This window comes from Xiphophorus maculatus, chromosome 8 (genome assembly GCF_002775205.1).
Source record: "Xiphophorus maculatus strain JP 163 A chromosome 8, X_maculatus-5.0-male, whole genome shotgun sequence".
In the NCBI taxonomy this organism is placed as follows: domain Eukaryota; kingdom Metazoa; phylum Chordata; class Actinopteri; order Cyprinodontiformes; family Poeciliidae; genus Xiphophorus; species Xiphophorus maculatus.
The window spans coordinates 15,347,987-15,408,934 of NC_036450.1; the positions used below are offsets into that span (position 1 = coordinate 15,347,987).

Sequence of the window (60,948 nt, forward strand, 5' to 3'; positions counted from 1 at the left end):
TTCCACAGACAATACCACAAAAAGTTGATCGCCTCTTAGTTGTGAAAGTAGAAAAAGACCCTCTTTAGGCTGGAGAGCAAGGATGAATATATAAAAGCAAAATGTTGCACTCCAGAATAGTTATACTGCCTCATATTAGTGATACCCTGATATGAGAATTTGGACTGATATCGATATCAATACTGCCACTATGGCTGATAATATTTTGCATAATATGCATACACATTTACATACTAGGCCAGGAAATATTCAATGACCACATGCATATTGGGGGAAAAAAATCAAATCAATTGGTATTTATTACAATACAAACCACAAACATGCTCAATGTTTGTGGTTTCACGACTTTGAAAAACTAAACCTACTTTGCAAATATGAATATAATGAAGACAAATTGTAGAATATATTAAAACTATAAATAACCACCTTCCTTAACAATGACTGCTCAGGAGACCTTCCCACCCCTATCTTGTCAGCTGCAACTCTTCAAAATGAAATTATGTGCAAAGTTACACAGAGAGTTACACCACTGCTTTGTAATCACAGAGAAATGTGAACTTCAGGTATTCTTAAACTAAGAGGTAATCAAGCTGGATTCAAAGACTTCACCAGAGAATCAATGCATGACAATGACAGTTTACTCTATCTCTAGATAAAGAGGGGAAGAAAAGGCAGATCATCAAACCACTACCACATTTTTCCATCTCCACTTCAGCGTTTTTGGCACTCTCACTTGATCTACTTCAGACCTCTCTGTTCTATTAATCACACAGTACCACCAAATGACTCAAATAGCTTTTTCACATTTGTAAAATGAGAAAAAAAGATGCAAGCACCATCCCAAAATCATATTTTAACACTCAGATGATTATATCTGTAATATCAAATCAGGGTTGAATTATCTCTAGTTATGCCAATCACTATCAGATAAAAAAAAAAATGGGTGCACTCTGCAAATTTGCACTTTTGGGTGAAGTTTGAAGCAACACTTCAGTTGACCTAGTTTTTCTGTTAAGTTGCTATGAAGACACTATGAGACCTGATTAAGCAGGAAAGTTGGTAGCATCCCAAGATTGACACTTTTTAAACCAGCATCTTACATCTTATTAAAATTACCATTCTTTAATATATGCATGCTAATAAGACTGTCATAACTAAACATTATGAAAAATGGTTTTGTATAGAATCACTGTAATGATTTTGAGCAGCAAAATGGTGATTATGACCTACATCACAGCACATTTTAAAATGGTGTCACATTGGGAATGACGTACAACAGATCTGATCATAATGCAAATAAAACAAGTTGTTTTAGAAGGTTGTTCACTGGGTTTTGGCTGTGGAGTCATTGCTTCAGAAGCAGCACAAGGATTCCTTGATGCAATACCAGCAAATGTTTGGTAATCAATTTAACTTTTCTTGGTTTTGTTAATCTTAGTCAAGAAAGTTGCACAATTTTGACAGCTTGCAAAATGAAATATTTAATTCTTTAAGTCAAAAGAGAACAAATTTATTCCTCTCCACAAATTGAAATAAATCTATAAAAGTAGTAACAGAAACTTGGACAAACTAATGACAAACTTGTCTCACTGGAAAACATAATTTGCTGAAGATTGCTTTTACACCATCAAAGCCGATGCTTCTTTCTTCATCTTTTTTTTTAAAAAAGAAAAAAGTCTAACATAGAGCCTATTTAGATGGCAAGCTTTGTATATATTCCAACTTGCAGTATTTTTATTTTTTGCAAGAATGTTAATTTGTCCACCGTAATTTTCTGATCTTTCTATCATATTTCAAACATCCCAAAAAAAGTGTCAGCTCTTTATATTTACTCTGCTCATTTTTTTCTGCTGATGGAAAAGTGTATAGCTCTATGCAAAAAAAACCCCCAAAACAAAGCATGCAGGTTTCTTGTATTACAGATAAGAAAAAATATGTCTTTTAGAAAATAAACCACTTGCAAATATGAAGTAGATTCTCACATCATGTGATGATGGACATTCAAATCTTCTGCGTGAGAGCGTTTTTCTATTCTGCCTTAATCTGTCACCTCTCCTTTCACACCAAAGTATAGCATTTCAGAAAATTACACTAAATTGACATGTGTGCTTGCCTGGAATGTTTTTGTTCACAATATGAAAATATGCTCATGGAAATTAGAGTCTCCCATCACCTTCAGGGACGATTATCTACTTCAGAAAGCCACTGGTGGAAGAGAAGCTGCAATAGAAATAAGGAGGCATAAAAGGAAGCAGGTGTGAGGTTGTTGTTACCACGGAGTCTCCAATGCCGCGGACCCATCAAGAAAATTTTAAAGCACTCTGGATTAGGTCAATACTTGCGCAATTTTTTTTAAATTAGAGTATTTGTTTGTTGCCATCAGACATTTTTTCCAAACACCTTGGTATGTGAGCATCTGTTTTTATAAATTTTGATGTCAAAGTGACAACTGTTGCCGCGGCATCTATGCACGCATTGCCTTGCCTTGCCTTGCCTAAGAAGCGTAGCTGAAGGAGCACAGGCTGAATGTTCATCCACACATATCCTGCTTTCATTTCAACACATGCTTTCCTACCCATCCTTTGCAAGCTGTCATGTTTCAATTCAAAAGCTTAATTTCTTTTCCTCCTCTCTAGAGATACAAGTCATCTCTGTTATATGAAAGTAAAGGCATTTTTCTGAACATAAATTCAAAATGCAGTGCTTTAAAAATTTAATACCTTATAACAAAGAGGTAGCATAAAATATAGCATTGTTGAGTTAAAATGTAGATTATAAATTTGTACTTTAGTTGTTCTGACTTGCAGAAATTACAACTGGAAGTTTTGTCTTAAATCAGATGAATTTTGAAGCAAAAATGCCTAGCTGTCCACAGAGAACACCAAGTAAATAGGTAAACATCACTGTGGACTATAAGAGCCTCCCAAGATAATTTCCAGGGCAGTGTGCTGAACGTAAGCCTTGCTGTTGGAATTTGAAGGTTTAAAAGCAAAGCAAAAAAAGGTTGTAGAAAATCATTTTTCTGTTCTTATAATACCACAACCTCAAGGGTTAAGAGTGTGATATAAAACTGATCGCTTGGGTCAGTGTTATTGGGTATGATTAGGATCCAGATGACATCAAGTAATGACAGTGAGACACTGATTAATTTACCAGACAGACAAAATCTGGTCTTGGGCCACTGTACTACACAGGAAGTGCAAAGGCAAGTCCCTCCAGCCCCTCTAGCTTTCCGTTTTAAATGTCACTCACTTTTGGCAGCTGCTCCTCAAGCAGAAAGATAGCTGCTCTGAGCACATCTGTGGTAACACACAACACCACACAAACAACTATAAATAATCATACACCGTGTTCCAAATTATTATGCAAGTGATATTTACTCAGATTTTCTTAAATGGTCAATGCAAATGATGGTCAGTATAATTTTCAGTCATGAAGTCATGAAATATTACAGTATAAATCTAATTTTACTGAACAAAGCTCCCCATGAGAAGTATTTTTTTCAAAAATAAAAAACTCAAAATGCACTGTTCCAAAGTATTATGCACAGCAGATTTTCTAAACATTTGATGGATTATGAAGTACTGCAAACGGTCATTCTTTGAATGTGCAGCATTAAGTGTTCACATGTACTAGAATCAAAAGCTATTTCAATCAAAAACATCTCAACAGAGCGAGTTACATGTTAACATTGGACCCCTACTTTGATATCACCTGCACAATTCTTGCATCCATTGAACTAGAGAGTGTATGGATAGTTTCTGCTTGAATTTTTTTGCAGGATGTCAGAATACCTTCCCAGAGCTGCTGTTTTGATATGAACTGCATTCCACCCTCAGATCTTCTGCTTGAGGAAACTCCAAAGGTTGTCAATAGGGTTGAGGTCAGAGGAGGATGGTGACCACACCAAGAGTTTCTCCCCTTTTATGCCCACAGCAGCCAATGACACAGTGGTATTCCTTGCAGCATGAGATGATGCACTGTCATGCATGAAGATGATTTTGCTACTGAAGGTATGGCTTTTCGTTTTGAACTATGACAGAAAGTGATCAGTCAGAAAGTCCATATACTTTGCTGAGGTCATTTTCACACCTTCAGAGACTCTGAAGGGGCCGACCAATGATTCTCTCCATATGATTTCGGCCCAAAAAAAATGACTCCACCACCTCCTTGCTGACGCCACAGCCGTGTTGGGATGTGGTGGCCATCCACCACCAATCCACTACTGCGTCCATCTGGACCATCCAGGGTTGTGCAGCAGTCATCAGTGAACAAGTCTGTTTGAAAATTAATCTTCATGTACGGCTGGGCCCACTGCCACCGTTTCTGCTTGTGAGCTCTGGTTAGGGGCGGCTGAATATTAGGTTCATGCACCGCAAGCCTCTGGAGGATCCTCCACCTTGAGGTTCCAGAGGCTCCAGCAGCTTCAAATAACTGTTTGCTGCTTTGTAAGGACATTTTAACAGCTGCTCTCTTAATCCAATGAATTTGTCTAACAGAAACCTTCCTCATTATGCCTTTATCTGTACAAACCCATCTTTGATCTGAATCAGCCACAAATCTCTTCACAGTACGATAACGCTTCAGTTTTCGCTAAATATCTAATGTTTTCATACCTTGTCATACGGCACTACACTATCTGATGATTTTCGTCAGCAGAGAGATCCTTTCCCTTTCCCATATTTCTTGAAACCTGTGGCCTGCTTAATAATGTGAAACATCCTTCTTAAGTAGATTTCCTTTAATTGAGTTCACCAGACAAACTAATCAACCAGCTCTCTGAAATTAATTATAGTGATTCAAAGAACCCTGACACACAATACCATCTATAAATTTAATAGCACAACAAAAAATTTTCTTTATGATACTTAAATCCAATTTGCAACACGGTGTAATAACATGGTCTCCACTTCCTACTTTAGTCTTGTGCTGCATTATTGTCATATGATACAACAAAACCCAACACAGCTCGTTTCTCTATAGCGATAGTTCCCATACTTAAAAAAGAGCAGCAGAGACGTGTGACCACAACTAGCACTGGTTGAATCAATAAAGAACAAACTCTGATTTCAATGGTTTCATCTTAAATTAAAAAAAAACAAAATCATCTTATGATGCCAACCAGGAAGATAATAGGGACACTTTTCAGAAGAAAACAGAGAATAGCAATTAAAGAAAAATAAATTCCTAATTTTTTAAACCAAAAAAGTATATTTTAAGCTGTTTTTAGCATGCTATATTGTAGAACTGCATGTACCATCTCCTGTGCAGCTAATAACACTGGTAAACGTTATTGTGGAGCCAGACTGAAGCTGACAATTAGAAAAGAACAAAGTAGTAACCCATAGCAACCAATCTTGCTGTACTTGAACAATAAAGAAAAGATTCTGCAAAATTTCCAGAAAGACATTTTGCAAAACACATGAACCAAAGCCTTGTTTACACTGTAAAAATGTGTTTTATCTGTGCCAGATCCATGTTTTCATAAACAATTTATTTTAATATAGACTTTAGCCAACATCAACTTTTCAGGCTAACAGAAACTCACATGAAAAATTTGCTTTTTAAATAAAATAACTGCACAACTGAATCATAAGATAAATTGCTCCATAAAGGACATTAACATTTATATTAAGTGTTATCTTATCTACTGTTTTGCCAAACAGGGAAGTGACATGTTTAATTATATGTTTTTCTAAATATGGGTTGAATTGTTCCCTATTTATCGCTTTTGACCTAATAAAAGAAGTTAAAATACTGTCATATTGTAATTAATCCCAGCTTTTTAAAACTAACAAAAATATAAAGATTTATACAAGCCCTGGTAGCTAATTCATGCAAAGTTTCTGCCAAACGAACACATGAAGAGCCCTTTGCTGCAGTTGCAGGTTAGGAACACAAGATCTTTTTTTAGTGTGGATACTTTAATCTGTTAACGCGTACACAGAAATGAAAGTTATCCTATTCCCCACACGCCATGCACAAGCCACGCAACTGGTGGTACTTTAAGTGTGGCCACTAAATATAAAGAGCTGTAGGAGAAAGTGGAAGGCAGAGGACAGGGTGAAATACTGTTCGGACAGTAGAGCTGGTGTTACAAAAGCATCAAAACAAGAGCAGGTGGGGAAAATTTTACTTTCAATAACGTTAGCTGCAAAGTTTAACCTTTCATTAGATTATGTTTGCAGATTGATACTCTCTTAGAAACTGTTAGGGATTTCTGCACAATCTCCACAAAAAATGAGGTTATAAATGCCACAAGGAGCGGAGCTGAAATACAACATGGCTAAAGTCCAGTTTACACACTAACAACGGCTATCATTGGTGTATCAATTCTATGCTCGAGCAAACAGTTGTATTTAACAGATTTACTATGTGACCGTCTTTGACTTGTATGAGGTTTGTTACTACTAGTGAGCTTGCGGCTAACGTTTGTACTTCAAATCGTGGATTTGTGATTGCGCAACTGGAGTTTTTTTATTTATTTTATGCCACAGCTGGTTAAGAGCTTCAAGAACCCCTACTCTTAACGAACCCCTACTCTTAACTTAATGGAACAATTCCCAGAATACAATTTGTGATCTATTTTCTTCTATCCCAATTATGAGTCTCAAATTCAAGAATACTTTATTGATCCCAAAGGAAAATTAAACAGCAAAACTTAAAGAGGATTAGAAACCTTTAAATCAGTGAAATAGACAAAGAATACCAAAAATGAGCGTAATATGTGAACACAGGTTAAACTGCAGTCTGGTTAACCTAAAAATAAAAAAGGGAACATTTGATATCTTGATTTTCGAATTGATTCCATTCTCTGATCCTTTTCTCTTAGATAATGAAAACAACATTTTATAGTCATGAATATTATCTTCAGGCAAAACAAAAGATGATTAAAACGTAATTAACTGGCACTTATTCTTCCCATTGAACATTTCAAAACAGTAATTACAACAAACATGTTGTAATTACGCTAGTTTGGTCATGGCTTTCAATGTAATTTCAGGAACATAATTACCTAAAATTATATGTTTTTTAAAATGTTGTAGCTAATTTCTAGCTTCCATGCACGGTCTAGATATACCAGTATCAAAGTTTTATAACTTATGGTTTCAAAACTCCCAAGATTTTTTCTGGCATACCAAAGAGAGTGACAGTTTTCTCTCACTGTTAGATCTTGACAAGACGGACCTTGCTACACACTATTGTTAAGCTATAAAGAAGGCGAATTAACTTTTCCCTTGCTTACAAAGATCTCAAATATGTCTGTGGAATAATTTCACGGTGGAAACCACAGACCGACATTGTGTGGAAAGGAAAGCCACTCCACCCAACATTCCTTTTAACGGGAAAGGTGTTTAAATGCCATTTGGCAAGCTATGTGCAGCACGCCTTTAAAGCTGATTTGAACAGGTAAAACCAACTTGTTGTACTCTCACATTGTTATTACAAAAAAAGAAGTATCCGATAGGTCATTTATGCTCCTGTAATTTCAATCCATGTATCTTTTTGTACATACAACTATTGCAAAAATGAAATTGTTAACATGCTTAATAATAGTCACATGGTGACAACTTAAACAAAAGGAGTTGTAAAATTTCAATTCCACGTGTGTGAAATTTTGCAGACAGTAATGGAAAAGGCCATGTGTGCTGAGCTGCAGGAGTTCAGGGGAGGCTTATTTCAACAGATGACGTTACATTATATGGCCTAACTCCAACTGCTGCCAGGACATACTATCACACAAGCTAGCTGGCTAACAGCTGCTTCACAGACCAAACTCGATATTACTACACAAATAACACACCTCCAATTAATAATATTGATGTTTGCAGTCTTATAACGATCACATTTGAAAAGTTTACGCCTCTTTAGGGTCCAACATAGTCTCTTTAAACTGGGGGAACAACTAGTTACACTGATGCTAACTCAGGAACCTGAACCAAGCAGCTGTTCAGGCTTCGTGTCTAAACTGAATGTTGCGTTTTGTCACCTTAAGGGTCAAGTTCCAAGACGTTCAAGTTGAATGTATAAGTTAGCAACGAGGCTAACAGCAACTTCTGTGAGTTGACAACAGGTTGTAGACTTAACTTATTAAAGTAGCGCAAACTTTGATATCCAACCAGGCCTTCGCTTCATTCCCCGTCCAGGTATTGTGTCGTCGCTTTGACGGCTCCAACACCGAGTTAACTGCTCGGCCGACCTCTGTAAACTTTAATCTGTCCTCTCAGCTATGCTGCCTCGGTTACTTAGTGTTAGCCTGCTAGCTCGCAGGGTGCATGAGGAGTGTTTATAGTGGTGAGTCCGGATTGCCCCGACCAAAACCCAAACCCGCACCGCTCGTAAAACACGCCGTTTGTTGTCCGTGTAGCATCGCCCTTTTGTCAGCCGGAGAGCGTTTTACCTGTCGGACCCGGCGTATCGTGTCTGCGAAGTCATCTTTCGTGCCTGGCTGAGCCACCGAGGCCTGTCCCTGGATCAGCTCCGCCATCATCATCATCATCCGCCTCGGCAGCTGAGAGCCACACTTAGAGAGAGAGAGAGAGAGAGAGAGAGAGAGAGAGAGAGAGAGAGAGAGAGAGAGAGAGAGAGAGAGAGAAAAGAACTGCACACGTGCCAGAGCTAAAACTTCGCGAGCGTGTAGATCTCGCGAGCTGACCGGAAAACATAATGGCTTTTGGACATAATGGACCCAAACGCTTTTTCTTTTTTTTTCGTTGTTTGCAAAGTAAACAAATGTTTTATTAGGGTTTTACTGTACGTCATAATTGTATACTTGTTTCATTAAAAGCGTGTTTTAAGAAAAATTTCAGCCAATAGGTATTTCATATAATGTCATTTTTTGATACTTTAACCCTCATAAGGTACATAAACAAACGTAGAAAAATCACACAGACTACATTCCACATACAGTACATACAATACTCAAAATTCTCTGAGGCTGTAACTGCACTTATTAAGCAATTAAATGGTCCACTGTTTTTCTGCAATAGCGAATAAAGGCAAATCTGAAAAGGTATAACAAAACATAGATAGATAGATAGATAGATAGATAGATAGATAGATAGATAGATAGATAGATAGATAGATAGATAGATAGATAGATAGATAGATAGATAGATAGATAGATAGATAGATAGATAGATAGATAGATAGATAGATAGATAGATAGATAAACTTAGAAATGGTAGCAACAATACCAATAAGATCATAAAAAGAAAATTGTTTTATTTCCCTTTCATTGACAAATGTCCAGTGCAATGCTTTGCATGACAGTTTCATCAGTCAGATTAATCAAAGATCAATAAAAGTAAAAATAAGCATAGAGAAAGTATTTTAGACTTTTGTAGGTTTAGATCAAAATACATTATTTTTATAATTTATGAACCTGTATTATACATTTTGATCATGTGATATCTGAGAATCTTACATTTCTAGAATTGATGCATTCATTTTAACCTTAGACTTAAAAGACTTTCTGCTTGAAAGGGTTTTAATAATAAAGATTTGGAGTTTCTGATTCTCCACCTTGCACCACATATGGAAGCATCTATTGTTGAACATCTGGAAAATGCCAGCAGCCAGAGAGTAGAAAGTAAAATTGCTTCAGATTTCCAGAACTCTTTATGCAAAACAGTTCCTGCTCCATAAATTGCATCCAAATTCCAGAGAGTAACATAAAGCAGTGAGATGATGTGTGGTCCTGTGGGATAGTGTGAGACACAGATTACTCTAGTCTTTGTTTCTGTTTCTTTTGAAGCTCAGTGGCGTAGAATCCTGTTTTCCGATCACTTATCTGTGAGGTCTTTATTGTTCAAGATTTTATTTTGAGCACAGGTGAGAGGAGATGCAGAAACATGAAGTGTATTCGTTTTTGTTGAGGCGTATGATTAAAAATCCTTTTCCCTTACCGCTAACACACCTGCAATATGTCCATGCAGTGGCTGGATGATCAAACTCAAATTTTAGACAAGCAGATTGGCATTCTTCATCTTCCAGACATTCATGCATATGTCAGTTTCTCTTTCACTTCAGCCCCTGGGCATGTTATCACCTCCCGAAAAGAATCAGAGGATTTACGTGGCAGCTGAAAGCTTTTCCCAGACCTCTGAAAGAAGACCTCCAATTTCACTTGACTGAAGTCTGATCCGTCTCCTCCGACATCTTGCAGCCATGTGCGGCACTGCCAGTGTATTCAAACCAAAAACAAGAAGGAAGTAGAGTGATTTTAGTCATTTAATATCAAAAAGGGGAATCAGGTGGTGATCTTCACATACAGCTGGAGAATGCACACAGTTATGCTGAATAACTCCATCAGATCAGATCAAATAGGAAGTGAAGGCAGTAAAAGCAGGTGCATATCAGGAAGAGGTTTCTGAGTTAGCGCTGACAACAAGTGAGTCAGTATGTGTGCAGGATAGGACAGATCAGGTGTCACACAAACTTTCTCCCTTTATTGTCTTCCTGATGACAGATGCTTGTTCCAAGGGTTCACTCTGGTAAAGCTGCACTAGCTGAGTGTAATGAAGTGCAAGTGCAAACTTAATAAGACTCAGGAAAGAGCTAAATAATTGATCACTTTTCATTTCATTTTACCAAGGCTTTAAGTGGACATTTATATGTACAGTAATGCACCTTCACTTGTGCACATTTACTAAAAAATGTCCATCAATATTTCTCACACGTCCTCTATTCAACTACATAGGTTTCTTTTCTTGTTGCATTTCTCAAATACAGGCAATGTGAAACTGTAATCGCTTTATAATTGCTACAGTTCTGCTGTGAGCACTCTTTATTATTTTTTTTCAAGGCAGAGCCCAAAAAATGGCTAGTTTCCTCCAGAAACCCCTGAAGTATCCCAGCAAAGCTTTTATTTCAGAACCACATGGCTCATACAGCAGGAAGCTATGAATAAAAACTAGGCTGGCAAACATTAATAATTTTTACACTGGGACACAGGAAAATGAGACCCAGACCTGGATTGCGTCTGTAAACTAAGTCATGTTACATATAAAATTGCAATTTAAATTATGGGGAGTTGCCCTCAGGTTCTTGAAATTACTGAAGCTAGCAGGAATATTGGAGTATTTTGAATGTATCTTAAAACTTTTATAACTATGGAATATCTGGGTGACATGGATGTTGTCATGTAAAATTAATTAAAGTTAAGATTGTATATGACACATGCTTGGTTTCCAAAATGGATGGAAAAACGTATAGTTTCTCAACAAGACACCGACGTTCAATAGCATGCAAACCTTGTTGAAAATGACATTTTGGCTTCTTAATTACTTTGAAAATGATTTTTTCAGTTTTGTATAAGTACTCTAAACTTTCACGGTCTGGTTTAGAACAGAACTAACTGTGAGAATAATTAGGTTTTTTTTGTTAAATTTGATCTCTAGGGACCATTTTGTTTTGTTAATGTTGGTGAAATTTTCTTAAAGTCTGCCATCTTTACAATCCAAAGAGTCATTTTTGACCCCGGTCCAGCTGAATAAAATGGGTTTAGAGCCACAAATATTACATGGCATCTTGTTGGGGGGTGGGGGGGGGGAAGCCACTTTGAGGCAATAAATCAATAACAATACATATATCAATAAACACATGATCAATATCAATAGATAATACATCTGATAGAATAATCACTGCACAGCATTCTGGGAAATGAAGTCAGAGGAAAGGCTTTAGCGGCTAAAGCTTTCACAGCTAGCTAAGCAAGGTGTGTGGAACAACTAAATCACTCATTCTATGGTCACCTAGCAACCATAGAATGAGTGGAATAAACTAACTCACTTATTCTATGGTTAGCTAGCAACTCACTCATTCTATGGTTACCTAGCAACAACCTGTTGAGTAACTTGAGTCACAGCAGTTTCATGCTTTGCCTTAAAACTGCTTAAAAATAATAATAAAAAAACCCCAAGTTCAGACAAAACATTTTCCTAAAAGAGGGAAAGTCATACCACAAGTTTGGAAGTATTTCAGACATTTAAAACTAATCAATAGTTATTGATATCGACTAATATGAAACAGTTTCACTTTATTCATACTTTTAGGGTTTAATATAAAGAAATTAATTTATGCGAACTCTATCTAAACCTATTTAAAAAGAGCTTGCAGAGAAATGCAAAAGTCTTCACAACCTTTACACTTTTTTCCATTTTGTTGAGACACACATACTGTAGAACTTCAATGTGTTTTATTCAGCTTACCAGTGCACCCTACAGCTCTGAACATTTTAGAAGCGTGAAAAGATAAAATAAAAAAGAAAAACACAGCAAACATGAAAGAAGGTCCTTTTGTCCAATGTGACCAAAATTGAGAGTTTATTCCTACATGTAAAATACTATTTGTGGTGGTAAAGCTAAAACTGCACATTACCCTGAACACACAATATGAGAGGCCGAGGTTCACCCTTTTCCTAAACATATAATCTGAGTTATAAAGAACTGGTTTAGATAAAACGGGAATGGCTTTCAGCAGATTCACTATTCTGCTAATTTAAAAAGCTTTCTCAGATTTCCTTACTCTTAGACGACTGCCAAATCACTGTTTATATTTCACTGGCATTTATGACCAGACTATCACTGCCTTCCAATGTTTTTGCAACACTTACAAAACTGTAAAGATTATTATAAAACATTGTTTGTTTTTTTAGGTAGCTCGCGTGAATTTAACGCATGAATTTAAATATAAACCAGTATCATTATGATGGTCGGAAAAGCAGAACATAACCAGCAGCCAAAACACAATCGATGACAAGTAACATCCTGAAAGATGAAAAAGATAAACAGACTGAGGCACACTTCCACTTCCTTGTTTTCACCTCTTTTTTTTTTCATTTTACTTTGCCACCTCCTCCTCTACCACCACCACAGGCCACTTTGCTTTGATTCTACGCTGTATCTGTATTTTAAATGACTCAATTACATGGGATCCCGCAGAGAAAATTACGGGTGGTTTCCACTATTTCTCTCCACTGGGACACCAAGACCCTTTCCGCGGCTCCAATAACCCCCTCCTATTCTCCATCCCTCTCTCCTTGCCACTCTCTCCACCTGTCCTATTATGTTCCACTCCCACAGTCGCCAGTTTTTCTTGATAAACATCCGCTTTGCTGGGTGTATCGGAGACTGACAGGAAATAATAGCTAAATGGTCTTGTTTGTGAGCTCTCTGCACAGTGAGCTGACAAAAAAGGCGCTTTATAGGTAATTCTTCTGCTGTCACCACAAAACAAGCTGGCGCAAAGAGTTTCTTAAATCTGAGACGAGATACCGCTCAGATGCAAACGGCAGTCATGACAGTGATAAAAGCATATCAACAGGCAGAGCTCCACAGAGGAGCTTTTATTTTTATTTTTTTTATTCATCCAAACCAAAGCAGATATGTGATTCTTTTCGGCACTTTAATCCCGCAGCTTGCTTTGTTCCGAGGCATTTTAAAAGAACTAAGCTTTCATCCTCTCCATTGGTGTTGAAAATGAAACCCTCCGCCAAGTTGTGTCACTCAAACTCATTGAGTTGAAAAGTGGCTGGATAAGCTTTAACCATGAAATTCATGAAGCCATTCGTATTGTGCACATAAGTGTGAAACTGTTAGTAATCTAAACCCACACGTTACACATGGAAATCAAACTAATTGCAGTATTTGTGCTACAAATTAATATCCCCAAGTGTCTATGTTTAATGAGCTACATTTAACATCGTATGCCATTTCAAAAAACTGATTGGATGTGCAGGAAATAAAAGCAGGAATGACCTAAGCAACCGCCTCCAGTCACCAGCAGAAGTTTTTGAAATGGGCAACATATAGTATTTCTCAGGGCAGCACAGTCTTGGGGCATTTTTTCTTTTCATCTGTCAGTTGTGTCCCAAATAAGTTTTCTGTTGATTGAGTGTAAGAAAATGTAAGAAAGTATAAAATGTTGGCTAAAGTTGCCGTCTGATTTATATCCACCAACTCAATGCTTGAGTAAAATACTTTTTTTTCCTTTTGTTTTCAGAAACTGAGACACATTTGATCATTTTCTGAAGCCCAAATGGATAGGAGGCTTTTAGTGAGGCTTTATAAGGGATAAAGCCTCACTAAAACATACAAACTCACTATACAAACATGAACATTTAATGAAATATATAATTTTGATGATCACTCTCACATATACTAAAATCTATCAGACTGAATGGTAAATTCAATCTGTCAAAAAGTTTAAATTGTCTTTATTGAATACTGGAGGCTCTTTTTATATCTTAAATTTCAGAATATGAACAACTCAGTTTTGCTGTATAGTGGTGGGGATTGCATTGATGTCTCAGGGACTGGACACAAATCTATCACTGATTTTACCATAACATTTATAATGTTCAAATAACTGTAATGGACTGATCTGTAGAGTACTAAATTCATGTTTCTGGAAGCTGAGCTCAAACTTTACTAATTCCAAAATACAAATGCAGAAATGAGTGTTTAAAAAAGATAAAAGTGGTTCAGAAGTTTCTGCATTGAAATGTCAAATGAAATGTCAAACTCTTCCCATGGAGAGCATGTTTTACTCAACCTTTTAATTTGAACTAAATGCATGCGAAGAAAAGTTTAAAGTCAAAGATAAGTGAAAGGATGGAATAGCTTATTTTAGGCTTAGCTGTGTGAACTGAACCACAGACAGGCTCAGAAGTGAATTCAGAATATTCAAGAGAAGCAAAACAATAACTAATTTCAACAACGACCAAACAGAAACAACAAACATATCTCCCTTTTATATGTATTTCAGAGAATATTTACCAGGCTCAGTTATGAAAGCCAGTTAAACACCCAACCAAAACAGCCTCTATACCCTGTGGTGTAATTCAGCTGCCATCAGAAGACGTTGCATTACCATCCATCATAACACACACCATTATGACCAAATAACCAGGGCCATTAAACATTTACATCATCTGTGGGGCTCGCCGAGACTAGAGCAGATGAAGCTGCCAGCATAGAGACTTGAAGCCTTTCACTACTTTGCGGAGCAACAGATCGAAGAACATAAAAAGTGTGTTCTCGCAAACAAACCCCACTAGTGCCCCCCCAGGAGAGGAAGGGGAATGGGGGAGCAGCAAGGAGATAAATGTATTGATTTAAGATCCACATGCTGTGTTGGTGTTCACTCAGGGGAAATAGAAAAACAATAATGTGAGGGGCATTTTCTTGTTTAGGCCTGCTTTGATGTGGAAATGGTAAAAATAAATTAGGGATAATAATGATGCATAGCTGCATTTGAGAAACTACCAGATTTGTTTCCTAAAAAACATTTCTGATTTTCAATTTTGATGCATTGCCAGCTACGCAAAAAGTGACAGGAAACTTCTAGATTTGTTCTCTGAGAGAAAATTAGAATTTTTCAGAGAATTTAATTTTCTTAATTTTCTTAATGTTACGAGTATTTGAAACACACTACATCAAAACCGTAATGTAATTTATGACTATTTATGTGCATTGAAATATAAAGGAAATGATACATTTTTGTCATAACAAAAAATTGTTTTCAAATGAAGATCTAAAAAGTCAGTTGTGGATTTGAAGTCTGCTCCCTAAAATCTTTGAAAAACAGATATGTTCTTTCTACTTGACATTAATTCACTACTTTGACTAGGCCTACTAGAAAACACTTTCAACAAAATGTATTAAAAGTTGTGGTTGATGTGTGACAAAATGTGAAAACATTCAAGGAGCATTAATTACTTTCTGAGACACCGTGCTTAAGTATTTAAGCAGGTATTTAAGCTAAAACAAATAAAAATTCCCTATGCAACTTATTTTAGATTAAGAATAAAAAAATATGAACAAAACTCTGATACAGATGTATCTTAAAAACATAAGCATTTATCATTTAGACAGTCACAGTTTTGATTACTTGTCTAAATCCTTGATGAACAAAAAATACGCAGATTTTAAAAGGTGTAACCGGTATGTCTCTCAGATATAGAAGGTGAACAATGTTAAAGCACAACATTAAAATAAATTTGCCTCTTTAACTCTCGGGAAACTCAATCGATTCTTGTCACCCCAGGAGAGGCTGTAGACTCCAGACTAGTCGATGTTAGCTGGTAGTTGAGCTTCATTTTGTTGTAACAGGAGAAGGGGAAGTCCTTGTGCTCATTGACCCTTTTAGGTGGCCAAGACTAAGCAGCAGGCAAAATATTTCTATTTTTCTATCAATATTTCATCACCAGCTCAGGACAAACAAAGCCAGGGGCTTTGACCGTAATGGTCCCATCTGTCTATAGATTGTCAGGACATCACTGTATGGGTGTCCTTTGACACCAGAAAATAAGCTTCTACATCAAGGTAGAAGCACACACACACACACACCCATACAGACAGGAATCACGGATGCTGGCGAGCCTGGAAGGCAAAGAGTATCCTGCTTTAATCTGATGGTTCCTCACAGATGGTCTCTTGATGTTGCAGCAGGAGATCAAGTTTCAGGAGTATGAATGAAGCACACATCTGAGCTATTAGGACAGATCAGCTCTGTCAAAGCATGAGTGGCATTTAAGCCATGGGACACAAGCAATAGAATTGATTCACAAATTAAATACAACAAATGCTTCTCCTTACGCAACCAGTGTTCAGCCAGACTTGGCTATCATGCTAAGAGAAGGTTGCGTAAAACACCATTATTGTAAATTGAAGCACTTATCATCAATTATTACAATATATCCTGATCCATCTGATGTTACGGATGAAAATAAAATGTGCAATTATAAATATTTGATTGAACAGCAAGCCAGCAGGATTAGCATCCTGGCCTATAAATCGCTCTTTGTTTGTTAGAAATAAGGGAGTGACCTCATCATCTTCACCAGGCCCATTAGCTTTCTGCACTAACCTCCAGAGATCTGCCCATTAACCCCTTATACCTGCTAAGTAAAGCAGCATTAAGTGAAATGTGGAAACACAACTGGCAGTTTATTCAGATATAACTAAATACAAGCAGGTAAACCGTGCAAAGGGAATAAGAGGGACCATAAACATCCAGAGGTTGGATTAAACTAAAATCTAGGGAGGACATTAATGCAGAAGATTGTTGCACATTCATATTGCGTGTATTTTTTGCTTTCATGGAAACCTTCATGAGAGCTTAGGTTACACAGCAACCATGGGGACGGAGAACCACTTTGGCATCTAATTGGTTGTAATTAACTCTGTATGGTCATTGTTCCGTCTCTCATTGTGTTTTAAGAGTAAAGGTCACAGAACATGTGATACTTTTCTACTCTAACTGGGAGATGAAGAGCACAGATTGGATGACCACAAAATATCCTGATGGGTTGAAGACAGCAGACATTCCTGTAGGCTTTGTTTAGTTGGTTGTTTCTTTTGTTATCCAACAAATAAGTCTGTGTTGTTCTGTAGAAAGACAGCTAAGTCTTAAAACATGTAGGCATCCAGTTTTAGGCCTAATTTCAGCATTAAATTATGTTTTGTTTCTCTGCTAGGCTCTGCTAGGTTCAAAGTAATTTATATAAATTGTAACTATGGACTACTCGCTTACTTAATGTGAAAGGTTTTAGAGGCATACTCCTGATCAAACTGCTAACAATTTAAAACACTAGCTGTGTTTTGCTACAATCAGTTCTTGATTTACAGGCTTGATTTTTTTTTTGCCAAATGTGTCAATATAAAAAAAAGATATTTGTCTTTCTTTCCCAAACTGTAAAAATGTAAATTTTTTAAATCTAAAATTGTTTCTCTCACTATGTACAAATATAATTCACCTTCTGTGTAAAGACCTTGTAATATCATATTATCAGATGCTCCTGTTGTCTTTGTCCACTGCGAAACAGAAAAACTGTAGGCCAATAGGGAGAAGTTATGAAAAAGGCTACATTCAGGCAGATGTTTACAGATGAACATTAAAAAAAACCTATTAGAATGTTCTTATCTAAATGCCAGGAAAATGTACTCCAGCAGATCAAATATAAGTTTTCTCACAATATTACATTTAGGTCTGTATCTTGACTCATTGAGTGAATTAAGGAAATTGGCTCATAGGTTAAAATTACTTTGAAAAATTATTGTTTTTGATTCACTTTCAAGAGGGTTTCACCTGGTTGCTATGCCAGTTATTACCCTCCTCAGTATGTATTCACCCTATTGGCTACAGGTCATTGTCAGAACCTATAACTATACAGCTTTGTCATCTGTTTATTCCCAGTGTCATGGCTGTAATTTAGATTTTTCCTGTGTACCGCCTGTTTGGATATCATTCACTGGTATGGTCACCCAGTTTTTGCAAGTCGGACTCTAACATTTCTCACTGACTGAATGTTTTATAGGTTGAATGCACCGCCTGCTAGTCTTCTCCTCGCATTTATGTCTCTGTCATGAAGAAACATGATCATAATAGGAAAGGAAGGAAAGGAAAAGATTCTTTATTACTGGGTGGATCTTTAGTATTTACTGATAAACTGTAATGTCAAAAGTTTGCCTCAATTATACTCACTAATATGCATAAAAGAAATGGCGTACAAATTTTTACAACTTTTACCATCACAAAAATCTGAGTCAATGATTTCTAGGCTCCCTCTCATTGCCAGCAGCCCTGCCCTGTGCACTTCATTTCAGGAGGTCATGGACCCTGATCCTGAACAAAAACCTCCTTTGTGGGAGCACTGTTGGAAGAGTGACAAGGACTTGAAGGTTAGCCTCCTAAGGAGGTTGCACAGGAGTGTCCATTAGGGCTCTGGCCTGTATTGCTGCCGACTTTCATGTCGCGCTATTGTTATACAGCTTTCCCCTGAGAGGTGGACACCGAGTGGGTAATGAGGGGTAATTGGTCCAGGGTCAAGGATGATTAATTCCCGTGGTCAGGTGTCGAGCAGTTTTCATACCTGGCTGGCTGAGTAGCAGGTAGGAGGTGGAATATGAGATGTGGTAAATGAGTAAGAAAGTGGACGCAAGGAACACATGCACAAAAATGAGTGGGGGTAGAGGTCTTAAACAAAAAAAATTACTTTTTGTAAATTAATAAACTCACTACTGCATTTATACACAGTTCCCCTGTGAATTTTCAGGTTTCCAGTTAACCTGAAAATTGGTTAACCTTGATAAAATTTTGTTTGCAACGAACTATTTTGTTGGCAAAGCAATAATACAAAAAATATATCAAAAGTTCATCTATTTAATATTTTTAAAAGCTACAAAATTCTCTTAAGAAAACCAAGAAAGTTGAACTGCAATAGTTGTGAAACAGTTTGTACTGACAAAAATTATTATAATATGAACAAAAAATGAGTAAAAACTACAAAGAGATGTGATAAATACAAAAAAGAAAATCACAATAGGTGTGAAATAGCCAAAAAGACATAAAGGCAAAAATCTTACTACAAAATAGCACATAATACCCATTTTCTAGAGACACTTTTTCTTGTCTCTGTACCTGTAAAATATATATTAAGCTGCTGTTGTATTAGTCCAAAAAATTCCAATGGATAGCCAGAAAAAAAGTTAAAAGGTCACAAATAGCATGATGCCAGACTAAATGTTCTGAGCCTCTGTTCATGTCCCACCTTCATTCCCTTCAGCTTGAATAGCTCATCTGAATACGTCTCCATCCATCCCTCAATTCCAACCAAGCAATTTTGGACACTGATTATCCCAAAGCCAGTGCATGCGTGACAGTAAATGCAGGGGCTTGGCTGGTAATTGACCAGGCAAAGACTGAGACGCCTGCCGTGTAATTGAACAGGGGTTGAGGGGGCATTGCAGGACTGAAAGGGTCTGAGGGTTCCCCACTGCCCATTAGACCTGGCAGGGGGTCCCGTGTGCTTGTGAACTTTATCATGAGGCCCACGGCGTATCAGGCGCTTCAGCGCAGGACTAACACCTTTCAGTGGCAGGGATGAGGGCGTGGCAGTGAGGCAGCTGTGAGGGTTCAAATATCATGGAGCATAAGACAAGCTAAGTCATTATTACAGCTATCAGAGCAGAAGGTAGAAAGATGGCTGGGCATATTTACCAAAATTATGAATAGAAAGAAACATGGGTCTATTTTATCTTGTTTTGAATTAGCCAAAAAAAGCTTTACCCAGAAGTATTTCACCTAATTCAGATGGACATTTTTAAGAATTTGGTTCTGTAAACGTGACACATTCTGAAATGAGCGCACACAGTTGTCTTCTTTTGTACCATGCTTTGAAGCATTGAATTACATAGAGAGACGCCTTTTATAGCAAGTCTGCAACAAAAGTGGTCTACACAAACTTAACACATTTAAAATGTCAATTTCAGCACTCAGTGAGCCTTAATGCAGATTCTAAGTTGGATTTAGGTCTCAACTTTGACTAGGTCGTTCTAAGATGTGAATTTGCTTTGATTTTAGACCATCACAGTGTGGCTCTGGCTGTATGTTCAGAGTCACTGTCCTGCCAGAGGGAAAACCTCCACATGAGTCTTCAGCCTTGCATTCTGAAACAGGATTTGCTCCAGAATTTATCTCAACTCAGTTCACATCAGCTGTGATCAGCTTCCCTGTTGCTACTAAAACAAAGCAATGCTACAGGATGAAGCACAATTAAAAGTATGTTTAAGTATTAATTGTGCTTGCTGTGTCCCCATCAATGCATGTGGCAAACTGCACAGGGGTGTAGGGTGTTTTATTTTGTCCTTTGTTTTAGGGAAACACAACAAATAGTTGTCTTGTTGACAGGTTCCCCACCTGAATTATGAATCTCTGCATCTTCTTTAGAGTTACCATGGTAACTCTAAGAGAGTAACAGTGGCTTTTTTGGTTAAATGTTCAATAAGCAGTATTTGTTTTGAATTGAATGAACTTATATAGGATCTTACTTAGGCCTTCATGATAAAGTTGGCTGAATGGACATTACACTTTTCATGTTTTTATTTCTAAAAATGTTTCAAACCAATGCATTATCAGTATAATAAATTACTATTACTACTACTTTGTGCTAATCGACCATATAAAATTCCTATAAAATATTGCCGTCTGGTAACATTGTGACTTTTGCTAGGCATTGTAATCCCTCGAAAAAACATGAACACATAGCCTTTCCATACTGTGGATATGAGCACTCTGAGAGGCTTCCCTCTACTCTATAAATGTAGGACCCGACGCTGAGCAGTAAAATATACATATGTGACCCGATTGGTTTTCCTTCCGTTTGACTTGAGCCGTTTGTGCTCAGAAACAGCCTCATCACTTCTGCTCCAGTGGTCATCATCAGTGATCCATCAGTCTGTGTCGGCCTCCATCTGCATATCGTTAAGATGATGCAGCGTCTTCGAGGTTATTGAGCACAACAGTTAAACAGGCAGGCGGCAATAACAGGACGACTGTTTCACACCTTCATACTTCCAGTGATGATACACTTGAAAAAAAACAAAAAACTAGTGTATATAAATTCATAAATATCAGTAGATTTGACTGTTAGATATTAAAGGTTTACATGTAGTCAGCAAATGCTCTCAAAGATGAATGTGAGCTTTTCTTTTTATCCGGTGGAATCATCATGCAACATAAAGTTTCAGTGATTCTTAAGTTCAATTCCAACCAAATGTCCAAAACATTCCTCTTCAGATAAAATAAAACTACTTCCTGGTTTGTAGGTAACATCTAAGATCCATTAACATTTCAGTTTGTCATAAATTTGGCCACACTAACATGAATTCAATTTGAAGGAGTGGTGGTAAGAACACTAACTGACAAGTAGCAGCATCATGCTGAGGGTTTGTTTTGCTGCCGTTTGTGCAGGCAAAGGGAATGTAATATGAAGATGCAAAACTACCTCGAGTTTCTTCATCGTTGCCTTTCAAGTTGACAGAACAACAAAACCATATACAACACAAATCATTGTTTATAATGGATAAAGTAGACTAATATAGCATTTGCCAGAAAACCAAGAAAGTTAAACGAGTTTCAGTATTTTTGACAAGAAGAGTGATAAAAAATTACATTGTTTGCCTGCGACTATGTAGGCGACAAAATTTTTTTTAGGTGAATCTAATTGAATGCAGAAAAACAACAAATTCAAACTTGAACACCCAAATCTTGCTGCTCAAATGATTAAAGTTATATATTTTATTATTACTTCACAGAATAGCTCAATTTAACAAAACTGTTTTGATAGTTATGCTAATGGTTAGAAATCTATACCTCTGACCAGAAATGCATTTATTATTATTAGTGTTAAGAAGAAGGAAACAAACTCGGTAGCTAAAATACTAAGAATTGTTTCAAACGTCATGATTAGTACGCATTAGAATATATTTTGATCTAATACAGACAAGTTTTTCTAAACACTTGACCACCTGAGAAACAGTTTCGACAATAAGAGGTTACTGTGCTTACAGGGTGACACAACTACACAAGATAATAAGGCAAGAGGTCGACAATGGAGGAACAAAGTCTAAACCTATTAAGAGTTTAAGACACAATGGCAACATGGAAGAAGAAAGGAAGATGGTTCACAAGACGGCAACAGTTACTGTTTGTTGCCAGAGAAACCCTGCAAACGATGATGCTCTCTTAGCCTGTGAAGGAAGAGAGAATACCAACTTTTAATTGAATTTGTAAACATTTTTTCACATGTATTGCAAGTAGTTTCGGTTTCAAGTGATACTAACCTGACAGCATTAATCCTTATGAATCCGGAGGCGTCACAAGGGTCGTAGTCTCCTTGTACATCCATGCTGAAGAGAAAATAAATAGAAAAAGACATGAAATAATGCTCTAAGATATGTTCAATTTGTAAACAAAAGTTTTTTTTATAGAAATGAATGACATTCCTGTGTCATAAAACAAATAGTTAGAAATCACCATATCAACACTTTAATTGAAAATGGATGATTATATTGGAAATGTGAAATTAGAATCGATAATAATCATACTAGTAGTCATCAAAATGCAGCTTACTCATTAAACAAACAAAATATAATAAACAAACATGAATATAACTCCTGAAAGTGAATATACAAAGGGAATTGAGAACAAACATTGCGCAAGACTCAAATCCAAGTTTTCATGAATAAGTTAAAGTTTTAAATACCTTATCTAACTTTCAAGGAAAGGAAACTTTAAAAGAAAGGCAAGTAAAGATGCTAAAATACTGTGTTTAATTTTCAGAGTCAAATCTTGGATTTGGGAACTCTGTCCTTTCAACATTTAGTTGGTAGTCAGACAACCTGTTGGCTACGGCAGCTAATGTGCTCAGTTACCAAGCAAACCCCTTTCAACAGTACCAGCTGCTAATAATGTACTTGTCTCCATTCTATGCAAAGAGCAGTAAAGAAAATGAGATTGAACGGTTTTGAATGTACCACCGGTATAAATGTACAGACACTGTTATTTCCTGCAACTTTTGCTGAGGTTTAAGTGAAAGGAGTCAAATTGAATCTGAGCCACGGTTTGGCCAGGGCCATTTCCAAGTCCGCTTTCCAACATCAGCCTTCTTCTATTTGATTTTTCCAGCTTGGAATCGTACACTTCCAAGTACGACCACAAACCAGCATAAATCCGGGTTATTGAATGACAAGTAAAAGCAACAATAGCCAAAGAGAAATAAATTCAACTACAATGTTCAGAGATATGTAGTCTCTTCAGCTCTTTTGAAAAAAAAAAGTTCCTATTGATCTCCTCTAAATGCACCTGTTTGGTGCTGTTTGTCCTGAATGATGGAGAATCAATACAGCAAAATGAAAACATGTTCATGTACACAAGTGCTCAAAAAAAACTCCATTAAAAAGAATTTAAAAACCACAATCAAATCGTCTCATCTGTAAGCCACTAGTTGTGTTGATTTTGTAACCTGATGTTTGTCTTCCACTTTCCCAAAGAAAAAGTAGTGAATATATAACTTATGCAGGGGTCTAATGTTAAGACCGCTCTTTGTATAGACACCTCAGCGAGCGTCTTGCAAAGAGTGCCGTGTAATTACAGCAGTTTCTACCTGCAGTGTTTAATACACTCTCTTACCGAGTCCTCTCCTCCCTGAGACACCCCCACGTCCCGGCATACAGCTTGCACTCATTCTTTAAAAGCACTTAGCAAAAGAGGAAATTGCCAACAAATGATAGGATAAACATTATAAAAAGAAAGGACGACAACTAAATCATCAACTCTCAATACAAGGCTCCCTACCCGGCACCTGTGGGCCATTATGAGCGAGTGGCTACAAAGAATACGCCACTTTGTGTGTGTGGGGGGGGGTGTGTGTGCTTGGGAGTGCGCGGGTGTGTATGCGTGTAAGCATGTGATTGTGTTTTCCTTTAAGAAACCCTGCAGTCTAATTGAGAATAAAGCCGGCCAGGAGAGAGGAGGGTGACATTTCTATCTCAGACGGGTGCGGTGACGGGCTGTATTACCACTGCGTTAATGATGCCGTTTACTGTTGCCTGTGGAGAGCCAACAGGATGTCGGTGGGGGTCTCATGCCTAATCTGGTCCCTCTGCGTGTGTGTGTGTGTATAGATGCATGTGGCAAGATTTTGTGAAAGTGTGCACTGCATTCAGGTGAGTCAAAGCCAGGTACAAGCATATGTTATTGACAGTGACACACACCCTTGATAATTGGAGTTTTTAATAGTTTTCCATAAATTTGCAATTTGACTTAGGTGCCTAAACAGCATAGCACAAATGTATTGTCATTTCTTCCTTTAATAAATAATGACAGAAAAGTAATTACATTTTGTAAAACATTGATGTCAACACTCCAGGTGTTGTATTTGAAGCACACCTGATGCAGCGAATGAAACCACTGATTGCTTTCATCGAGTGAATTAAGAAGTCAGCTTAGCGACATTAAGACTGCAGCAGTCATTGAAAGAGCTTTTCATGTTGAATTCCTATAAAGTCCTTATAACAACAGTTCTTGTGTAACATATTTATTGCAAAAACATTAATTTTTGTCCTTATGTACCTAATTTGAAGTGAAGATTGAATAACTTCAGATCTAATAAATCTTTATTTGCACTTTTCAGAAAACAGTCTAAAAAAATAAAAACTCTCTAATGAGTGTTGAGGGATGTGATAAACAGGAATTTAAGAATTTTACAGCAGGGACTTTCAAGAAATGTCTGGATAGTGTAACATGGAGCATCATTGTGGACCTTTTTCCATATATGCTTTTTATAAAAGCATATATAGCCAAAAATATATTGGCTATATATGCTTTTTAATAGTTTTATTGTCTTCTTTAGTTTTGGAAGGCATGTATATGGTTAAACTTATTTATAAACAGGCCACATAACAAAATTGTTCATTTATATTTGATCATGATAATCCTGACCAAGCCATAAAGAAACAGGTGCTGCTTTAGTTATGCATATAGCTGGGTAATCCTATCAACAAAACTATCCCTGCCATTACCTCTGTGTACACTTTCCAGAATAATAAACGTACTCCTGTCTGTCGTCAGTCTCAAAGCCAGGTTTTACTGGAACTATTTTCCTCCCCATGCTTGCTTAAGATGACGATAGGTGCAAAAACAGCAACTTAGTGCAATCAGCTAGATTTACTTAGATAACGTTTACCAAATCGTATTTGATAATTTACTATCTTTAACTGTATTCTATAATATTTTGGAGTGAATTGAACTGTAAATAAATGGTTCTAAATCTCATTACATATCTAAAATGTATCCAAATGAACCAAACTGATTCAAATTACATTTGGATACCTTCCAATAAGATTGCATATATTTGGGGATGGTTTGGACCATTTTGTCTGTGCCTTGTTGACCCTTGTTCTACATTGGCACAATCAACATGCTGCCTTTTGACTTTAGGGAACAAATATGATACAACGTTGTGTTGTTCCAGCTCAAAATGAAGATAAAGACTGATTCTAATTTTTCTAAAGTGAGACTCAAGTTTGTATGTTTTCCTGAAACTACAGTATTCTTCTCAAAAACTGCTTGTAACAGATCGAAAGAGCTGAGTACAGTCTCAGTTTATCTCTTTTCTTCTCGAAAAATGACTAACTCTCTTTAAGTGATAAATTACAGGGCCTTTCTTTCAGTTTATAGAGCTGTGTTTCTCACTGTGGGAGCCATATTTTCGTCCCTTTTTCTCTGACCTGCTTAACTACCATGACACCCAGCTACTTTTCTCCTAAAAGCCGAGCAAAATCACCTCTCTCCTCTAGCTGAAAACACCATTAGCTCTCTGACTCTAGGGTACAACTGAAGTGTGTGTGACTTAAGTGGAGATGGAGAGCCATATGGAGAGGTTTTCCTTTGGTCAGTGCTGAGCCTGCCCAGAGGGTATCAAGGGTCAGTCGCCTGAACAAACCCACTGTTACCACAGCTAAGAGGGCATGGCGGGGGGCAACGAAGGGGTTTGGAGAGTGAGCTGCCCTGCAGGCTATGAGCGCTACATTTCTCTGATGTCTTTGTGAGGCAGGGTCAGTTTAGCATGCTGATGTTGGGGGTCATCAGAGAACTTGAGTGGTGAACATGTGGAATAGCCGCACTGTGCCCAGAACAGCCACACAAGCAACATCTGTCAGGTTAGGATAAATGAACGCCTTCATTAAAGCTGTTTTCCAGCCACACACACACACACACACTGTGTTTACCTGACTAACTCCTCGTTGTACAGCGACTTTGGCGACTCTCGTCCCAGGACGTAAACCTGACCCTTGAAGACAGACAGCTGGACCTTGCCCTCGACGTTTTCCTGAGACTTGGCTATGCAGTGTCGCACAAAGTCACATTCTGGACTGTACCAGAAGCCTGCGATGGAGACACAGCAGTGAGGGAAGGTGTCACAAAAGAGAGATATTTCTGATTTTAGTTTTTGAAAGTTTTTTTTTCTGCACATAAGTATTAGGACTCACACAGGGAACATCTTATGGGCTAAATTATTTACAAGGCTGCAACTGACAACTATATTAGTTATCAATTAATCTATTGTCTGTTATTATAACTGTTGATCGACTAACTGGATAAAAACAAATGGCACATTCTGCAGATTTTTCATTTAAGACTATTTTATACAATATTAAAAGTGCATTAAACATGGAAATAAACAATTAAATTCCTTTTAAAAATAAGAACATAAAAAATTTAGTGCCTGACATGCAATAGCAACATTCCTTTAGTGAATGCCTCATCATTTGTAGCAAAGGATGCATCTGAATCTGAAAAATACTAACATAAGAATGTGAAAAACTCAACTCTTTCTGCTTGAGTTAACATATAAGCAGTGTAGGACTGATCTGTTGGCTATTTTTTCCAATTAATATCTGGATAGCAAAAGACGATTAATGGAAGATTTTTTTTCACAGAATTTGATCCAGGTGAAGCTAAAACTATGCCGGTTGAGTTTTGAGTAGAATGTATTTAAAAAATTTTTTTTTAAATTTCATTTTAAATGCAAAATGTATATATTTGTGTACAGTTTTGTCTTAATTGCTGCTCTGAATATGTTGTTTCAGGAATTGGCCTGAGTCAGTATACTCAAGTTTATGATCAAATGATTACTAAATTAGTTGATGATCATTTCAACAATCTATTCATCATGATTAATCCAATTAGTCGTTGCAGCCCTAATTATTAGTTCGGGCTGTGAGATAAAATATGATATACCAGTGGTAATAATCAGTGGTCAGAAAAATTCAGACTTAAAAGCTTTTAGCCCAAAGAAACAATTGGGATGCACTTTCCAATAGAAAAGTAGAAAAAGGAACCTAAATCTACTGATATTTTGTGTGTTACTTTAACTTTATTGTGCAGCAGCATGAAGAATATACATAACTGCATAAAGAAGAATGCTGCGCCTCGAAAAACTCAAATTCAAGAAACATGGATTAGTTAAAGCAACATCTTTTATGTGATTCGTCTCCGTTTGTGTCTCTTCATCCCAGGCAAAGTCCACACACACTTTTCTTCTCTGGCGTTTTGCAAACCTGAACCATCATCAGAGCCCAGGGACAGATGGGAGAGGGACGAGTCTATATATGCTCAGAGGTCAGGCACACCCCGCTCAGCAGGGGTCCTCCTCTCATCAGCACCCGACCTCCACCTCATCGTCTGGCTATGTTCAAAGGCACAATGAGCTCCTGCTTTAATTTTCTCAAAATTCGCACATAGTGCTTAAAAGCGACACTTTACGTATGCATCTTGACTTATTTTGATGTAAATGCTTGTTCTGTCAATATTATGACAAAATGTTTCTCTTTATGCTATAATATATGTTGAGATATGTTAAGATAACGCTTGAAAAGTAATGAATTTTTAATTTGAAAGATAATGTAATAAAACAATTAATTCTTATTCTGTTCAACTTACAAACGTATGACATAGACCTATAAAATCATAACCACACCCCATCATTTATTTCTACATTTTCAATCCACTTAGCACATATCTGGATACCGCATCCTAGTCTGGGTAAATAGAGCTGTAAACAGATGCAGAGCAGGTGGATTGTTAACATAAGCTCCTCCACTACCAGCCGTCTGCAATCTGCAATTATTAATGATTTAAACCCACAATGGGTTTAATCTCTGCCCTGTTCCTGAACGCACCACCTCTATGTGTGTGTGTGTGTGTGTCAGCGTTTGTCTCCACGTCTCCAGAGGGGATAACTGGAGCGGCCTAGCAGTCGGTCTGTAATGGCACTGATCCTATTATGTGGATGAAGGTGCAGACGACCTGGGACTCGGCAGAAGGGGGGATTAAGACACCTGAGCCAAGAAAAGCTCACAAACATGTGCAAACATACGAACCGTGCTGTGGGTGTGTTTGAATTTGTACATGGCAAGTTTGCCTCTAACATCTGTATGCTAGAAATGACAATTAGTGCACTGAAGAATAAGCTATTGAAACACTTGACAGATGCTTACCATTGTAGACAAGTTCTGAGAACTTGACGCCAAGTCCCTGTTTGATCCGTCGGACCTCCTTGTCCATGGTAAACGTCTCGATGTCCAGATGGGCTTTAAGCAAGATTGTGCCTCCAGGAGTTTCATATATCCCTGACAAAAAGAGAAAAAATAAATTAACTACAATAACTGGCAGAAGTTTTTATATTCATCTATCTTTTGACACAAATGCCAATGGAAATTACTGGGATTTTATGTGGTAGAATTTTTTTGCAAATTCTTCATCGGTTTTGATACAGATTCTCAATTAGATCTGTATTTTTGAAAAGGACATTTTACCCTATTAATATGCTTTAATCTAAAATTCCCCTTTGTAACTCCGGTACTCCAGTTTTTAAGCACTTCTTAATTTAGCAGCATTGCCTGTATTTATAAGAACTGATCTTTTTATCCACCACGCTGTATTCCCTCAGCATGATGCTGTCACCACTATATTTCACCATGGAGATATGTTTTTGGTAATGTGAAGTATTTTCTCCAACACATATTTTGCATTCAGGCATTTACCATGTCCCCTATAAGTGCTGTGGTAAATTTGAAAGAAGACACCTCGTGGTTTTCTTTAACCTCTCCGGACCGAAAGTAGTGCCGACGATCCAGCAAAATTTGCAGTACCGTAATTCTGTCACACTTTGCACAATCTGAAAAATCCCAACAGTTTCTGAAAGGGGAGACGTTGCGTAGCCAATCTCGGGTTATTACGGTAGCAGAGAGTGACATTAACCTGAGGGGGAGTTCCAGTAGCTACGAATAAATTGACAAATATATTTACTCATAAGACATTTAAAGAACTTGGTACAATTAAAAAAAGCAAAAATTTCCAGGCGGAGATTTGAAACTTAGATCATAAAGGGGTAAAGACGGGTTTTCTTGTTTTCATTTGAAGCCATACTCTTTCCCTTTGATGGATTGTAGAATGCTCCATAAAAAGGCATGAGATACTGTTTTTTAACTTCACCCAATTTAAACTTCATCACAACTTCATGGCTGATCTGTCTGCTTTGTTTATTAATCTTCATGCAGCTGTTTGCTCACTAACAATCTCTAAAAAATTACACAATTTGGCAATTGTTAGTATTTCTGCCTTGCAGCAAGACGGTGCTGCGTTCAAGCCAAATCAGGGGGCCTTTATCTATGGAGCTGGCTTCCAGAAAATGAAGGAAGAATCAATTCAATTAGGCAATTTCTGAAGGCACTGGACTTTATTTAGGGACATGACAGTAAGTGGGACTGAATACAAATGTATCTACTACTTTTTAAAGATTTATTTGGAAAGAATATTATTAACCTTCTAATTCACAATTATGCACTTAAAATGCCCTTAAGTTTCTGATTGCAAAGTGATTTAATGTGACAAAAAAAGGAACTTAGGAAAAAAAGGAATTTAGGAAATTGTTCTGCCTATAAGAAGATGCACGTCGGCTCTACTGTCCTAACACTCTTATCGAAGCTTTACCGTCATTATTTCATTCTTCAACAGCCACTTATGGCCTCGTTCATCAAAGCAAAGGGCATCAAGCAGCTCTATTAGCCATTAGCGATGTGACTGACAGGCCCTCATAGTGCTCACAAATCATGGACAAGCTTGTCCAGAGTAAATGACAGGTTGGGAGGCCCCTGCCAGCCTGGAGTTTGGACCAGGGCCCCGTGTACCCTGCAATTTACCCCCTCCGGACAGGGAGGGAGGGGTGACAGGAGAAAAGATGAGGTACATGACAGGAGAAATGAAGCTGTCATTTAAATGTCAGCTAAAACAAAAAGAGGGCAGAGGGAATATAGAAAGGCAGACTTGACAATGGAGACAAAAGAAAAATCTATGACCTCTATTTCTAAGAAGGATAAAATCTGGAGAAAGTGAGCACCATTCACTCATTAAATGCATGGTTCCTTACATATTCTGCGAATTTGACACACAGTTGGGTTTCTTGTAACAATCCAAATCTTCAGAAGTAGCATTTTATTCCAATGTCCACAAATGTTCCTCATCAAATTAGAGAACTGACTGGTGCAACAAACAAATAAAACCAACTTAGCAAAACTACTGATTGTTTAAAGCTTCAGAAGATCCCCATTTGAGCTGTAATGCTTTGGGTGACTAGGCCGCAGAGAGTACTCCGGGACATTTCCGTTGTACCCAATCAGATAAGTTAAAACTGCCCTCAAACACAACTCAGATTAAGTGCTGCCAAAAAGAGCTAGCTTAACTGATTGTAGCCCATAATTGGACACTGTCCGGGTAAGCTTCTACAGTGGCGCTTTAATCGGGCTTAAGGAGACACGACCCTCTGTGGTTTCAGAGGTTTTAGTCTTTTATACAGCGGCTGCAGGTATGCCAACCACTATGCATGGCTTCAGGGCAGGATTGAATTCTTCCTCAGCTGATCCTATCTGAGCAAAACACAACCTTAAACAGGCAGCACAAAAAAAAAAATCATATCTTTTAAAGTTTTTCCACATTTGTCAAGTTACAACCACAAGAATCAGTTTATTTTATTCAGGCTGTATATGAGACCAACATAGTTGTGCATTACAGTAAAGTGTGAGCAAAATGGTCCTTGGTTTTTAAGGATATTTTAAAGTAATAGCATGTATTTGTTTTCAGCCTCCTCTACTGATAGCCCTAAATAAAGTCTTTTGCAATCAAATCATCCTGAATAGTAAAATAAGCTGGTGCGCAGTTTTAATCTCAGCGTAAATACAAGTTGATTTTGGAGGTTTTGAAGGAAAAAAACAAGCAACAAGCAACACAGCAAATATGCCAGTTTGGATTCTACAATGATATCCAGAGAGCTGAACATTTAATATCAAATGTGATGTTGAATCTATTACCCGAAATATAAAAGCACAAAGTACCAAAAGATGGCTATCCAACAAAAATGATAGGCCAGAAAAGAAAAACATTAACCAGTCTGATTCACAGCTTATTTTGGAAAATCTGTTGTCCGATTACTTGAAAACTCTGTCCATAAGAAGAACAGACCTAAATCAAACTGAGAAGCGATTCTCAGTCTGGCTCAGCTCCAAGAAATCTGGAAAAAAAGTGTATCTACATGCAGATCATGGTAGAGACGTACAAAAACCTCGTAGATGCTTTTATAGTCAAAGGTGGTTCTACAAAGTACTGACTAAATGCAAATGCTTCAGATCTGCATTTGTATGCAACTCAGAATCCCTACTTTTCGTCTAAATTCCCCAATAACAACTTTGCGTTGCTGTATCACATAACAAGCAAGCAAATACATGAGGTTTTCTGGTTGCATTATGACAAATGGTGGAAAATTTCCAGCTTTCTTAATACTTTATTAAACAAAACTGTAAATAAAGTGATAAAATATTTCAAACAAGAAAAGTTTTCTGTGTCGACGTGTTCAGCTGCAGTCTTTGTGGAGATCTGCAGCAGTTTGACACTTTAGGAGATGAAGAAGTCGTCTCTGTCGGCTTCTGAGTCCCTCATCGGAGCACAAGTCAGAGGTTTGACAACATCGTGACAGCTAGTTGGGCACACAGGTTGTCGAATGTTTTGTAGCACAGTGACAAGATTCTTGACAAACCATTTGAGTCCCATCTGCCTCTCTGACCCTGCACAAATAAATATGACCCAAACACAAATAAGTATGACATGTCCCCCCGTTCAATCCCTCCCATCATCTATTGTGCTCACACAACTGCCACTCCAGAAGAGGCCAACCTATGCGCTCAATGGTAGTTATTCAACCACTTGGGCACCTTGTGCTCCACCTCTTCCTATTGCTCGCAAAGAGGAAACAGCTTTGATCTTTTGTTCAGCCGACGGGGAGAAAAGTGGGTTTCCCATTTTCCAATTTCTACCTGCCACGTTGTGCCGCGGTCACACTCTGCCGGCCAGTCAATTTGCCAATCACAGCGCATTGCGAGGTGCGGGGAAAGAGGAGTCCGCGTGTGTCCTCGTGGGCGCATCTTTGCAAAGTTAGGACTGCACACTGGCCTTGTTTATCGGCTGCGGTAACACATTTAGAGACCTAACAAAGGAGCTTTAAGAGTTGATGGTTAATACCACAGATAAACATTGTGGGCAAATACGCAATCAACTGTGTATTTACGTGTATCCAGTGGAGCATTGACAAATACATCCTCTTCTCAGTGTACTGTATGCATTTTTTCTAGTGTACAGATGACTGGAAATCACTACGACATCTTAATTCCTGGTGAACGAGAGGAAAAGATGTCTCCTGAGGAGTTTGTCATTCAGCCCGATTTTATGGAAGCAGCAGAGCGAGACGTTTAAAGCACTCATGTAAAATAACTGCAAAGTGCATGAAAGCCCTAGATGTAGAAAAGGAATACTGACAAAAATAAATAAATACTAGGCATCCTGAACACTTACTGGCACCTAAGGTAAAGACGGGTAAAAAGCCACATTGAAAAAAAAAAACAAAAAAAAAAAAAAATATATATATATATATATATATATATATATATATATATATATATATATATATATATATATATATATATATATATATATATATATATGAAAATCACCAGTGCAAAACTTAGTAGTCCACCCCACTGTTATTGTTAATAATTTATACTTTTTGCAAACAGGAGAGCACTTAGTGTTAACTTATATTATTTCACAAGTTTGGGGGACACAAAATTTTCACAATCTCTGTAGTCCTGGGTCCTCTGTTAAGCTCTCTTTTCTTTAGCTCAGTTCACAGGCTTTCTATATTATTTACATCTGAAGACTAAGTGGTCCATAACAGAACCCTGACTTAATGTATGGTCAATTATTTCAGATTATTCTGGTTCAAGTCCCAACAAGGCAAGGCAACCTTATTTACATAGCACCTTTCAGCCAGAGACAACTCAACGTGCTTGTACAAAAAAAGTTCTTCAAATCTTATTCAGCTAGGTTTTTGGGGTCAACTTACTCTTTTTACAAATATTCCCAGATTGGCTTCTTTTTGTTTAATAAGGAATAGCATAGCTATAGGGTGTTTTTAAGAACTTGAAGTGAGACCTTAGATTGTATTTGTTTACAAAACCTGTTAAAGAATAAATTGTTTATATGTTAATCTCCGAAAAATGACACAGGATGAAATTTCTTTTGCCATGACTGCGCCAGAATATGTAAAATTATATGACAGTAAGAATGGAATGAAAAAACGATTAAACAAACCCAGATTTTAAAGTTTTACCTCGAGACTTCATGCCGATGAAACGATTCTCTACGATGTCAATGCGGCCCACTCCGTGTTTTCCTCTGAGAGAAAAGAGCAGGACACAATTATACGCACCTTCTAGATTCAATTTGGTGAACCTAATGGAGAAATAAACTGCATTTCTCACTGATTACTGTCAGTCTCTGAACCAAGTTCAAATGGATGCATATGTTGAAGGTAAAGCACATTTGAAGGGTTTCTACAAATGCAATATCTGAAACCTAATGTTCATGACCTACACAGTGCTTAAAAATTCTCTTTAAATATTAAAGTTGCAACAGGTATTTTTTTGTGCCTAAATTTTCTTAAAATCAATTCATAGTAAAATGTGCTGAAAGCAATAATGTGCATAAATAAAAATGCAAGAGTAATCTTGGATATTTTATAGGACTACATCAAAGTGGTTTAAAATGATAGATTCATATTTCAAAATTTAAAATTAGAGTTTGGTCCAGTGACTCACCCCAAGTTATGTAGCCATACAATTAAGGCCAGTAGCAAAAAAATAATAGTGAAGAAATCCAGATTTTTTTTTGAAGGTTAAATTCAACCTTTTTTATATACACAAAAGCGCTTACCCTATTTCATTGAGATATGAGAAAATATCCAGCGGTGTTTCTTTGGATTTTCCTTCCTTCACATGCATCACCCTGACAGGAACTCCTAGAGAAACAAGTTTCACCGGCAGATAATTGACATAAGTGGATAATATCAAGCGAAAACTATAGTACATTTAGGTTTGAATTTTATTTATATTCTTATCAAAAAGTTGCAGAATCAAAACTTTCTCCATATAATGCACATTCTTTAAACCTTACTTGCTTTCTAAAACATAAAATATGACAGATTAACCAAGATTTGGTCAAGAATAATTGGTAGAAACAAAAAGAGAGGGATGCTCTTATACATTGAGCAAATAAAAAAGTTAGGGAATGAAATTAAAGCTAATGTATTTATTTAATCAGACCAAAATGACAAGCGGTGGATAAATTATCCTGAAGATGTTTTTTTTTTGTCTCAGAGAGATCAGTGAATACCATCTAAAACTCAAAGCCTTTACATATGCAACGGTGAGAAAGGCTAATAAATTCAAAAGCTCTCCTCATTTGAAAGCTGTGAAATTGTGGGCCAGCCTCTACCTAATTCAATTACACAGCTTTGTTACCCATCCTCTGTTTAGCACTGAGATTTTGTCTCTTTTTTCACAGCATGTGCAGAAGACACAACCATCTGCAGATCCATCATCCTTCTTCCTTTAAACAGCATCTCACACATGGAGCAAATTCTTCCATAAAAACAAAAACAAAACATTGAAGTTTACTCCACACACACTTCCTCTACAAAGCCACTTAAACCAAGTGCACATCAATCACTGTCACCGGCCTACTTATTCATGGTCCTCAATGAGCAGCAGGGGCCAAAGGTGGAGGTGGGGAAACAAACAGACGTGTGAAACGAGTTTAAAGTCCAAACAAAGCAGAAATCTACTCTCCATGCCTAGATTAATTTGTTTTTTTTATTTCCAACCAAACTTTCCTGGAATCAAAGTTTAAGACTTTGCTGACAGAATAAAGAATGGATGGACAGTTTTTTTAGGCCTACAAGTGATGAACTTATGCTTGACCAGTGCTTTCTTGTTGTTTTATTCAAATCTTGCGCTTTACTCCTTCAGATATCCAACAATCTGATAAACATCTCCAATACATTAGCTGAACGTGGGAGTTTGGGGGCTTGCCTTTCATCCCTCCGCTCTCATTATCCTCGCTCTGCTCAGGTTGGCCCGTCCATCGTTCCGTTTAGCTGCTTTATTTTCAGTTTTTGCACCCTTTAACAGTGCAGACAATGGGAGCGAAGACACAGTTGTAGGAAAAATTACTGCTTTACATTTTTCCTCTCTGTCTCTTTTTCGTCCACACTACTTCGGCATGACAGGAGGGAGGCATGAATTTAATTTTTCTCCTTAAAAAAACGGGGGGGAAGAGAAATGGGGAATAGAGCGTTTGACGGGGGGAGCAATAGGTTCCTGTTGTTATATATTCTTTTTTAATCAGTGAGAAAACTTTGGTGAGAAAGGCAGCGATGAAAAGGTGGGAGGGGGGGAATGAAACGAAACATTCTTTTGCTGATCTTGTGCTCAGAGGGAGGAGTGGGCCCGGGCCTTTGTGTGGACAACTAAAACAGCTTTTGTCATAGAGCGCTCAATAAAAGGGCCGGAGAATATGTGTGAAAATGGAGAGCAGGGCCGCTAGGAACCCGCGAAACCAGTCAGGGCTTTACTGGTGCATCACCGTTTTACAAAAGCACACCTCACCTCCAGCTGAACGGTCACAGACCGGCCCGTTGTTAACTTTTTTCTGCGGGAAGCTGGTAAAGGGAGACTCTTGCACTGGTCCACATCGACACAGCAGCCTGACATTTCCTTAGCTTCAGTGATTAGCACATTTTCCCACCATAACTCTGGCAAACTTTTGAACTTCCATAAAATTTGGATTACAGCCCGTAAAGCTGTCCATCAAGCCTCAAGGGATCTGAAGAGCCGATTGATGTTCTTGCACTTCAGCCACCCCTGGTGACCGAGGATGAAGGAACATCTGTGTCACTCGCCCTCAGGCCTGGATGTGTCTTGCCATTTTCGCTCTGCACAAACATGTGACACTTTCTTGTGTTCAAGCCGGAGCCCTGCGGCCGGCGTCTCTGATGATCGTTTCTCCGGGCCCTCTGGACTCGGAGTATAAACTGGAGTTAATGCTTCCGGCTTGCGGGATGGCCCCCGGGGCCAAACGGGGCTGTTTTAGGCCAAGTGATGGTGTAAGGGGTTAAGGATAAGTCTGGGTGGCCCCAAGTGGAAATAAAATGCAGGGGGTCAACTTTAAAGTGACAGTTATGGCCATCTCCATTTTAACATCATAGAATGCTAAGATGAAGTGTTTCCTTCCTCACTTTGTTTCTCTGTTCTTGATCTTCTACAGACAGGACATGATCTGTTGGTATCTGACATATTCTGTCCTGCTTCATGTTGTCACACAGGTTCTGTTTATTGATCCTACAGATCTGACAGTAATCGTGTCTATCTGATTTATTTGATTTGCTTATGCCTCACAAACCCACCAGATCATTCGGATCTTCTAAGGTTCTTGTATTGGAATTAAAATTAAATTTCGATCCTTGGAATGAGACCATTTTAAGTAAGTTAAATTTTTGCTTGATACCATTTCAACTGCAATTTTTTAAATATTGTTTTATTTCAATTTAGTTTTATAATTACACCCTATTTATATTTAATCACAAATGAGAGGTAATTTATGTTTCATTCTCATTTCTTTTTTGCATAGCTTTAGAATTTCAAGTATATACTGAATTATTCATGGCTCTTATGTTTCTTTATGAAAAATATGTTTTGGAGTTTTTACAGTTTATATGATCATTTTAATCTATTTGCTGGTTAATTAATCATATCTTTATCTACTTATTTGAGCATTTCTTAGTGTGGAATTGTTTTTACCAACTGTTTGGGATTTTATGCTACATTTTAGTATTTTAAAAGTGCTCTGTGAATACAATTCTATTGACTGATTGGTTGGTGGTGAAAAAAAATAACGTCTTTATTTAGAAACGGTTGTCGTTTCTGATGCTAGATGTTTCCAACTCTACATGGGTGGGTTTTTTTAAAAGTTGAGATGTCAAAAGAAAAAAGCTGATTTTTCTGGGAAGTCAGCAGGTGGGACACTGATAAACAGACAAACCATTTTTAAACTCGATCTCCAGAACATCTGGGGCAGTTGGAGAATCCTCTGGGTTTTTGGTCATCAGGTAGAGGTCAGCTGGAGCATGGCTCTGAAGAACAAACAGAAACACAACTTTTATGATCTTCATTCCCTCTGATTAATAGCACAGAGATTCTTGTCAGGAGAGCAGCACAGTGACTGCAGTAGGAGGAGAAAACAGACAGGAAGTAAAGTAACTGAGAGAACAATGCGTGAAAAAGGTTTCCATTCTGAAAACAACATCAAGAGCAGAGGGAAGACAAAAGTGCAATTTTTATCCTCTGTTTGGTTTCATTTTCTCCGGGAAGCCCTTCGCTGCAGGGGGAAGAAAAGGAAAAGTGAAACGAAGAGTGGGATAGCTGTCGACGCTTCTTCCAGTTTTCCAGCTCTGATTTTCTGAGTGACATTTCTCCTCGGATTTATTTTCAGGAGATTCTTCCTAAATGGGCATCGCACGACAACAAGCATCTAAAAACCAAATCCCACTGAAGGCGATTGTGGTTGACAGACATTTGTCGTATTTTTTTTTTCCAGTTGGCTGCTAAGTGATTTCAGTGAGTCGCGGTTTGGACCTAAAGGAGCACGGTGGTGTGACGATTCCACCCGGCTGATGTGCTCCTGCGACAATTACACCGCATTAGGACAAGACGATGGTCAATGTCTCCTGAGCTGAGGCAAATTGCAGGGGGGGGGGGACTATGCAAAATAACTGCTGGGTGCATTTAAATGGAAAGCTTTACCAGACTCGAAATGATCATACAATAACTAATCGGCATCCGCTGGCTGCCTGTCAGCGAGGGGAAAACGAGCAGCGAAATCACTTTCCTTCCTTTTAACTAAACACAAAAATTGAGAGAGAAGGCGAGCGTCTCCCTCTCCTTTATTTTCTGCTTCAGTGCCCTGAAAGATGCCAAATGAGAGTTTGCAGGAGAGGGACAAAATGACTACTCTAAAAAGCCTTTTGATGCTTCCTCTTTAAGGGAGGGTGGAATAAATACTTTTGGGGAGCTTTTTCAACCTTCAGATACAAAGAGCTATTGGTTGAACAATATGCTTGAGCAAAAGTAAATAAATAAATAAAATAAAGAGAAGAAAAGCTGATTTTTTCAGCTTAAATCAGAGGGGTTTTTTTTAATTCAACATTTTAATGCATTTTTGTCAAATTTCTGATGTACCTAAATCAAATGAAGCCTTAGAAAGCCCACACAAAAAAACAGCTAAGATTATTCTTTTTTGATGTACACACACTACAATGTGTGAAAACTCATCCGTGCTCCGACAGCAAGAGTTTAAACTTCCTGAAAGCAAAGCAAAGAAAAGAGCGTAAGCCAATAGGGTTGTTTCCAGTGAGCAGGAGATCAATGCATTTCAATTCAAACCCCCTGCAGGTGGACCTGTCCCAAAGCCGTGGCCCTGAAAGAAAGGCAAAGGTAAAGATGGAGAAGGCGGGGGGCCAGGGGTATTGGTGGGAAATGGGCCGTGAAGCGCACCATCATGTAGCGCTGAGCAGTTCCTTTGGCTGCCTTTGCCTCGGCGATATTGTTGTGCTAAACGTGCCCGCATACAGCAAGAGAATAAAAAAAAAAAAAAAAAAGAAGAAGGCTGACGCATGAACTTAAAGCAAGTAAATTTCTATTTTTCCACCTATTAGTTGCCTCATTGGGTTTCAATCAAAGCCAAAAGGGCCCCAAAGGAGGCAGAGGTAGTAGGAGTAGGAGTGAAAAGCGGGGAAGAGGGGCATCTTCGGTGCACCGGATTGGAAGTGATGCTTAAATCACCATGTCTCAAGTCGGTGCGTCTTATCGAAATGCAAACACAGCAATCTGAACCGAGAATAAAACAATATGCATGTAATCTGCAGGAGGCGGGATTTCTATTCTCTAACACGTACGATGTGTCCGTTAGTTTTAATGAAGACAGCAGTGGAAGCCGAGTTGGACGCAGAGATCTCTTCACAGGTCAAGCCCATCAGGCCTGAGGGCAGTGAGGGCACACGGCAAGCTCTGACCTCTTTGCTTCAAAGCACACATTCACATGTAGACACACCGACAAGCTCATTTCCTACCCCCACAGGCTCTGCGCTGACCATCCATCTTACCAGAAGGCCGCACGACCAGCAGCAAACAAGTTTTCATTTCCTCTCAGTGAGATGAGGCTCTGCGTTTCGCTCCCTTGGCTCTGAGTCAACATGAAGCAGCGGCTCATCACCTCCCGGATCAAAGAACCCGGTGAGATCGGGGAAGCTCACCGGTGACAGAGGTTGTAATTAAGAATGAGGTTACGTTTTAATGACTCAGGATGAGTGTCAGGCATCCTGAGGATGGGCTCTGTGTGCTCATGTGTGGAGGGAAATGATGAGCAAATACCAAGCATTTGCCATCATGGTATTTTGGGCTATTACATAAGTAATGAATGGAAACTCAAAAAATCTTGATTTTTGCTTTAATATGGATTAAATGTTTGAAAAATCGAGAATAAGAGTCGAAAATACAGTTTTTAAAATACCTATAAATAAAATAACAGCTTCTTAAATCTGTAATTTAGATTACCTTACAAGACGTTTTCTTTTCATCCAGATCGTCAGTGTATTTTTGGGAGAATTTTACATTATGGGCCGACAAAAAGAACCCTAACCCTAACTTTAACTTTGAAGCGCAAGAAAGCAGACAAGTAGTTTTCAAAATTATTCACAAGTAAAAACATAAAATCTGCACCCTGCATTTGTATTCAGCCACGCTTTACTCTCATCTAATGCTGGTACTCCTAAAAAAATTATTATTACTGTGGTTAAGGTGATAGATCATCATACCAGTGCAATTAAAATGGAAGGAAAATGATATATTTTTCAATTTTATTTTTTTTTACAAATAAAAAAATCCAGAAAAGCTTTAAGTAAATTTCTATTCAGTCCTCAAAACCTAGTAGGCCTACATTTTGCTGCAATTACAGATCCAACTCTTTTGAGGTACGTTTCTACCAGCTTCGAACATCTATAAACTGGAATCTTTGCCAGTTTTTATTTCAAGCTGTAACATTACAAAAAAAGCTACTTAAAAAAAATCTAAATCATCCGTAAAGCAATGTATCATTTCTTTCCACTTCATAAACAATATATGCACTACTTTATGTTAGTCTGTCACATTAAAGCTCAGTAAAATCCATTAAAGTTTGCAATTGTAACATGACAAAATGTGAATATATAAGATTATGAACGCTTTTGCATCTAATTGTTGCATCTTCTAAGCCAACCGCAACCTCAAATGATTCACTGCATTTAATAAGAAATACTCATCTAATGCAGTTATCAGGTGCACAGCAAATGTATGAAATAACACAATAACAACCTGTCAAAGCTGCATTGCTTCACAGAGGTTAATGCTGCCAGATGCAAATGAGTAAATAAAGGCCTTAAGGTCACTGTGTCAGAAAAGAGCAAGGTTTGGGGTTATCAGGACGGATACGCTGTTAATAACAGAGTAACCTGAACTCTTCTGGCTCCTATCTGCAGGAAAACATATGAGCGACCATTTGGACATTTCCTAATGTGACAGCACTAAGCAAAGAGGGACCATTGTGTTACAGGTGGGGGTAGAGGGGGACATTTGAATGGTCCGGGTCTGGCCTTAGCCTTTGGGGTTGTAATTGAAGGAGGGACAGAGGCTGATACACAGTGGAGATACTGAGAACAAGCCGACCTCTTTTAGATGACTTCTTAGATTGATCACAATCTGACATGTTAGTTTAGGAATTCAAATGTGTTGCTGTTTCATTTGTTCATTTTGGGGAAATTGAAATAAATCTTATATTCCAGGTAAAAACACCTGGAATATAAGGACGAATGTAGTGCGCAAAATTCCAATGTAAGATTAAATGTAAGATAAAGTGCAATAAAAAAAAAAAAAATAGACAGAACTCCACCACCTACTGTTGAAAAACAATATACAGTGAAAACAATTAGGTCAGTAATGGAATAATTGAATCACTGTCATGATTCATGACACGGTTTTGGTCAAATTTCAGGGATGAAACAAACTGTGTCAATTAACCTCAAGAATACTTTGGTTTATAGAGGAATTCATGGTCTATTTAATGACGGCAAGTTGAAATAGTTATGTGTGGCAGCAGATCCAGTCCAAATCATCACCCCTCCACCACCATGCTTGACAACTAGTTTAAGTGTTTGTGCTGAAATTCCGTGGTTGGTATTTGTTGTGATTTTTGTACATTAGATTTTAATGATCTGCTTAATTTGTGTAAGAGTTTTGACTTTTATTTACAGTTGAAACAAGATAATAAATTTATCAAAGACTGACTTTTTAAACCTCAAACTACTTTGTAGCTAGTCTGGTGATATACTTAGGATTATTGTCCATTATAAGATCCAGTGTCTTAAGATGTTGCTCAAGTAATTGCATATGTTATTTCCCCATGCCATCCTCATATGTTTGTGAGGTGTACCCATCCATCCTGCAGTAAAACATCTCCAAAACTGAAAGCTGTCACCCCTAGTATACGATTTATAAGAATGCTATTCTCAGGCTTGCAGGCTTCCTCTTTTGTGTCTAAATTTGAAAAATTGTCATTATGGACAAACACTTCAATCTGAGTTTCATCAGACCACAGGATAGGCTATAGAGGCTTTAAAAATTAAGCTCTTTGTTTTGAGTGCATTTGCAAACTGTAATATGCTTTATGCAAAGCTTTAATAGTTATGGCTTCTTGTAAGTTGAGTGGTATTGCTTGAAGTGTTGCTTTAAAACGGTATACCCCCCAATTAGCGTAAATATTGTGAATTAATTAACTTAACAGGAGCTTACAAAGCTGTAACAGCATCATCTGGATATTCCCAAATAGTTTAAAGTCCTGGGGTATGTAAACATGTGAGCTTGATAAAATTATTGTAAAAGAAAAAAAAAAAAATCACTCGCTCATTATTTAGCTACTTAGAAATAATGTTTGCAATTGTGCCTGAACCAAAAAAGGGGATAGTCTACAGTTTAATATCAGATAATAAGAAAAAGCATTGTGTGTTTTTACATCTGGTTTCAGCTATAATTGTAATTTAGAAACCGCTTCACTTAATAAACATAAACATAGATGTAGAATATAAATTGAGAGCCTAGAGGTTGTGGCTACATTAATTTGCAGAAATATTAAACATGTTTCAAAGCTCCGGTAATGTATTCAAATCCTTTTACCACTTCAGACCTCTGCACCATAAATATTTCATTGTATTTAATGCTATTAATCGATTCAGTATTGGAGTAAATGGTCCAAAGCAAAGCCCTTGAATAAAATCAGTTGCAGAGGACTGTCATCATACATCGCTATGCTATTGAGTCGGCCCGCCTCATTCATTTCAAAACATTTCTCCACAGGACGGCTAAAGGACAGGGCACTAAAGAAGAAGTGAAGGGGTGGGAAAGGGGCAGCGAGGGAGATAGAGGTCTGTGAGTTACAGTGGCCCTGCCCCTGAATCTCCTCTCCAGCAGAGCGGGACCCCTCTCCTCGCTACAACACCCTGTGCATCGGGGACTCATCTGTCTGGCAAACTGTCTTTGTACTTAACTGTTACTGGTGACATTTTGGTGTCACGGTGTCAAGATGAAGTGGCTCCCCTCCCACGTCGCAGCCTGCGGCAGCGCGGCCGTCCAGACAATGAGGTCCCGAGGAGCTGGGGCTGGAACTCAGGAGGCCCCAGCTGGGCGCAACGCCCTAACCCTTCCCTCTCCCCCTCCCAGGCTCCCATGAAATTGGGAATTAGTCGAAGCGTTGCTGACGACAAGTCAGTGTCTGTGTGTCCCAGGTTCTTCCCAGGGCCCGGCGAGAACCCGGGGTGAGGAGGGACACAGACGCAGACATATCGACCATAGGATGGGAGCTTCGGAGGTCAGTCAGGGGGAAAACAGTGCACATTGGACTGACCTCTCACCTCTGGCAGAGATCAGACTCATGTCTCTCTCATGGTTCAATGTGGATCGAGTCAGCCGAGCTTGGGCCATTAGAAGGTGGAGAAGTTTTACTGTTCTGTACAACAATGTTTGGTGTATTCAACTCCTAAAAAACATTTAATATCATCCCTCTATCAAGGTTTGTACTTGAGAAAATGGACTAAGAGATCACCATAAAGTGCAGTTAGGTGCTGGTGTGCTTTTTAGGTTGACATTCATGATCACATTAACTTGAGAAGCCTATTTTCGAAAATGTCCTCCAGAGTGTTAGAAAGGTGACCCTGACTTATTAGGAGACAACAGATTCAGGAGGAGCAGTGTGGATTTTGTTCTGTAGAACCGACGTCCAATGTTGCTGCCATGGGAGTTCGTCTGTCCAGTCTAGTCCAGTGAATATGGAGAAGAGTTATAACCATGTCCCAAAAGGGCTTTTGTTGGGGGTGCTGCAGGTGTTCAAGGTGCAGGGAATGCTTTTAAACTTAATCTTAGAGAAATCAAAAGTCAAGCTTTTTCTCTGTGCAGGTTGAACTCTGGACATAATCTCAAGGTGTAGTCATGGCGAAGAGAATGTCAGGTTTTTGAACCTCATCTTTGCTTTTTGCAGATGATGTTATTCTTTTGGCATCTTAAAACCATGACCTTTAGCACTAGAATGAAGCACAGCTGAGTGTAAAGCCACAAGGATGAGAGTCAACGCCTCAAAGTTTGAAGTCCTGGATTTTAACTGGAAAAAGGTGGAGTGCTCCCTCTGGGTTGCAGATCAGTATCTTACTCAAGTTAAGTAGCTTAAGCAAGTTGATGTCTTGTTTAGGAGTAAACAAGAGATGGATAAATGGATCGGGGACATTAAAGTAGATTTATTGCTTCTTCGTATTGAAAGAAGTTAGTTGAGAAGGCATCTCAATTTGATGCTTTCTGGAAGTCCTTACGGTTTCCAATTATATTCCCCTGGAAGGAGACCCAGGGGAAGACCGAGAGCCCACTGGAAGGAAACTTTATCTCTGTTGTCCTGAGAATGTCTTGGGAGCCCCCAAAACATAAACTGGAGAGTGTCTTTGACAAGAGGGATGTCTGGATTTCCATCCAGGACCTGTTACTTACAGGATCCAGTATCAGATATGCAGAAAACCATGACTGGATGTATATATTAATGAATTTAAATTAAAACTGATCCCAGATTCCGTCAAGGTGAAATAAAACAATAAACATTTTGAAAATAGCTAACAGACTGTGCAAATTTGGAACTTGGTTTTAGATTTGCATTTGATTTATCAGAACAAACCATGATCAGTTTTGGTTTCAGAAGATGCTTGAATTGTGGTACAAAACACTAAGCTCATAGATTTACTTCATGAGCTGTCAGCAAATACTATACTGCTAAATCAACTCAGTAAGGTCTTGTGAATATATTGGTATCCCAGAATTATCATAAAAGTTTTAGAAATGATTCAACTTTCCTGTAATCAAATCGCAATACAGTGATGAAATATGGGCTTAAAGTCTTAATGATCGACATCAACAACAACTTACCTTGGGATTCTCCAAAATGCCTGATTCATAGCTGTAAAGAGATACAATTTAAGAATTTGTTATGTTTTATTTTAACTGGAAAAAACATATGACAGTGACATTAGTCATCCTCACCTGATATGCATGAGATTGGCATCCATGCTCCAGGGGGCCCGAGGGGTCACCGGCACTGGGATGCCATGTTTCTGTGATTTAACAAAATCGCTGATATGTTACATAACAGAAAACAACTTGAGAAAGACAATAAACACATATTTGTGAAGAGGTTCTGGAAAAACAAATTCAAGCAGCAGATTTCCTTGTACGCTCTGAAACCAACATGTATGCATTTCCTCTGAATCCTTTGGTCCTCCACAGCTAAAACAGCAAAACACTGACAATATGTTTTAGTATATTGGTAAAAAAAGAGAGAGAGAAAAAAACATGTTTTCAAGGTTGTATTATATCACTAAAGGGCCACATGCAAGGAGGAAATAAATGTTTACTAAAAACATCTTTATCGCCCTCTAGTGGAGGAAACTGCCCAGGATCACATTAAACCAACTGGACAAATGGGCAGAGGAGGTTTTTGTGGTGAAAATTAAAACAAGGTATAAATCTAGAGCTAAAAATGCTAAATGAATGAATGAAATTAGAATACAGATGGGAAAAAATAGTGTATCATTGGTGGGGGAAAAAAGCTGCTGCAGTTAAAAGAGACAGAAAGTGGAAAAACAATTAAACAAAATATAAAGAGCTATTGCTGAATATGTAGAAGTTATAAATCTATGAGAGCAACAGAGAAGATATACAGCATGAACTGATCTTCTAAATGTTTCTAATTTCATAAAACAACACATTTATGACATTAAAAGGTATATTAGTGACGTGGTAATAAGGTAAAAATTACTGCGATGAAACTTTAAAACTAAACCTTTAACCTTCTGTAAACAGGAGCATTTCATCTCAAAGTACCAAACTAAAACAACTTTTAGTTGACAGACTCATCAGTAATAAATATGAAATCCTTATTTATACACTGGCAATGAGAAAGACAGCTACAGTTACCTGTGCGTACTCCATCAGGTCCGTTCTCCCCCTGAAGCGATTGTAAAACTCAGGGATCCTCCACGGTGCAATGATCTGATAAACACACACAAACACACAGTTGTTGTGATATTATTCTACATGTTAGGCCATTTTTGTCCTATGTAAAAAAAAAAAAAAATCACCAAACTAACCTTGACCTCTGGGTACAGCGCGTAGCATGTAAGCTCAAAGCGTATCTGGTCATTTCCCTACAAGGTAGAAAACTGGTTGATCTCTGTTAGCCAGCAGTTTGGTATAACTGTCCTGCATTGTATTTTTGATAAATATTAAAAAAAAAAAATCTGTTTCATATTTGGTCAATAAAATTAGACAAAAACAGTTGAAGACAAACACAAAATCCACACAATTTCACACATTTGTTTCACTTCTTTGAGTGGCCAGTTCTGTTCAACCACTGATGTTGATGAACATAACCTACGCAGAAAGATGTAAAAAAAACTTGAAATAACAAAGAAATCCCAATAATTTATGACGACAATAACTGGTACAATTTAGATTTTTGTATAGAAAAATAACAAGTACAGTGCCATCCACATTTATCAAACAAGTTAGCAAGCTTTACAAATTTACATTTGCGATGGTAGGGCAAAAGAAGAGGTTTTTCATGCATGCCTCCAAAGCACCTTTCAAGTATGTTAGGTAATTGTTGTCATGGTGACTTGGTGACCCCAAGAAGCCACGTTTTGCTGCAGATTTGTTCTCCTCCCTTCTATACTTTTTAGTTTGAGATGATTTTATAGCATGGCAAAAAAAAAAGGTTGCCTAATACTTCCAGTTGATTTTATTATCGTGTAACAATTGAGCTCTAAATTGTTACAAATTAGCTCTAAACTGTTACAGGATACAGTAAATTGGTGAAATTTTCTATGCTTACTCAAAGAAGCATGATTGATTTTTGCCCAAACATTTGTCTACATCTAGTTAGCTATGTTGAATATTAAGACCTTAATCAGACAAACGAGTATTCACAGGTCAGTACAAGTTGTGGAGTGCTCTATAGTGTTTCAAGTTTTAAAATTGAACTTTATTAATCAGTGTTTGGCTCCACCTACTGGTCAAAAAAGAGCTCACAAAAAAAACTGCAAGAGTTTTAATTTCAAATGACCAATTATACTGAACAGATAAGATTAAATAACTTTGAGTCACATTGGCTGATGAAATATTTTTTTCAAAATGAACACTTTTTTTAACAAAACATTTCAAATAACAGCAACATCATTGTAATAACTGTATTTACAGACTTTTATAAATTCCAGGTCTGCTTACAAGAGAGTGACAGACTTTCACCTCATTTTCTGTTGATTTATCCAAATCTGCATATTTATGACTTCCAAACGCCGATCAGAACAAATATCACCAGACAATATGTCTGCAACAGAACCACACAAACGGTTTAAAACATAATCAGTCATTTGTCCTAATGAGATGAGGGCGGAAATTTGCCCTAATGAGGCAAACATGGAAATGGAGATTGATGACTGTTTGATGGGAAACCTGCATAACAAGCTCAAATTTATCTGCAAAGATATTTAAAGATGTTGACTTTTTAGAATGATGAAAAAAAATAGGGAAGTTGTGATTGTATAACCAATTTAAAGATGCTAAAAAATGTGGATTCATTTAGACGCTGACTTATACAGAGTAAAGAACTGTGTATTCAGAAAATTTCCAGTGAATGGATGACTTTATCACAGAAAACGGTAACTTTCTAAATGGTTAATATTCAACCTTGCAAACGTATGGCCTAAATGGTGCAGTGACCTAGTTATCTAGCTGGTTCTGAGAAAAGGCCCTTTACCTTGCCGGTGGCCCCATGGGACACAAACTGAGCCCCCTCCTTGCGTGCGATCTCGACCTGACGACGGGCGATGCAGGGCCTTGCTATGGCCGTGCCCAGGAGGTACCGGTCCTCATACACAGCGTTGGCCTGAACCGACGGCCAGATGAAGTCCTCCACAAAGTCCCTGCGCAGGTCCTCAATGAAAACCTGGTCATAAACACAAATCAGATAGCTTTATTTTGCAATTAAATAGAGGTTGATATATATATGAGACATTGCCCTTCTAAGAAAAAAAAAAAAAAGTGTGTTTGGTGTGAGTTTGGAAAAAATGTACACAAAATAACATTGATTACAATGATTTATATTCCTGTAACACCTACATATCAATTAAGATCACGTTCAAACACAGTACACGCTGTAGCTGCTTAGTTTTAATCTACCTAAATGTCTCTCATATCCTACCAAAGGGTCTCACTTCAGTGTCTCTCACCTTCTTTGCGCCGAGGCTTTCTGCTTTCTTTCGCGCAGCTTCAAAATCTTCATCTTGTCCAATATTAGCCTGGAAGGAGACAGCTGAATTTAATATAACGCCTTTTTAAACCAAATAATTAAACTTTTAAAATAAATTAATAATAAAGAGGCGTAATAAACACATTGAAAGAAGTCATGATATGTGCACTAAATGCATAAACACACAAGCCCTCATGTCCGTGCATAAGTTAATTGTGTTCATTCATTCTTCTTGTAATTCAAAGCACATCTTCAGAGGAAATAAAACAACCTCTTGACAGACGGAGCCAGAAATAAACATAAATTAAGGGCACGTCTTCCTCCGAGCAAAAAATCCCCAGAAAAAATAAATAAAAAAAAATAATAACAGAACTAATATAATGGAAACAATTCAAACTGTATATTTTCATTACACAAGTTACTATGAACATGGCTGAAAGCACAAATAAAAAAACAGAAAACACATCTACATCACAAATGACTGATAAAACCTCATTTGTAGTTGATGTTGTACATATGAATAACTTCTCCCATAATAAAAACATAGCGTATATTCAGCCAGTGATCCCCATTTTGTAAAAATGAATTATACCCAACCAAACAGGAAGAGCCAGGGTAAGTTCTGACATTCAACACGATTTGCAATATGTCAGCAAAATACTAACTTAAAAAAAAACCCTGCTACATTAATAATAATAATAATAATAATAATAATAATAATATTCTATATATTATTCAACATGCACTTGATTCAATACATTTCTCACCACTAACAGATTATATCTTTGTAAGTCTTTTTGCACCACTGCATTACACACATGTCCATTTTAATCCAGTGCCTCATGTCATGCTGATCACCTCCCAGCCCCATTTAGCAAACCACAGAACAAATGAGTGAAGTTCAGCAAGAAATTCTGCCTGCATCGCAGTTCTTGGTTACCCCCGGGGCAAAGAGTAAAGCCATCCAGACTTAACCAGCATTACAGACAAATCCAGTGATCAGAGATAATCAGTGCTGCTGTCTTTTTGGAGACGTGCCTATAGTCAACTTCTACGTGCCTTGACAAAATGCATAAGCAGCAGACCGTAAAACCTGAGAGGTACTTAACATACAAAAGCAGCTGGGTGACAGCTGGAGCCACTTGCTGTGACAACACCTGTGGTAAAACCTTACCAAATATGTGATGACATCATAGCCCTGCTCCTTGAGCCACACCAGAATGCAGGACGTGTCCAGCCCACCGCTGTAGGCCAGAACCACAGTACCTTTAGACATGATGAGGGATTTCAGGGTCAAAGGCTGCAAAACAACAGTGGAGAGGGAGCAGAAGGAAATAAATTAAAAATGTTAACCTGTAACAAGAGTAGACAATGAGTCACATAATATTTTACACAAAACTACTTTGTCTGAAATGTGACCAGTCAGGTTTATTTGGATAGCAAAGAAGTTACTGTTTCTTAGACACTTGGGCAAAAAACAGTAACTTCTTTGTTATCCCAGAAAAATAAATCAACTTTAGTGTGAAAATAAGAAATTGTAACAGAGGCTTTTGGACATTTTAGACATCGAAAAGTAATTAGTTTGTAATTAATTGACAGCAGAATCAATCAAAGAAAAAATAATTCTGCCTTAATCCCTACTTCTTAACTAGATGACACATTAAATATAGCAACAAAATATGATACAAACTTTTAATTTATATGCAATATTAAATCTTAAACTAGATCCAAAAGGGAGAGGTTTTAGAAGAATGATAACTCAACAGGTAGTTTCATAAAAAGACAAGAAGGGTTGCCTGCTAATGAAAAAAAAATATGTCAGAAAGAAATACATATCATCTATGGACATTTTCCAGTTTGCATGTGCTTAAGGTTTTTCCTGCTCAGTTCGGTTTTAAGATGAGCCACAGAACGTGTCTTGCAGGATATTTTTAACACATCACGTTTTTTAACGACAGCCATATTGGGTTGCCATAACACCTAAATGACAGGAACAGCATTTAAATGCAAAACATACAGACACGCAATTAAAGTGTACTTACGGCGTACTTAGATGAAGAATGAGTGAACGGTCTGACACGACGTGGTCCGAACGCTGGAAGGCGAGGAGCAGAACCGCGTTTGGTTCAACGACTGATTCTGGCCCAAGCTGCGTCACCAGGTCGCGATCGTGACGTCAGAACCAGCTGACTGCCCGTCATCTTCCCTCCACAGAAATTGTTTATGTAAAAAAACATACTGTAAATTAACACAATACCCAAATAATATGTCTTTTTTTAGCTTGACACTGTTTTTGGTTGGTTTTATTGTGTTTAATCTTTTATTGTTCTGTATGTATATTTTTTCTTTTAGCGTATTTTTATGGGATACAGACAGTCTTTTGTAGCACTAAGACGCTTTATAATTAAAGCGCTTCAAACATTTCTAATGATATCACATTAGAAATGTTCGTTGGAGTTTCTTTTTTTTTTTTAAAGACTGAAACTTTCCTAAATCTCTACCATGTGCAGAAAGATTATTATAGTTAGTTACTATGCAACATTATGCTATGGGAATGCTTTTCTCTTAGAAACAAAATATTCATAAAAACCTAGATGGTCCTGATCACAGGAAAATTCCATCAGAAAGCAATTGAAAGCTGCAGCAAGGCTTAAACAGTTTTTTTTTTGTTTAAAACTACAAAGTTTGGTTCATTTTCACCAGAGTTGCTGCTGCACATTTGAGTTCATCACTCTGGACCCAAAGTTGGACACACATGGTACTTGTTGCCAAAGTTAAACAATAGGATAATATTACAAGCAAAGGTAAAAATCTCACCAGACAACATTTTCCTGTTTCTGCATGCTGCTATCCAAAGAAAATAAAGGCAACGGTAGCAGCTAAATACATTAAGCCTTTACAATTAACCGTGTAACATTTTTAACTAAAGTAATTTTCGGTAGTGATAAAGATTTAATTCACTCTTTGGGTGATTTCTGATGGCATTTGGTTTATGTAAATTAGTTTTCTCAGTGGTACATTATTTTTGTCACAAGTTTGTCAACTTGAGGCCACAAAATTAAGAGATGGTGAGGTTAAAAAAGCAGCATACAGTCTTTCCCATAATGAGTCGTCAACTGTGTTATGTAGTTAACTCATGATCAGCATAATTTCAACTTTCTGCCATTATTCGTTGCATTTAGATTTTTTTAAAATCTAAATATGAAACCAATCAGTTTTAAACCTGAATTAATCTGATGTCAAATTAATCAACAAAATCTATCCTGTTATATTGAGTTCACCAACATTTACCAAGTTCGTTCAGTAGAGGTTAGTATTTGTGTGAGAAAATCTTTTTATTACACCTCTCACAAAAACTGAGAATTTGACTAAGGATTTTGTTTTTCTAAAGAAAAAAAGAAAACAAAACAAAAAAATACCTGGTGTGGTGCATTTGTGGATAAGTTAAAACCCTCTGGTTTTTAAGAAAACAACTTTGATCTGGTCTTTATATTTTGAATATTTATTTTTTTCACCATGAGCTTCCAAAATCAAAAAAAAAGAAAAAAAAAATACAATATAACCTTCTGAAAACCAATACACTGAATATTTTTAAAAAATTTTCCCACAGGGTAAGAAACACTGAGCAAAGACAGTCTATGTGGCTAGTGACTGAGCTCAGTCTTCCTCTTCTCTACATCTCAGAATATGTTTCACAAACGTCGAACCGCCCTCTCCGCCATTTTAACTAACTTTGTAAAGTCATACACAGTTCACTAGTTAGGCATTTTGTCAAAGACGAACGGTACAAAGTGACCGCTAAGTCTTGGAGTTGATAACTGTGAGGTTTTCCAACAAATGATGTCTGCAATCCACCACTTAGGATATAATGCACACATTACCCTCTCCACATAAACTGGCAGTCAGACGAGACTGAATGTGCACAAATGTAAAAACCACTGTAGTGCTGGAAATTGGAAGAAAAAAAAAAAGCAAAGGGGAGATTGTTGGAGTCTTTCATACCCCTAATAGCCATACTTAAATATAAACAGAAACAAAAATTGGCATCAATGAAGGAGCCAAATTGCTGGACCACATCTAATCTGCCCGTTTATTCAGAAAAATATCACTATTGATTTATGATCATTTATGACATAACAGCTGCAAAATACAATGAATTGTTTTTATTTCTCTAAACATAGAACAAACATTCATTTAACCGTTTTCTTTTTTGTTTGTTTTTTTTTTTGCTGCACTTTAAAATAAACAGGCATTTTTATTCTTACACACATTGAAGGCTGAAGTTTTGAAAATAAAAAGTCTTTTTTTTTATTAACCAAAATATTTTAGCAGTTGGGACAAAAAAAAAAACAACCAAAAACAGAAACAAAGAAAAATTGTCCACTGATAGTTGAGGTGTTTTCCCCCCACAGCAAGCTGTGTATCCTGCGGGCAGAACAGCCAGAGAGGGAAGGTCTCTGTGTCCCGTGGTGGCGGGGGCCGTCAGATGTGCTGCATGATTCTCTCGCTCTCCCTACCACTCTTTCTTCTTCTCGTCCATGGATACGCCACCGGGGCCGAGCGCCACCACCAGCAGCAGGCCACCGATGACCGAGGTGGTCTGGAAGAAGTCATACTTGAGGAAGTCGTGCATGGGCTTGTAGGCGGGGATGGTCCAGAAAGCGTTGAAGTACACGTTGATGGCAAAGAGCCACACTACGAGGGTCAGGGCCGCCAGCTTGGTTTTGAAGCCGATGGCCACCAGGATGATTAAAGCCGTCCCCACCATGTTCTGCAGGATCTGCGGCAAAACGGGAAGAAGTTAACCTGAGGAACAGCTGAATGGATCGCAACCAGGTGATATTTGGCTGAGCTGTCTTAAGATACTTTGTTATGTAGCGCTGAGATTGACACAGGAACCAAAGTAAGGTTCACAATAATAGATTAATTTTAATAAAACATATTAAAATACAACTGGTTGGGGGCAAAAATTGAATGTTCTCATGATAAAAAAGGCTTAGAATAAATACAATTTATGATATGTTATAGTAGATCTGTTTTTAGTTGGAAAGAATCTTATTTTAAATAGATTTTTGAAAAAAAGTGCATTTATCCATTGATTTTCTGTCTGTAATTTAAAACAGAAATGACTGTAGCAGAAACTTGATGTGACAAATGAAGTTTTAAGGATGTTACCTAAAAGAAATGTAAATGCTCAAAACTCTTTAGAAATCAATAACTTTCTATAATTGAACGAGTAAAAAAGTAATGAAACTGAAAGTGTATTTTCTTCTGTTTCCAATGCAAATAATACAACTAATTTCCATTCTACGTATATCCATCACTATAAGTTTTAAGTGAGTTAGACAAAAGACTAACTCCTGTAAGCTGGTTTACTGTTGCAGACTTACTTAAAAGTATGTTTTTTAATTATTTTAGAAGGAACATGGAGACTGATTTTTAAGAAAACAGAAAAATTCTAAATATATGTATACAGCCTTCATCATAATTTTTACAACAAAAAGAAAGTTTGTCAAGATTCCAGGCATTTTAGTTTAAGACTAATTTAGTCATAAATAAATGTCACTTTTATATAAGTGGTGCTGGAGGCAGAACTGACCCATTAAGTGTCTTTAAACTCAAACAATTTACAAGCTGCCATTTATAATTCAGAGGGTTGAAGATGATTTTGTCCTCGTTTGGCTTTCACCTTGTTGAAATTGGTCTATGATAACTAAATAAATGACCAACACTGCTTCCCTCATCCAGCCTTTTTCCATGGTGGACATTTTGAATTGTCAGAACCCCAAAGAGGAAGTTTAGCTCTGGTTCACATTCTATGCATACTAGCAGACGTGTAATGCTGCCCAAATTATTGCACCACCTAGTGCGTGTTGACTAATTTTACACCTGGAAGAAAAGCTTCAGAGTGATCCACTATTAGATTTAGGCAATCTTAATGTTTTTAGCAAACCCTTTTGAAAATAAAACAATAATACAAGTTATAAAGTGAATAACCATTTTTGTATCTGCATTAATCTGTAGCTGATTAAAAAGAAAATCCAACAGAGAGATTTCTAAACACTGTTGACATTAAATATGGTGCAACATAGGATTAAATAGCAGGAGGTCTGCTTGTGTAAATAGGTGCTGGGTCTCAGAACTTACAGAGAAGAAGTTGGAGTCAAAGTGCAACAGAGTCATGAACATGAGGACCAGCAGCACTCGGCCGCCGAGCTGCATGTACTGCTTCGGCGAACTCTCCCCCATGGAGGGGACGCCAGCGAACATGCTCTTCCCCTCCGAACGCGACTCCGCCAGCAGCAGGAGCAGACCGCCTCCCAAGGCCAGGTTTCTACCAGGAGGGGAGAGAGGAGTTTTAGTTTTGAGTACCAAACAAAACAAAAATATTATCTGTGTTGAATAAGGCCACACCGAAAGTAACAACTGAGCCATCATCTCATTGCAGTCTGAATTAAGTCTTTATGTTGCATGTTTGCTCCTCAGGTGGCAATTTTCTGCCCACCAGCTTAAATATGACTCATCTAATGGTTAGCAAGCTGACTTTATCCAGGCAACACATGAGTTATAGCATATGCAAACAGAAAGACTCAGACGCTGCCCTAAAGGTGTCTTTGCACACACATTCAGTTTATCACTGTCTAAATAAACAAGTCCCAACTGGACATGGGTTACATGTTACTGGAGAAAGGAAGTTTTAAAACAAGAAACAGATCATTTACAGAATGTTTTAAATGCTTATTGCAGAGAAGCTAAACTTTTTTGCTGTTCTGCTCCCTAAAGAATAACACATCAAGACTAAAAAGCTGGCAGTGGTTGGTTAATTAGTTGACAAACCATTGGTAACTTGCCAATTGTACATTTATTACAGGATTATCCAAGTAAGTATGATGTTCCATTTATCTGGAGGAAATTGTTGTCACCCCAACACTTTTTAAAACTAATTTTGGTACAACCTGTCACCAAAAGACCAGCCTGTCTAGTCCTTAATGTGTTAAGTATGGTGAGTAGGCCTTTAAAGTTGTGTTTGAAAATAGAGACATTTTTTCTATTTCAGTCTACAAGTTGGCTGAAAAAGTTTTCTTGAACGTGATGAGACCTCAGCCTGATTATTGATCCGATTTCCATCCAACCCTAGCATATTGACGGTCATAAGTTTTACTGTTATTTGGACTTTAATCGAAACTTGAGAATGAGTGACTCTATATACCAGCCTGACACAGAGGAAAACAGAATAACGGACAATCTGAAGTTTGAGTAGTTACGTGACACCTACCTCATCAAAAACTTGAGGTCCCATAAAATGCTGTATGCAACAGTCTGGTGAAAGGTAGAAATAAAATTAGACACAATCATATTTTAGGGATTTACTAAAGTACCTATAATCAAAGTGTTCTCACCTGTAATGCTATGATACCAAATAATCCAAAGCAGGCATACTGTACAAAATTTCTACTGAGAATGAGGACACAACCACCTGTTGGGACAAAAACCACAAAAGAAAAGTTATAGCCACTCCCATGATGGCATGTCTTTCAGTCTTAAACCTTTGTGAGAAAAATATTCTTTTTGGAGCAATAACACAGCCATAATAATTAAGGTCAGGCTTTCTGTAGTAGCCACTTTGGTAAATAACAGTTTTTCACCAGAGTTCAACACTGATTCAGTTTCAGTAAACAGACAAGAGGCACATAGTTACAAGAGTGATCCGACCTGCTAAACAAACTTCATTTGGTAGATAGAATATCAGGCAGCAAAGACTTGTTGTCTTCTGTTGGTTTTATTAGTCTGTTTTAAAGGCTCCGTATGTCAAAACTTAGACTGAATAAATTTTTAAAAAGCATTAAAGAAAGATGTCTTCAAACTTTAACTAATAAAAATACTTAAAGCAACAGAAAAACAAATTTAAAAGAGTTAAATATGAAATAAATAGATTTATAGGTAGAATGACATACTAAAAAAATCGTTTCTGCCATTAATGAGGCCAACTGACTAAATATTTTCGGCATTTACTTTGTTATATTACTACTTCAGTGCACTGTAATTTATATGCATCTGTTATTAATAACTTAATTTCTTTTTAATTGTGTATTATCTTGTGTATTATTGCTTTTAATGTCAATCTGCTACAAGGAATTTTTTTTTCACTTTTTGAATGTTTGTTTTTAGTTGCATCTTGTAAATCATTTAGACTCTGTTTTTGAAAGGTGCTACCTAAATAAACTTAATTATTGTTCATATTCACTTCACTATATGACATTTCACTGTTAACTAGAAACATTTAAGTCCTCCTTAATAATGTTATTCATTCATGATAGAAATGTCAGCTTTTTTTATATTCCTATTGTTGAATACAAAAGAGTAGAAGAAACACCTGTCCGTGTAACTTAACCTCAATATTTATCACAACCTACATTCACCACCTCACTTTAAAACTGTGCATTACTTAAGTTGTATAAAATCTACTAACTTTCAATCCTATTATGACATCACCTACTTTTCCCATGTAAACTGACTTCCTTTTGTGCTTCAGTACCTATAAACATTCTTTGACACCACAAAAACCAACTTCATCCCCGCCGCACGGCGCCTCCTGACACTCACCAAGCTGTCCGATGAGGTTAAGCAGCACAAAACACGTAGCCAGAAAGTAGCCACAGTTCCAAGTGGCCTCGATGTAGTCTCTCTGCTCGTTCCACTGGAACCACATGCGGATCCCGTCTTCGAGGAACGTGCTGATGAGACACAGACGTGCCAAGTGAGGCAGGTACTGTTTGGTCACCCGCAGAAACTGGAGAGCACAAAAAACAAAAGGATGAAAATGGGATTGGGTCTGTGTGGGTCTAGAAAAATTTGCAGTTTCTCATTGATACTATTCAGTTGTGTTAAACCAAAATATTTCACTTAAATACTTCGCTTTAAGTGAAATATTGGGATATTTGATCAAAGTCAGCTATATTTTGTAATATTATACACATAGGGTCAATCAAACATTTGGGGATTATATCTGTCAATTACTTTTTGAACATCACAGTGGATTAGAGAAAAAATAAAGGGATATTGTGACTTACTGAGGCTTAAACTGTTACTTTAAGACAGTGCTTCTCAATTCCAGTCCTCAGGCCCCCCTGCTCTGCATGTTTTAGATGTGCCTCTATACCAGAACAGCTGATTCAAATGATTGCATGACGTCTTCTGCAGCCACCAAGTTCTACAGAATCCTGTTAATCACCCAAAGATTCAAACCAGGTGTGTGGCAGAAGGGAAACACCTAAAACATGCAGGACAGGGGGGCCTGAGTACCGGAATTGAGAAACACTGCTTTAAGAGAAGCTTCGGTTTAAACAGATTGCATTATTATATTTAAACCAAACAATGTTCAAGTTAGAAAATCACATAAATACCAGAGGCCTTTTGGGAAAACAAAAACAGCATTATATATTTTAAAGCTCATCATGAAGACATGATGAATATTAGCATTGTTGTTACATGTAATGTAATGATGTCACTAAATATACAGGCTGTTTCTTTCTAGTTTATTTTGTAATTGTGCTCAAATGTAAACTAAAATTTGATTTTTTTGTTGAATTTTATTTATATCAAGTGGGACAACACCGGAGGATAAAACATCATTTGCATGAAGCTTGTAGAATGTAGAAGAATGAAAGTTTTCTGGACCGGTGGCTGATTCTGTGCATGCTGACAACTGAAATAAAGCGGAAACAACAATGTAGGTCACGGAGCTACTAAACAGCAGCAGTTGTGAAAAGCTCACCTGCCGAAGCTTAAAATTAAACGGACAAAACACCCAAAACTTGAAACCACATCTGGATCTACTTGTTTGAAAAACAAACAAACAAACAAACAAAAGCTACCTGGGTGGTAAATTTTCACTGTGTAGTCTTCGTGTGTACTAAAATATCTTGAACTACCATGTAAAAGTCAGTCACAATCAATATAAAAACAATCAGAGTACGGTAACTTAAAGTGTACAACAATTTTCTGAATGACAAGTAAGAGTGACTGTTTTCGTTCTGCTATATTTATATAAAAAATTAAATTACAAAAGCAGCAAAGCAGTGTATGAAAACTAATTGTTTTCCTGTAGCTGAGCAGAACAGATGGTCACCTCATACATGCACGGAAGACAAATTTACTGGGGCAGGAGTAAAGCTGTCAGATTTATTCCCAACAGGTTCTCAGTAGATCCTCTTCTATCGGTGTTATTCACCAATATTTATGCAATAAAACCCTACTCTACTTTAGGCTAAAGGTTATTTAGTTAACACACCAATATTCAGATAGTACTCAGCAGAGCTGCAGTGACCTGCCCCCTGATCCGCCCATCTAACAGTCCACATCAGCACAGTCAGACCTCAGCGGCCTATCAACATCCACCAACTCCCACTAGCGCTGTTGTCAGAGACATGAATGGGCCAAGCTGGAGCCAATCTGTGCAAGCCCAAGGTTGTTGCAACAGCCTCGAAATAGACAGCTCTGAAGTGTTATGTCTGAGGAAAACCCTGGCTTGATACCCATTCTGTGAGGAATGTATCCCTAAAATTAATTTAAACATCTCACTTTATTTATATACACTCTGTGTCCCTTTTCGTGTTATTTAATACAGTCTACAGCACTTGTGACAAGGATGTAGTTACCTCAATAAGTGGTATCTACATCAGAGAGGAAATGAAGTTTACTAGCTTGCAAGCAGTTTAGTGAACACATCTGCTGCAAAATGTCAAGTGACTGTCCCCAAATCTTCCTGTGTGAACCCACACTACAACCTAAAGGAAACTGAACACATTATTCTTCCTCTTATGTATATCTGAACTTAAGAGCCACAGCACAAAAGCACAAACTGATGTTATCTGTAATGATTTGAAGAGTTATTACAGCTCAAACTAACGCCATTTAAAATCAGCTGTAGTTCGTAGTAAAGTTTCACAGCTAGTTTGCGTTGAAGCAGATTGATGAAGAAAGGCCACGTGCAAATGCTGAGTTTAGTAAATGGTTCATATAGTCTATTAATGAAAGAATAAGAACCACAACTAGGTATTTGTGTGTGCGTAGAAAGATTAAGGCAGAAATCAGGTGTTGACTAACACTGGTGAGATAATCCAAGTGGTTTCACAATCACATGCTGGCATAGTGAAATACCCCAACAATATTAAAAAAACTAACTAAAAAGCAGGTAAAATGCAGTAATCAGCCAGGCAATTGTTAAATTAGTCAACAAATGCCACTTTCTTCTGGTCAGTGTCTTCATAATGCTATCAAATGAGGCACATGACAGGAGCAGGCATTCCTAAATATTCTCATCATTCCAATTAAAACCAAAGTAAAAAATCTCCGGTTTATCCAAGATTACGTTTATGGCTGTCAAAGTGCTCAAGAAAGAAGAACGAAAGCTGTAAACATGTTCAAGGAAACGCTCTGAAGCCTCACTTGACTCACATGAAAACTAGTTAGCAGCTAGCGTGCTAATAGAAGCTAGCATGCTAGTAATGAAGTTACCTGGTCTGCCACGTCTTCGGCTTTGTTCATTAGGTCTTCCTGCCCCATTTTCCTCCAATATTACAGTTGTGTTTTTAAAAAAACTGTGCCAACACAAATGTAGGGTGCCCTGGATTCGCTTTCTCCAGACTGCGTTCCTCCCCCCGTTATTTAGTTGCAGATTTCCCGATAGCTTCGGACGGACGCAGAGAAAGGCCGCCTCCGCCCCACAATGCGCCGCGATTTGACGAAGAGCCCCCCTGCATGGTACTGCAACCTTCGTCTGCCACGTATACTGAACCGGGCAGGGGCTTTACAGCCACCCGGCATTGTTTTCATGTAAACAGGAAGATGAAGTAAACAAGTATTTATGCACAGTAACTATATCAAAAAATAACTACATGACATTAAATGTTACTTAGCAGAAAATCACAGATAAAACTGGCAGTACAGAAGCAGCAATAATACAAGACTGATTCATTCAAAGATATAAAATTAAGGTAAAAAATAAAGTATAGTCATTTTATTAGGTTGAGATATTATTAAGAAACCAATTTGTGCAATTCAAATGGTCATTTCTGTTTATAATGGCTCACAGCTGATGGAAACCAAAAGTATTGCAGAATATTTGAAAAAAAAAAAAAAAATAGGCGTACAGATTTTTTTTTGTTGGATTTTTTAAAAAATGTATCATGTGGAAACCTTTGCTATATATTATAAAATCCTACTGAAGACTTG

General features: G+C 37.6%; 3 protein-coding genes across 8 annotated transcripts in view; all 3 read right to left on the reverse strand.

The window, feature by feature from the left end:
- Positions 1–8,541, reverse strand: part of LOC102233662 (far upstream element-binding protein 3-like) — a 24,923-nt gene extending 16,382 nt beyond the window's left edge. For all 6 annotated transcript variants that reach the window (XM_023338219.1, XM_023338223.1, XM_005803749.3 and 3 more), the window contains exon 1: positions 8,402–8,541. In XM_023338219.1, coding sequence (XP_023193987.1) covers positions 8,402–8,500 — 99 coding nt within the window. In that variant the 5' untranslated portion in view covers positions 8,501–8,541. The remainder of the gene's footprint in view (positions 1–8,401) is intronic.
- A 13,300-nt stretch (positions 8,542–21,841) lies between these two features.
- Positions 21,842–50,877, reverse strand: ass1 (argininosuccinate synthase 1). The gene is made up of 15 exons (XM_005803750.3): positions 50,757–50,877; positions 49,889–50,014; positions 48,695–48,763; positions 48,223–48,411; positions 46,556–46,612; positions 46,383–46,457; positions 45,450–45,520; positions 45,336–45,366; positions 37,834–37,924; positions 34,669–34,753; positions 34,067–34,131; positions 28,848–28,979; positions 26,577–26,733; positions 22,629–22,694; positions 21,842–22,535 (listed from the first exon to the last, which is right to left on the reverse strand). The coding sequence occupies exons 2-15, from the start codon at positions 49,988–49,990 to the stop codon at positions 22,487–22,489; spliced, it is 1,239 nt and encodes a 412-aa protein (XP_005803807.1). The 5' UTR covers positions 49,991–50,014; positions 50,757–50,877; the 3' UTR covers positions 21,842–22,486.
- A 1,909-nt stretch (positions 50,878–52,786) lies between these two features.
- surf4 (surfeit 4) lies at positions 52,787–60,474 on the reverse strand. Its single transcript, XM_005803751.3, has 6 exons — positions 60,232–60,474; positions 57,319–57,505; positions 56,115–56,191; positions 55,991–56,034; positions 54,862–55,048; positions 52,787–53,494 (listed from the first exon to the last, which is right to left on the reverse strand). The coding sequence occupies exons 1-6, from the start codon at positions 60,277–60,279 to the stop codon at positions 53,228–53,230; spliced, it is 810 nt and encodes a 269-aa protein (XP_005803808.1). The 5' UTR covers positions 60,280–60,474; the 3' UTR covers positions 52,787–53,227.
- Positions 60,475–60,948: the final 474 nt, after the last annotated feature.

Coding starts and splice junctions, on each gene's coding strand:
- ass1 (XM_005803750.3), bottom strand. CDS start 49,990: ATGTCTAAAGGTACTGTGGTTCTGGCCTACAGCGGTGGGCTGGACACG. Junction 45,521..46,382: donor ACCTGATGGAGTACGCACAG/GTAACTGTAGCT, acceptor GTTAAATCACAG/AAACATGGCATCCCAGTGCC. Junction 45,367..45,449: donor GCCAATCTCATGCATATCAG/GTGAGGATGACT, acceptor ATCTCTTTACAG/CTATGAATCAGGCATTTTGG.
- surf4 (XM_005803751.3), bottom strand. CDS start 60,279: ATGGGGCAGGAAGACCTAATGAACAAAGCCGAAGACGTGGCAGACCAG. Junction 57,506..60,231: donor CCGAAGACGTGGCAGACCAG/GTAACTTCATTA, acceptor TGTGCTCTCCAG/TTTCTGCGGGTGACCAAACA. Junction 53,495..54,861: donor TTGACTCCAACTTCTTCTCT/GTAAGTTCTGAG, acceptor GTTTTGCCGCAG/ATCCTGCAGAACATGGTGGG.